Source organism: Lissotriton helveticus, chromosome 2_2 (assembly GCF_964261635.1).
Source record: "Lissotriton helveticus chromosome 2_2, aLisHel1.1, whole genome shotgun sequence".
In the NCBI taxonomy this organism is placed as follows: domain Eukaryota; kingdom Metazoa; phylum Chordata; class Amphibia; order Caudata; family Salamandridae; genus Lissotriton; species Lissotriton helveticus.
The window spans coordinates 478,113,065-478,185,153 of NC_136060.1; positions in this window are offsets into that span (position 1 = coordinate 478,113,065).

Genomic DNA, 72,089 nt, shown 5'->3' on the forward strand with positions numbered 1-72,089 from the left:
TAAGGGGTTAATCACAACCATTGTAATACTTCTAATTCTTGAAAATCCAGACTTCTGAATGAGAGTAATCTCAATGAGCAGCGGAAAAATTTCCTTCAACTGTTTTTTTAAAGAGTTTAATGTAGTTATTGTGTAAATAAAAATTAAACCCGAAATTTCTGCAGCATGTTTTGCCACTTCCTGTTTTACAAGAGGGTCCTCCACAAACCTGGATTGATTTAATGCTAAATGAGGGGTCCTTGTCATAGACATCCAACTGTAAATAATAAATGTAAAGGCTGATGCTTCAAAACTGGAAGAAACAAACTGTAAAATATATCAAAGTGTACCACAAACTGGCCTGTTCATCATTGTTACCTTTCATATAGTTAAGCTTCAGAAAGGGTTCCATGCATCCTCAGTTAACCTTTGCACAGCTGCTCACCAGGGTTCTCCTGTGATGCACATGCCATATTGCTGTCACCCTGGTTCTGGAAGTTCCCCCCTCTGAGCCCCATGAGCCACATGTTTTTCTGCCTACCCCCGTGCTCCATGTCATTTAGTTTGGTGGAATTTGCTTCACGTCGGTCCAACGCAGCTGAGCCAATCCCAATGCTGCCCTTTGAACTACAGAGTACTAGACTTGCATTAAAGTGGAAGGGCGAGATTTTGATCGATACCTTATATCTATTGATCTAAACCTCGATCTGGTCGACTGAACCTTTGTTGCCTGTCTTTGAGGAAGAAAGTACATCCATTTCCAAGTTAGTTCACCCAATAAAGGACTCTGCTCCCAAAGATCACAAACAACTTCTAGCTTTCAAAAGTTTATTGTAAGGATATGATAAGCTGCAAATACAGGCATCTCAGAATGAGATTCACGAGATACACAGGTCCAATTACATACATGTGCTCTCGGAAAGCCCTCAGACGAGCAACGGAAATCACTAACACAAGTTCTAAGAATAATAAAGCTATCAGCATTGACGCATATCTCTCCTTCATTTAAGTTGGAGGAAAACGCACAGGTTAGGCTGTCCCTACCCTGCTCTAGATGGTATCCCTACTTAACCAAGTCCCAACCTAACAAAGGTGTCAGCAGTGAATGACCCCCAAGGGAAGTCACTCACTCTAAGTCTCTTGGTGAAAACCTATAGTTCTCCAGTCATGACCCCTCTCTGCCTACCCATCCGCTCTCTAAAGGGTCCTCAGGTATCTGCTCTAACTCCACCCAGGGGTGCTGTCCCTAATACAAAACAGTCAACAACATTTGAGACGCCCCTTGCGAGACGCCCCTCACGTGGTGTAGCTTCTGGCTTTTTCCATGATGCTTTGTATTGGGCCTCATACGTTAGAGTTGACCTTGCTTCTCAGACTCTTCTCCGGCCCGCTGATACCCCTTAAACATTCCGGAACCCTCCTCCATGTCTGGGCCGTCTACTGAACAGACCTCTATTCATTCATTTATAATTGGATCCCCCCTTTCCTTGCAGACAGACATCTGCAGCCAAGAACCCAACTCTCATAGACCTCCAAAAAGGCTTGCAACATTTCTTGGCCCAGACATGTACGTGTAAATCAATGTTAAAACATTTCAGGCCTACAATATTTCTCATCATGATTATAGCATTCAACTTCTTCATTAATTAAAGCATGTTAATACTCTTATTCTATTATTCAATAAACATCTCTATAAATCATGGCCCATTAATGCAATGACCAAAACATTAATACAATCTATGTCGTGAAAAGAAACACCTTCCCTTTTAGCTCTGGCCCTGAGGCCTACCACATTCTGCGTTTAACCACATACCATCTTATTTTTTTTTAACAGCTACACGACATGGATTCAGAAATAATCACATCTACTAAAATCATATAGTGTCACACACTTCTGTATTAGTTCCACTTCTACTTAAATCTCTACATTAGCTATACATTCAGAATATAATTACAGATACTATTAGCACTCATGGCATTTCTCCTCATGATTTGTGCTTACTACAGGTAAGTGTGATGTACTCATACATTTAGGTCAGTTTGCGCTCTCTCAGTTCCCCCCTTTGATGACCTCTCGGGGTCATCACTAACATTTAAACTGCAGTTATTGGTAGCATAACTTGTCTCTGCGCTTCCAGAGCCCTCAGACTCCTGTACTGATTATCTTGTATGGCAGCCAATCTCTGCAGCTGCTCTCTTTGGGCCCTTTCTGACCTTCTTGCTCTGTACCATTTGAATACCCTCACCAATCCCCACAATATGATTCCACAGATCAATATTATGATGACAGGTTTTAGTATATACCACACAAAGCTTTTGCCTAAGGTGGAAATCCACCCTCCAACTGCACTCATTCCGTGGCCCACCTTTTCCCAGACATTTTCTCTACTCAAATCTTCGATCTCCTTGTGAATATCAGTTATGTTCCTAATAACCTTCTCAAGGGGTTTTGAATTGTCTGGAATGTAAGTGCAGCATTCCTGGACCTTCAAAGCCTTACAGACTCCGCCCTCTTTTGCTAGTAGGACATCTAACGCAAGACGGTTCTGAAGAACCATAGCCCTTATCGATTGCATCTCTCCTTCTACCAGCATTAAGGACTGAGCAGTGCTGGCAGACAACCTGTCGACGACTGTTGCCAGCCGTCTAATTTTAACATCATTAAGGATTAGACCCAAAAGAGGGAACATAGCTCCAAAGACATCTCCAACCATTTCTGCATCTCCTACATCTCTCCTTCCCCTCGAAGATGTCTTGCCCTCAATGATCACTAAGTCTTGTGCATGATATATTTTGGGGAAGACAATTGCTAGGTAACATGATCCATACCAGTTGTCAGGTAGTCTCACGTAGGCATTTCTTCCACATACAAAATACACATTTGGAATCACTTGCATTCCCTTCAGGAAATCTTTAGTATAGTACTCTATATTGAAAGCATGTTCACAGTCAACTTCTCCCACGTATACATTTTCATAATACGTTTTGGCTCGGTGAAGACATAGCTTTCCTCTCTGCGTCTTATCTAAAGCTATTGGACCACTACTACCCTTTCTCTTGTGTGCCTTCTCTTCCTCGGTCCAATCTGTTTTCCATTGTCCTGATTTTTTCAAAATCTTTTGTCTCCTGTAACGATCATCCACCTGCCCTATGAACTTCTTCTCGACTTCTGACACCTTGCATGTCAGGTTATTTCTACGGGCATGTGAAGTATCTAAGGTAATCCAAGGAATGAAGAACTTGGCCAATCTGTCTTCACTCTTCCAGTAATCCCATTTGTTCATCTGCTTATAATTTGGGACTTCTGGCAATACTGAATCATAATTGGAGAAATAGTATTCAAAACTATCTCTCTCATAAAATATACTAAGCAATAAGCTACATGTAATGCCATATGTCAGCGGGAGGTGATGATATCGAATGCCTTCATCTACAGACGCCGGCAACTGCATGCAGACGTAACAATCCTTAACCTCCATGGCATCCACGTATTCATATAAGAGTTTAGCATAAGCATTTGACCTAAAGTCTCCTTGGGACTCATCTACGTGTAACCTGCGGGCTTCTGCAGCTAATAACGCTTTCTCTTGAGTGTTTTCCCTTTTCTCACCAGCAACAGTAGGTGTAAGCGTTTCTACAGAATTCACATCAGTTACCTTTGCCTCTTCCTCATGTCCCTTTACATAAGAAATTGTTACCACTAAAGCTATTAATATTATCACTCCTACTATTAGTGTACCTATTATACATTTAGCTCTGCGGTTCTGGGTGCCGGCTTCCATTTCGTCAGACAATATGGCTCTCTCTTATCTTGGCAAAAAGTTCTTTTCTTCTCGTTCCTTTACAGTCTCTTTTTAATCCTTTTATCTTTAGAATCCACACAACTGGAAGCTGACAACCTTCTTCGCAAAAGTCCTTTAACAGTTCAATAAAGACAACCCTAGCCCTTCTCCATCAACTCAAGGGAAGTTCCCTGATATTCTCTGCTTCCTGGGCGCTAGGTAATCTTCTTTTTCTGCTTGCTTTATTTACAAAGTCCTTTAACAGTCTACTATCAGGTTTGTGCCTGTAGCTTCAATAGCATAGTTCAGTATTTCCAAACGAAGATTGTGCTCTTCATGTGCTGTTATCGTTGTACCAAAGTCGGGGAATTGCAATTCTGAGAGAAACATGTGTTTTAACTTGCTGAGGCGGGGAGGTCTGGGGAGCATGAATGTTAGTGACCCTTCTTGTTCGACTCCGGGTACCAACAGTCGTATTTCCACGGTGACAATGGGCTCAGAACTGGACACCACCACCGCTCGGATCCTCCCTGTCTCCGGTTTCACAGACATTTGTCGCCAGATATGTCCACTCAGGTGTGGAGTATCTTCTGTTAGGCACACGCACTCTTCTTGACCTTCTTCGGTCCGGTGCTTCAGCGCCCTGAGCACCTTCTTCCGGGTCTGAGTCTTCTGATATCGGAGGAAGGGTTACCTCTGGAGTTGACCTCAGGCTAGAGCTCCTTCTTTGTGGCCAATTAGCTTCTCCACGTGCCCTTCTACTCCTTCTCCTTCTTGTCTGTTCTCGCTCCCGGTCAGACCTATCAGTGTCTGACTCGTACTCCCAGCTACTTTCTCCTTCTGTAGCGTCTTCCGTTTCGCTGTTGAACTGACCGTCCTCAGCTTGGTCGGACTCGTTCCCTGCTTCCGCTGGCACCTCTACAGCTTGGCTAGCCCCCTCTATGGCTTCTCGGTCCTCTGCTGGACGTCTATCCGAGAGAGGAGCTGTTTCTTCCCGAGGTGCTGGAACCCTTCGCGTATGTGACGCGTGGATCCAATTGGGCAGGCCTCCCACCTTCACAGCTGTGTTCGTGATCAGGATGATCTGGAAGGGCCCACGCCAACGAATATCCAAGCAGCTTCTTCTCACATGTTTTTTCACCAGGACCCAGTCCCCAGGGTACAGGTCATGGCACGGGCCCTGGCACGATGGAACCTCGGCAGCCTGCACCTGAAGGGACACAGAACGAATGGCGTCAGACAGCCCCTTACAATAGTCCAGGATCATATCATCTGTGATATTTAACAGTGCAGTAGTTGGGACAGATGGCAGCCTCATTGCTCTCCCCATTAACACCTCATGTGGTGATAACCCCGTTCTTCTGTCTGGGGTACTACGAAGGCTCATGAGAACCAATGGCAGGGCGTCAGGCCAACTCAGGGTCGTTGAGGAACAAACTTTGGCTATTCTGGCCTTGATCGTGCCATTGATCTGCTCCACAATTCCTGAGGCTTCTGGTCGGTAACTGCAATGCAACTTCTGATCGATATTCAGAGCTGCACAAATCATTTTCACAAGCTCGCTGTTAAAATGTGTTCCCCTATCTGATTCCAAAAAGGCCGGCACCCCGAAGCGCGGAATGAGTTCCCTAAGCAGTAACTTGGCCACTGTGAGGGTGTCGCACCTACGTGTAGGGTATGCCTCAACCCATCTGGAGAACACACAAACAACCACCAGGACATAGCGGAGGCGGTTGCACCTTGGCATTTCAATGAAATCTATCTGCATTCTATTGAATGGACCTCCAGACCTTCCTATGTGGCTCAGTGCAACTGGTGTTCTTTTTCCTACGTTCAGCTGCTGACAGGTCACACAACGCTGGCACACTGCTTCTGCTGCTATTCTAAACTTAGGATTGTACCAAGTCTGTCTAAACACTCTCAGCATAGCATCTCTCCCTAAGTGTACGGGACCATGTATGAGTCTGGCCATTGGACTCACCATCTCATTGGGCAACACTGCTCTGCCGTCTGCTGAGACCCAAAAATGGGACTCACCCATTACACATCCTGCCTTTTCCCATGTTTCTTTTTCAATATCAGGAGCATTTTCTTGCATGTTTGACAGTTCATCCCAAGTATCAACAGTTTCCAGTATCATGGCTAATTCAGTCCTTACATTTATTCCACCCACTTCCACCTCTGTGAAAGAGTACCCTTGCTCCGCGCAATACCGCGCAACTTCATCAGCATATCTATTGCCTTTCGAAACGAAGTCCTCATTTCTGGTATGTGCGGTGCACTTTACAACTGCGATACCTGCTGGGCATTGCAACGCCTCTAACAACAGGCGCACAAACTCTCCATTGCGAATGGGAGAGCCTGAAGAGGTCATGAACCCTCTTTGAGACCATAACTGCCCGTAATCATGAACTACCCCATAACCATATTGGCTGTCGGTGTATATGGTGACTCGAATTTGATTGCTTGCCAAGCAAGCACGTGTCAGGGCAACAATCTCGGCTACCTGAGCGGAGTGTACTCCTTCCAGGCACCCAGCTTCCACAACTCCAGCAATTGTACAAACAGCATAAGCTGCTCTCAACTGCCCAACTTCGTCTCTTACACATGAGCCATCGACAAAGAAAATTTCGTCTGGGTCGGTCAGTGGCTCATCTACGATGTCGGGTCTGGGTTTGGTGCATAGTTCAGTCACATCAAGGCAGTCATGGTCTGTACATTCATCATCATCCTCGATATCATTTGGGAGTGGCATCAAGGTAGCAGGGTTCAAAACAGAGCATCTCTTGAGGGTCACATTCTCTGCAGCAAGAATAACTTGCTCATATCGCGTGAGCCTGCTGTTGGTCAGATGCTGTGTTTTGGTCCTGGTCATCAACAGTTCAACAGAATGGGGCACGCACACCTCTAACGGGTGCCCCATGACGATATTTTCACATCTCTCAATGCTGACACCCGTTGCAGCAACGGATTTGAGACATCCGGGCAACGCTGCGGCTACTGGGTCTAAAGTAGCCGAGAAATAAGCAACTGGTCTACGGGCATTCCCATGGATTTGGACTAACACAGACAACGCGCAACCTTCTCTCTCACAACAGTAAAGAAAAAATGGTTTATTGTAATCAGGCATTCCCAATGCCGGAGCACGACACAGGTCCTCTCGCAGCTGTAGGAATGCCATCAAACAGTCTTTGTCCCATGGTACCGGGTCGCTCACCTCCTTGTGCGTCAGTTTTTGCAAGGGCTTTGCTTTCAGTGAAAAGTTCACGATCCACTGTCGGCAATAACCCACCATCCCTAGGAACATCCTGACCTCTCTCTGTGTCTTAGGCGCATTCATTTTCATGATCGCCTCTATCCTGTCTGGTGACACCTTTCGTTTGCCTTTCTCTATTCTGTGTCCCAAGTACTGCACTTCTGTCAGGCAGTACTGCAATTTTCCCGGGGACACCTTGTGCCCATTGGCAGCTAGGTGATTTAACAAAGCAATGGAGTCCTCCCTGCAAGCTTCTTCTGTTTCTGACGCCACGAGGAGGTCGTCTATGTACTGGACCAGAACTGACTTCTGGGGCAGCACTAGACTTTCAAGATTTTTCTTCAAAAGCTGGTTAAAGATCGATGGGCTCTCTGTATACCCCTGAGGGATACGACACCATGTTAGGACGCGATTTTCCAGCTTAAATGCGAAAAGAAAATGGCTTTCTTCGTCCAGAGGGATCGAAAAGAAAGCCTGACAAAGATCGATCACAGTGAACCACTCAGCTTGGAATGGAATCTGAAACAGTATCACTGATGGATTCGGTACCACTGGACAACACGAAACGACTATGTTATTAATCTTTCGAAGGTCCTGTACTATCCGAAATTTCCCATTTGGTTTCTGCAGACCCATAATCGGGGAGTTGCATGGACTACCCACGATTTCTTTCAGTATTCCCTGTTTAATCATGGACTCGATCACGGGTTTTATGCCTGCAATCGTTTCTGGAGTCAATTTATATTGGGGTGTTCTTGGGAACTCAGCATGCGGTTTCACTACAATTTTCACTGGGTCCACCCCTTTGACCAATCCAATCTCTTCCCCAGTGAAATCCCATACTTCTGATGCCACTGTCTCTCTCAAGTCCCAGGGGAGCTCATCTACTGTCAAAGTAGGGTACAGCTCCACGCATATTCTTGAGTTTGCAACTTTGAAATCTGCGTCATCATCATTGGTCAATACCTCCACTCCCTGAGGTGTACAGTATATAGTACAATTCAATTTACACAACAGGTCTCTCCCTAGCAGACACACAGGACTTGAATCGCAAACCACAAACTGGTGCTCATCGCTGTACTTCCCTATTTTCACCTGTACCGGTTCTGTCAATTGGCTGGTTATTCTCCTGTTTGCGACCCCCACCACCTGTATGGTCTCTCCAGACATGGGCAGGTCTGGAACTGCAGCTGATCTGATCGTGGATCTAGTGGCTCCTGTGTCCACCAGAAATGTCGTAGGGCACCCTGCTACTTCTGCTTCCACATAGGGTCCCCTCTGGTCCACCTCCAAGGCTGCCCCGAGGGTGCAGTCTTCTCTTTCCACTCTCTGTCCGGTTAATGGGTCCACATAATAGCACTCTTCCCCTTCTACAAACAGGGGCATTTGTCTATAGGTCTTACCCATAGTCCCTACTCGAGGAGGTTGCGGGAACTGGGCTCGGGGAGGAGCCCCCCCCCCTTTGAGCACCTTTCCTTGGTATGGCGTCACCCCTCTTGTAGGCGCGCTCTGGACTTCTTCCTCCTCTACCTCTTGTTCTCCTATCTCTACATTGTAGGGACACTCGCGTTTCCAATGCCCCACCTCGTTACACTGGTGGCACCTAGTCGTTTTCTTCAAGGCAGCTATGTCTATTCTGGGTCTAAAGGTGGAACTCTCCTCATTGCCCTTGTTCTGACTGTACTGCTTCTTTCCTCCTGTACCTGTTCCTTGCTGCTGTTGCTGTTGTCCCCCTTCCCTGCTGCCTGCATCTGTACCACCATCAACTTTTCTTTTAGTTTCTTAGCCTTGGAGTCTATCTCATCACAGCAGTACCTGGCATATCTCAGTATTTCGTCTAGGGGTTTACTTTGCCAACAAATCGAGTGTTGCTGAATCATTAAACTAATATCCGGTCTCAGTCCCAGGACGAACTTGGACACAAATTGCCCTATGTCTTTTGGATCCATTACATCCAAGCCGCTATACTGTTTAAACGCCTTCAGCAATCTCTCGTAATATTCGTGGACTGTCTCTTTGGGTTCCTGTCTTGTTCGGTCTATTCTGACCCAATCTATGTCTTGCATTGGCACTTTCTCTTTCAGCCAAGTCATCACTCTCTCGAATTTTGCCATCACAATCTCGGACGGCCCATTAGTCTTAGCATCTCTCTCTGGCTCCGTTGTGGGCCACTCAGCGCTAACCTTGCATGCTGTCCACAGATCTCCTGGTACTACAATGTCAAACAGCGTGTTCAGATCTATCCATAGGACCTTTGAGATTTTTACAAATCTCTCCACTTGCTTGTACCACTCCACTGGGTTTTCCCGCAATTTGGGGAAGGAGGTGGTAAAAGCAGCTAAATCTCCCCTACTCCAAGGGACATGTACATAGTTCCCATTTGCGACTTCACGCAAAGGGTAAGCTTCTATTCCCTGCTGTCCTCCTGGTGTCATACCAAGCGTGCTTCTCCTGCCGGTCCCTTTCTTGGACCACCTCTCTTCCCACTTATCTAGTGCCCTCCATGTCCTTATTCCAGCGATCAGTTCCCTTATGTGCGTTTTCAGCCCAATCGTTCTCCTCTCATCTAGGTCTCGATCTGTATAATGTAGCCTGTGGTTACCCTGTAATGCTTTGGTTCTTGACAAGTCCACCATATATTTGCCTGCTAGTTCGACTAACTTCTCATGGACTGCTCTCGCTTTCCGAGTAATGTCCTTTGCCATATACAGTATTTCATCCTGTTCATACATTTCCATTCTTTCTAAAGGCAGGGTACCATCTACCATGTCATCCAGGTCTGACCTTAAACTGGCGACATCGAGTCTCTTGGCTTTTATCTCAGCTCGCAATATGTCTTTCGAAGGGGGCTCACTGGTCTCCCTACCATCCCAACTTCGAGCTCTACGTTTGGGCTCGGGAGAGTTAATGGGTGCCCTCCCTTGCTCCCATCTCTCCAGGTCCCATGCTCGGCCATCCGATCTTGGAAGGTGATGGAACACGGGCCTGTTACCCCTACTCTTGCTCTGCCCACTCTCTTCTTCTTCTCTCCTCTCACCGCACACCTCTCTGTTATCTTCCCTCTGGTCTCTACTCTCCCTTTGCCTAGTATCGCTCAGTATCTGATACGATCCTTCCTGGTTCCCCATATTCCCTGGGCTGCGCTCATTTCCGTCATCACAGGGACTATGGTGCGACCTCTCACAACTCCCATTCAGTTCTCTGGTGCCGGGCACACAGTGTGGACACTTAAAGCTGTTTCTGTACTCTTGCGCTCTCCTCTCCCCTTCACTGAGTATTGGGCGCGCCACCCCTCCACTCCCGGGGCCCCCGTTTTCCAGGTCTGTTCTATCTCCTCTCCGGGCCCAATGGGTGACTCCCCTACTATCTCTCTCTCTACAGTCCCACTCCGGGCTGCTCTCCCCAGCCCCGCAGTGAGTCCGAGCTCGGCTGTCCTGACTTTCCCTTTCAGCTTCCGCAGCTATGATGCTCTTGTGAGCCTCCACTGCCTCATCCCACTGCTTCATGTACTCATTTAGCTCTTGAAAGGATTTTCGTCCAGATCCCCTCAGATCCACTGGCCATCTAGGGCCCCCGGGATCCCCTCCTGGATCCCCTGCTGTGTGCATCGGGGTGCTCCACTCTCTTGGTATCGGCATCTGACTTGGGGAATTAATCGTATCGTTCCTCCTTGCCGTCCCTGCTCTTTCTCTGTCCTTCCGTACCCGTTCTTCCCCTCTTGCTCTCTCTTGGTCATATATCGATATTATAGGACCTATGGTAACAGGTACCTGTAGTGCATCTGGTAATGCGTAGGATGTGGCGCTTTCCGTTTCCGGCGCTCTTTGTACCACAAACCTCCCGACTACCTGTTGCACCTGACTAGGCTGGGACAGCTCTTTCTTTGCCTCAGGATCCCACTCTGAACTGGGAAGCGGTCCATGCTCTCCTGCATTGCCCCCCTTTTCTCTTTCACTATGCTCGACCTCTCCCCCTGCCCTATTATACGGGGGTGGCCTGTCTGTCAATAATCTGTTTATCAGGCTATCCTCTGTTTCGCTCTCATCATCTTCTTCTAGGGGGCTTTTATTTACGGGCACCTCTAACACTGGGTACAGTTTATTTACTTCCATGTTATGCACTCTCCATCTTTTAGCATCCGCATCCCACCTGGCATCCTGCACTGCCCTTACCGATCGTTTCACCCTTTCTTGTCGTCTGTTCATATTCTTTTCATGCGCTGCCCTAATCCATGCATCAAGAGCTTCAAACTGGGTCGGTCTAGGCAAGGGTCTCATTGAGGTCATGACTGATTTTAATCGATGTAACACCTCTAATCTGAACGTCCCGTACTTCGGGAACGTCAGTTCCTCATTTCCTTCCGTAATCTTACTCCACTCTGAAATCCAAAGGATCGTATGCAGCCCAACATTCACTGCCATATAACGAGCCGGCGTACCCTCCGGCGGGGCTTCTTCCCCTTCATACGATCCCCGCTTCTCTTTTTTAAACACCGCTCTCAGCCATTTAAAACACTTCATAATTATGCGCACAATATCCAGCCTCGCTACTCTGTTTACTTCCTGATGACAATCCACCAATCCTGTCGCGGCTTTGCTAACTTGGCCTATCGCAGCGCGGTCTTTCTCCGGTCGGCCAATCACGTCGCGACCCTGTCTGACGTCACTTTTCTCCGCTTCGCAGCAGCACCCCTCCTTTCTCAACTCGTCTCCCGGTTATGCATGCGTCCCATTCATACACCGAAAAATGACTACTTCCGACCAAGCGGTCACTTCTCTCGACTGTACGTCCACAGTCTATATGTAATTGTCAACACAACTGACGAAATGTCTATCGTCTCTCTGATAGGTTGCTTACACACACAGTAACTTCCGACCAGCGTCCGTTACTCACGCACTCACTCTTACGGTCCCCCTATCTCGGTCTTTCGGGTGATCAATGGTACCTCATGACCCCCTTCACACTAGTTGACAATTACTCTGGGTGTCCGATACACCCGAACCACTTAAGCTCTCCTTGAACTTAAGATTTCCACCGGTTGCGCGCGCTCACAACCTGTTCCACAGTCACTCTACAGACATTCAACTCCGCCAGACATTACAACATAGATACAATACAAAACACCGCAATCTAACACGCATAACCCTTTATACTCACTCTCGACCGATACTGCTGCTTTTTCTGTCTCACGTCATCCGGATCTTCTTCGGCGGGCTGTTCTTCCGATCATCGATTTCTAGGGGCCTTGGGGTAAGCTAACCTGGCCTAGGTCGCCGTCCTCAAGAAGGCAACCATCCTCTGCTACCAACTGGAAGGGCGAGATTTTGATCGATACCTTATATCTATTGATCTAAACCTCGATCTGGTCGACTGAACCTTTGTTGCCTGTCTTTGAGGAAGAAAGTACATCCATTTCCAAGTTAGTTCACCCAATAAAGGACTCTGCTCCCAAAGATCACAAACAACTTCTAGCTTTCAAAAGTTTATTGTAAGGATATGATAAGCTGCAAATACAGGCATCTCAGAATGAGATTCACGAGATACACAGGTCCAATTACATACATGTGCTCTCGGAAAGCCCTCAGACGAGCAACGGAAATCACTAACACAAGTTCTAAGAATAATAAAGCTATCAGCATTGACGCATATCTCTCCTTCATTTAAGTTGGAGGAAAACGCACAGGTTAGGCTGTCCCTACCCTGCTCTAGATGGTATCCCTACTTAACCAAGTCCCAACCTAACAAAGGTGTCAGCAGTGAATGACCCCCAAGGGAAGTCACTCACTCTAAGTCTCTTGGTGAAAACCTATAGTTCTCCAGTCATGACCCCTCTCTGCCTACCCATCCGCTCTCTAAAGGGTCCTCAGGTATCTGCTCTAACTCCACCCAGGGGTGCTGTCCCTAATACAAAACAGTCAACAACATTTGAGACGCCCCTTGCGAGACGCCCCTCACGTGGTGTAGCTTCTGGCTTTTTCCATGATGCTTTGTATTGGGCCTCATACGTTAGAGTTGACCTTGCTTCTCAGACTCTTCTCCGGCCCGCTGATACCCCTTAAACATTCCGGAACCCTCCTCCATGTCTGGGCCGTCTACTGAACAGACCTCTATTCATTCATTTATAATTGGATCCCCCCTTTCCTTGCAGACAGACATCTGCAGCCAAGAACCCAACTCTCATAGACCTCCAAAAAGGCTTGCAACATTTCTTGGCCCAGACATGTACGTGTAAATCAATGTTAAAACATTTCAGGCCTACAATATTTCTCATCATGATTATAGCATTCAACTTCTTCATTAATTAAAGCATGTTAATACTCTTATTCTATTATTCAATAAACATCTCTATAAATCATGGCCCATTAATGCAATGACCAAAACATTAATACAATCTATGTCGTGAAAAGAAACACCTTCCCTTTTAGCTCTGGCCCTGAGGCCTACCACATTCTGCGTTTAACCACATACCATCTTATTTTTTTTTAACAGCTACACGACATGGATTCAGAAATAATCACATCTACTAAAATCATATAGTGTCACACACTTCTGTATTAGTTCCACTTCTACTTAAATCTCTACATTAGCTATACATTCAGAATATAATTACAGATACTATTAGCACTCATGGCATTTCTCCTCATGATTTGTGCTTACTACAGGTAAGTGTGATGTACTCATACATTTAGGTCAGTTTGCGCTCTCTCAAAAGTGTATGAGAGGGGGGCGTGGGCAGCAGCCCAACATGGCAGAAGTGCAGCTCACGGGCTCCCTGACACAGGCCCTGTAATCTGCTGGGATTAATGGCCTAACAGTGGCATTGAGACCTGAAGGCATGTCGGAACCGATTATTACAGGTGTGTTGGTGTTATGGTGAACTTTGTGCCTTTGTGGTCAGCTGGAAGCGAGGAGCAGATGAGCACCGGACCACGTGGCCTGCAGGTAAGTGGCAGGAAAAAAAACCCGGGCATCGAACACACTGGTCGCTCTTCCTGGACAGTCGGTGTGCTGCAGGAACTGAGTGGAGGCAGATGCCCGACTGGCTTTTAACGGGAGAGCCTGTTGGCCCGATTGGTAGCACTAACTGTCCCAGCAAATATGGGCAAAACATGGTGGATAGAGTGGAGCCTAGGCCTGACTGTAGGATCATGTGCCCAGTTATAAAGTAAGGCCAGAGCCCCTGGAGAATACCGAGGGCTCTCCCCTATGCAATAATATACAGGCTGATGGTTGGGGATGAGCAGAGGATATATAGTTTCTGGACCTGATCGGACTGAAATACATCGCCGGAGGAGGTTCAGGCAGCAGCTCTTGGGCCAAATGAGATTACCCTAAGAGAAGTGGCATTGTGGCGGTGCTCTCTGCTGTGCCAAAGCGAGGCGTTGCCGAGTGTGGTGCCCACAGGTCGCGGTGCTAGCAGCGGCTCGGTGGTGGCGTCAACCGGCGTTGTCGGTGAGACCAAGGTCACAGTGCGGTGGTGCTCTCTGCGGTGCCAAAGCTTCGGCGTGAAGCAAGGTGGTGTGGAATGCGGTGCCCACAGGCCGCAGTGCGAGTGCTGGCGACGTCAACAGGCATCGTCGGTGAGACCAAGGTCGCAGTGCGGCAGTGCGATGGTTGCGATGGTGCTCTCTGCCGCGCCAAAGCTTCGGCGTGAAGTGGGGGTGTGCGGAGTGCGGTCCCCCCAGGTCGCGGTGCAAGCAGCGGCTTGGTGGCTGCATCAACAGGAGTCATCGGTGAGACCAGGGTTGCAGTGCGGCGTTACAGAAGTGCCCTCTGCGGTGCCTTTAGGACACAGAGTCGGCAGCGGCGGCGTAGACGACGTCGAGTTGCTTTTCCTCTGTGGCAGCACAAAACACACAGTCCCCAGTGCAGCAGGCAGAGGAGCTTGAAGTCTTTGTTGTTCCTGAGACTTCGTGAACAGGGGGCAAGCTCTACCTCAAGCCCTTGGAGAGACTCACACATTGGATTGCAGAAAGTCCAGTCCAAGCCTTTCACTGCCCAAGACAGAAGCAGCAACTTCAGGTCAACCCCAAAGCACCCAGCAAAGCAGTCGTTCCTTTTCACAGCTTCTCCCTCTTGGCAGTATTCCTGTTCCAGATGAGTTCTGAAGTTCAGGGGCCTGGGACCCAGTATTTATGTCCAACAATCCTTTGATCTTTCAGGCAGAGGGTGTCTGTACCCGGCCAAACCAGTTGGGCCTTCTCTGGTGTGAATTCCTGGCAGGAGGTGGAGACGGCATTTGTCAGAGGCAGACTAGGCACTTTCAGGTGCAAGGAAATCTCCTCCTTCTTCCCCCATCGTAGCCCAGGTCTATTCAGCCCTTTCCTCACCTACCTAGTCCATCTGCAGCCCCTCTGGCCCCCCATCCTTCTGTCATCCAAAACCCAGACAGGCAATGCACATTCCAGCAGAGGCACACGGGATGAGCAAGAAAATACCCACTTTCTAAAAGCAGTATTTTCAAAGGCAGAATGTAAAAACCATCTTCACTAAAAGATGCATCTTCAGCGTCTGAGTTCAGGCATACTAAATGTTATTTTCTTACCGAATTCCTAGGGCCAGTTATGTTTATAAGATGTTATAAACAAACCTCCCATTCTATCCTATGGGAAACTGGTAGCATTGCAATATTGAAAAACGAAATTGACTGTAATTCACTATTAGGACATGCCACACACACCAGGGCATGTCCTACCTTTCACATACATTGCACCCTGCCCACAGGGGTACCTTGGGCCTACATGAGCGATGTCCGACATGTAAGAAAAGGGAAGGTTAGGGACCAGCCATTGTGTGCAGTGGCCTAGTCGCCATGGCAGTTACAAACTGCGCCCAGACTCTACAATGGCGGGTCTGAGTTACCGTTTTCAGGGCTACTCACGGGGGTGGCACAACCAGTGCTGCAGGCCCCCGGGTAGCATTTGATTCACCGGCCCTGGCACACGCAGTGCACTTGAACAGCGGTTAACAGGTAAATCAAGTATCCAATCATGGAAACACCAATCCATAACACAATTTACACAGAGTATATGCACAGTGGTAAAGTGCCCAGAGTCCTAAAACCAACACACACAAGTAAGGGAAAAATAGGAGGAAAAAGCAAAAAGTTTGGGCATAACTCTGCAAAAAGGGCCATTTCCAACAGTGATTTATACCAGGAAGGTGTACTGCTCCAGTTTGGAGAATTTGCAGAAGTGTATAGAGCTCCTGGTGGTCAATTCTTGTTGCATAGGGCAGCAATCGCTAGGATTAGGAGTCATTGGTGAAATGATGGGCCTGTACAAGTTACTCATCTTGTATGCCAGCTGCTCTGCACTGTGACGGGCCGTATAAAAGCAGCTCCCTGTCTATATCATGCAATACGCTCTAGTATTCTAACTCCCCTTGCTGAGTTGAAACCAAAATTGGAAGCGGACCTTGAGCTCCAGATTGCGGATATGAATTGGGAGCAGACTTTAGTGCATATACCCTCTGTCTCCTGAAAAGCAAAGTTCAAATTCATCATTGTTTTTTATTCTTCATAGAGTGTATTCAATGCCTGGCATGATGGGGAGAGCAGTTGGCCTAACGGCTAGGACGGTTGATCTCGAATCTGGGGAACCGGGTTCGAGTCTCTGCAATCACGCTGAACATCCTGTGATTCTGGGCAAATCACTTACTCTCCCCGTGCTGAACAAAAATTAACTCAACTGGTGCTATGTAAAGCGCTCCAATACCGAGTCAAGTTTGCGCTATATAAAACTCCGTAAAAAAAAATAAAAAAATTATCAATAGCTTCTATTAAACTGCTGCTGCAAAATGTCCGAGATGTGGGGAGTTTGGGGCTGATTTACACCCCATGCTATGGCCCTGCCTTCCCTTAGCAGGGTTCTGGGAGGCAGTAATGTTAGCGGGTATTTATTAAGAGCACGGCTACTCCAAGGAGTGTCCCGGGGCTAGAGCAAACAAGACCCGCATATACCATGAGACCCAGCGCGCTCAGTTTAAGGCTGTTGTTGGAATAGCCAGGGTGGTAATGAACTGTGTAAAAGAAATTACTTTAGTGGCGATCCCTTGTATGCCCCTAGTTTGCCTACTTTGAGGGTATCCTCACCTAAAAAAGTAAAATCACAACGAGATTTACAGACTTAGCGTTGATTCTGGCTAAGCATGAAGTTGCAATGCACTGGAAGTCAGTGCATGGCCCGCGGTGGGCTAGATGGAGAAATGAACTAGTTAAGTGGGCTTTGCTGGAGAGTCCTGTGTTATTTCAAGAATTGATAAGGGGGCGGGGAAAGATCAGGGGTATGAGCATGGAAACACCATTTGGACTACTTAGTGACCCTGGACAGAAACTCAGACACATGTCAAATGGTTCTCGGGGGTCTCTGCAGGACTTAAGGGAGGGAACTAGGGGCCAGATGTAGGTAATTCTATTTTACCGACTCATAAATACCGAATTTTACCAATTCGGTATTTATGAATCGGTAAAATAGAAGTACCGAGATGTAGGTAAATCCAGATGTGGATTTACCGAATCTTTAAAAGTCGGTATTTACCGATTCGGTAAATACCGACCGGTAATGCTCCATTCATTCCTATGGGCTTTGAAGCCCACAGGAATGAATGGGGCATTACCGGTCGGTATTTACCGAATCGGTAAATACCGATTTTGACAAGGGTGCAGGGGGTGTCACTTTGACACCCTCTAGCACCCCCAAAAAAGGTACGAGGGCCATGTGGCAGGCATACCTGCCCAAAGGGCAGGTCTGCCTGTCATATGCACAGGTGTGCATGCACACATGTGCATGCACACCTCAATCGGTATTTCACCATCAAATTGAATTTGATGGTAAAATACCGATTTCGTAGGCCTTGTGGGACTCATAAGAGTCCTACCTACATATCAATTTTACCGATTCTGTACAAATACCGGTCGGTAATTTTACCGACCAGTATATTTACAGAATCGGTAAAATTACCGATTTGCCCCGTTTCTGTCCTCCTACATCTCGGTAGCCAAATACCGGTCGGTAACGGCCGAATTCGGCCGTCACCGACCGGTATTTGGCTACCTACATCTGGCCCTAGGTGAATTAGTTTAGATTAGTTGGGAGGGGATATGGAGCTGCTGTGGTAGCCATATGGTGTCTTTTATTCAGCAGCATGAATAGGGGCGACAATAGGGCAGGTTGTGTTTATTGTCTGGCACCTGTAAGGATATGATGGTTAATGTCATATGTTTGGAACCCAAATTATTTGTTTTGTTTGCATTTATATGCAAAATCTACCTATCCGAAAGATGTATTTTCTGCTTGATTCTTTTTTCCTATTTACTACATCTTTTTGCAAGCTACGTATATTTGTTATAGGATGTATTTGTTTGCTTACATCTTTTATGAGTTTGAGCTGTCACTCTTATGAAATGTATCACATGCTGGTCCTTTTTATTAAATCTAGTTACTGCATTATATAGCTATTATTGGATGTATTTGCTTATGTGACAATGTTATTCGATTTATCGCACTTTATAGCTATTCATAAGATGTATTTATTATTCATTATTCATTGCATCTTATCTGTGTTTAAAACCTTATCAATAAAACAGTTGTTTTTTACTATGAAAATAATAAAATATATTTGAAATAAGGTTTGTGTTTGATGCCTTCTTTCTTTATCATCAAGGTTCATCTCAACATTGACCCACACTAGGCTTTAGATGAGCCATGAGTATTTGAGGGGGACCTGTGAACTGCCTCTGTATTTGAACTACTGAGAAGGTTTGGGAGCTTGGCAAATGGCTTCAAACACCCATCCATACTGTACGCCTTCTCCCTTTACTGGGCTGTAAATTGTCTCTAATCAGTCAGTCCACAATGTAGCCTGTGACTCGCGCCACACTCAGTCCAACACTGATTGCAGCAGTCATAGCAATAATCAGCTACCTGAGTGGTCATTTACCCTAGAAACAGGATCAAATTCATCTCTCAGTAGCATCTCTCAGTAGCATACTCCCGTCTATTTATTTTCCTTATGAGTAGGCTTCACCCTCCCCTCCTCTTTCCTGCCTTCATTACCTGTCTACTTCCCCAGCTCCTTCCCCCATCCCCTGAATATTTCCCCTTGCCTGCTTTTCCCCTTACGTATTTGTGCTTATTGTTTATCTCGACCTTACATGTAACTATGTTGCTATGCTCTAATAACTGTGTAACCTTTGTAACGATGTAACCTGTAACTATGATCTGATGCTCATGTAAAGCGCTCTGATACCTCCGGGTCTAGCCAGCGCTATATAAAACCTTTTTAAATAAAATTAATAAATAAATAAAAAATCTCCGAGCTAGCCCAAACCATTTCTCTTTACCCCTTCAAACAAACTTGCTTCTCCAAGCCAATTTCCACTTCTCGATCACACAAACCCTTACAATTATTCTACATTTGGGGGCTCTGACAAGTTTTAATTCGTACACTCAAACACTCTCTCCCTTTACCTGAGTCACTGCATCTCTCTGACCTTCTTCAAGGCAGCTTGCAAGACAAGCATCCTGCATTTAAGATTCATTAACCTACTTGGCCAACCACTCTCATCAGCATCAACATGGCGGCACCTGTACGAATGTCAACAACTTATTATGCCTCTCCTTATTCCCCGCGTCCGCGGCACCCTTGGTTTGTTATCACGCACTATTAGGTTCCCATGTACCAATATTCATGATTCATATGTAAATAATGATTCATATGTAAATATTTTCAGGTTAACATTGTCCAAAAAGTACACATTTTTATTTATGTATTTATTCGCAGAGTTTTATAAAGCGCGAACATGACCCGTCTAGGTATCAGAGCGCTGTACATATACCAATCGAGTCATACATCACAAGAAAAGAGAAAAACAAATGACAATGAGAGAAGGAATCATCATGAAATTACATATATATACAATAAATCATTGTGGATAACATATCCAAGATCCACCGGAGACCACCAATGCTAGCTAAGCAAAAAAAAGAACCAGGGCTCCTAGAAAAAGACTCTGTGCATCAACAGCTTTTTTGCTTCTTTTTTGAAGAAAGTAGTTGAAGGTTTTGTCCTGATTTACGGTGGCAGTGGATTTCCCAAATTCTTGTGGCACTACCTGAGAAGGAGCGGTTGTAGTTTTTCTTTTTTTTTATTTCTGGGGTTTCAACAGCAGGAAGTCAGTGCTTCTTAACCCGTTGGTTGCTGCCGTCGGCCAGCGGTCATCGCGAGTACTACCTTGGTAGTGCTGCGCACGTCCGTTTGCCGGCGGGCCCCACCCGTTTCATCGAACGTTCAGTTTTATTGCAGAACGTTTAAGGAGTGACTGTCCCTGGATAGCTCGAGTTTTTTGCCAAATAGACAGGTCCCATGTGTGTCATTCTTGCAATAATCAATTGGATTCTAGCCTGATACCGGAGCCATTTTAGAAGTTCTATCTCTGGAGCGATGTGGTCGGTTCTCTTGGAACTTGTTATGTGTCTGTCAGCTAAGTTCAGTGCGACCATTAATAGTGCCAACTTTACTTTGGGTAGGCCCGCAAGAGTGGCACTTCCGTTTTTGAGCAATCAGGTACAAATCCGCCTAAAAAGAAGTTCAATTTAGTCCCTGGGTTGGTGGACAATACTTTGCTTTAAAAAGGCAATGTTTTTTTCTTTCTATCCTGTAGTATTTAAAAATGTGTGTTTGGCCTATGAATTCAGGTTACAGCTAAAAGTACCAATAACATATCTGAAGTGCATTCAAAAGAATTTCTCTACATGTTATAAGTCCTACTTGTAGGAAGCTCTCTTGTAGATGGTTATTTAATTTTTTTAAAATAATTTTTATTTTAAGAATATAGCTGACTTATTTAGATAGCATCAGGTTTTTTTCTTCTTTTTTTTTTGTCATATGCTTGAGATAATAAAATCAAATGTAACCATCACAGCAGCTAGCTCAACCCAGACCATTTTGCTTTACCAATGCTTGTTTTTAAACATGATTCTAGCATTACACAGTTTCATACTGATTAATTTAGTATTCCTTTAGTGCATTTTTCAAAGTTTTTGCAAATTTCCATGAAGTTGTACTTCATGGTAATTTGCGTGCCCTATTAGCGAATTCGCTATTTTTTAAACTTTAATACATTGCATTTAAGGAATCTCAATTTGAGATTCCTTAAATGCAAATAATCGCAATTTAGCGAATTCTCAATTTGCGATTTTTGCATTTGGGATGATGCATCCCAAATGCAAAAATACCGGTCGCAAAGGGGCAGATTCTGAGAATCTGCCCCTTTGCGAGCGGATTTTTGCTTGATGAATCTATGCCAAAGTTTTCTATAATTATCTAAGGAGTGCAAAAAAGAACTATCAGCCTGATTCATCAAGGGGCCGTTTTGCGAGCCCCTAATAGCGAATCATAGCGATTTGCTATTGAGGACTCGCAAAACGGTATTCATGTAGGAATTGCTAAATAAATAGCGATTCCTACACATTCCTTATTTGCGAGTAGCAAATTGCTACTCGCAAATAAGGAATAACTCCCCATTCATTCCTATGGGCCAAAAGGCCCATAGGAATGAATGGGGAGTATCCCTTATTTGCGAGTAGCAATTTGCTACTCGCAAATAAGATAGCGATTTTAAGGGTGCCAGGGGTGTCCAAAGGACACCCTGTAGCACCCCTTAAATGCACATTTGAACAGGTGTTGCGCACACACATGTCCAAAGGACATGTGTGTGTGTAACATGCAAAAGAAAAAAATGCACTAAAGTGCTTTTTACACTATTTTCGCAATTTACCACCAAGTCAGACTTTAGGGTAAATTGAGACCAAATATTGCGATTTCGCTATTTCTAATTGGTTGATGAATTGCATTTAAGGAATCTCTATTAGAGATTCCTTAAATCCAATTCCTCGCAAATATGCGAATTCTTAAATAGCGATTTTTGCATTTGGGATGATGAATCCCAAATGCAAAAATTGCACTCGCAAAAGGCAAGATTCTGAGAATCTTGCCCTTTGCTAGTGCAATTTAGCTTGATGAATCAGGCTGTATGTACTTTGTGCTAGTCACTGTGAGCTAGAAAAATAGAGCACAAGAAAAAAAAGCAACCATTTTTGTTGCAAACAGCAGCTCTGTGATTTGGCCTGCCTTTCACCTTGGCTGCTGGCTCTGGCAGCAGGCATTTTGAAGTCAGAACTGGGATGTAATAACGTATAATAATCACTTCTGACGACTATGTGGGTCTCAAGTCGCTGAATATAAAGAAATTAAAGCCAGACAGACATTTATGCAGGGATTGCAGAATCCCATTAATTATACCCTACTCCACACAGACTACCATGTGTTAATACCTAATCAATTGCATCAACTTTTTTTTTCAAATTTCATAATGAAATCCAAAGAAATGTTTAGCAAGCAATACATTGAAAGATTCGTGAAAAGAAAGGCTGCAAGCAGTATAGTGCACTTAACTCAGATATGGCGGTATGTCACGCACAGAAGAAAAAGGTAATTACATGTCAACCTGCAGGGGAGCAGTGAACCCTCCGCCCGCTTCTAAGTGTGTTATTGAAAGTCAGGGGAGTGACTTTCACACTAACGGAGTCGGGAGGGTAAAAATCACTGTATGTATTTGTCCACCCCTACTCGTAATGACAGCTTGAGAGTAATAGCGGAAACTCGCTGTACTGAATATGGGTTAAAAAAAAAAAAACGATATAGAAGGATATGATATTATGAGATATACAGCCAGATTCATCAAACAAAAATCCGCTCTCAAAGGGGCAGATTCTGAGAATCTGCCCCTTTGCGCAGCGGTATTTTTGCATTTGGGATGCATCATCCCAAATGCAAAAATCGCTAATTAAGAATTCGCTAAATTGCGATTCTTTGCATTTAAGGAATCTCAAATTGAGATTCCTTAAATGCAATGCATGAAAGTGAAAAAAATAGCGAATTCGCTATTAGGGCACGCAAATTACCATGAAGTACAACTTCATGGTAATTTGCAAAAACTTTGAAAAATGCACTAAAGTGGATTTTTCAAAGTTTCATGTTGCGCACACACATGCCCTAAGGGCATGTGTGTGCGCAACATATGTGCACATATCATTTCAGGGGTGCAACAGGGTGTCCTTTGGACACCCCTGCACCCTTGAAATCGCAATCTCAATTTGCGAATCGCTAATTGCGATTAGCAAATTGAGATTGTCTTCCCATTCATTCCTATGGGCCTCTAGGCCCATAGGAATGAATGGAGAGATATTCCTTAATTGCGACTCGCAATTTGCGAGTCGCAATTAAGGAATTATTAGAAACCGCTAATATTTTAGTGATTTCTTGATGCATAGCATTTTGCTATTCCTTAATAGCTATTCGGTATTTTTCGCTTTTAAGGATTAACAAAATGTGTTCTTGATGAATCTGGGGGATAATCTATAAAAAATAATCAGTTATAGCACTGTAATGTGTACTATGAAAAAGAAACAGGGGGAAACAATAAATCCTTTTTTCTATGTTGGGAGATTTTGTGACATGGAGGGAACATTTCAGTTGCCCGAAATCAAGTGTTTTTGTATAGATAAGATGACAATATTGTATTTAAATTTGGAGATTTCTCAGAAATACTGAACTAGTTTGAATATATTTTAAATTCAATGTTTACCGTTTTATGTTTGTGCCCAATTACCTAAAAGGTCTAAATAATTTTTGTTAAGTTATGTTTTTAAAATGGGGAGCGGAAGTGTCCTATTTGGAATAATATAAACTGAAAACTGAAACATAAAAGCACTAAACATTAAGTGGTAGATGTAAATGTTTAAAAATTAAAACTGTGTAACACAGGGCATATTATCAAGACATGCGGTACAATTATCGCCGCTTTAGCGGCAGATAACAGCCGGTAAAACGGCGATAATGGGCTTGATAATATGCTCTATGGAATTCCCATTGAAGCCTTGTTAGATGTGAAGGACTGCCGCTAAAGCTGCGATAATTGTATCGCCTATCTTGATAATATGCCCCACAGTATTTTACATTTCCTCTATAGACCTCATCAAGATACATAGAATTGATTTTGGTGAATTTTCAACAACCAAATTTGCCAGTTTTTTGCTTAAAAACCGCTGCAATTCAGCCAGACGCATTTTCCCAAGTCTAAACAATTGTTCCCATTGCCAGGCGAATGACGTGACCATTCCAAGATGGCGTCGTAAGTGCCTGCCATTGTCCAGGACAGAAGCAGTGGGATATTAAGTACAGTCATTTATACTGGGGTCAACTTCCAAGGGGGGCAGGTAAACGCTCTGCCCTCGTCGAAGATGAAATTGCCCATTTGTGTTGCCTTTGCCCGTGTGTATAGTACCTGCACTACTGAAAATACAACGCCCCCGGGCTCCTGACGCACATTGGCTCCATTCATCAGAGGATGAGTTAAAATCCATAATATTGAATAGTGGTGGAATTTAAACATCACCACCACTTTAGAGAGCGCCTCTTCCATCAGGACCGTGAAGGTACAGTGGGGGAGAATCGTTTTCAAATAATCTCCATTATTGAATTGTCTTTTTACTTGTGAAAAAGGGCATCATTGAAAGAGTGTTTTCCGCAGGTAAGTCAAACATGTGTGTGCAAAAAGTGGGATCCGCACTTGCACATAACTGATCTTTAAGCACCAACTGAGAATTTGCAGATTTATTTGAGCTCAGGCTGCCGGTTTATATTGAGGCGCTCATTCTGTGGGTTCAGGAGGGACAAATGTAGACGTGTGGACACAGGTATCCATGCTGCGTGGGGTTATATATGCCCCATTCCTGACACTTCTCTGAGGGTTATCTAAGTCCTCTGGCACGTTTTTTCGGAAAATACAGATCTTCTATCTTATATGGTCGAAACCTACACTCAGTCTGGGGATATCAGGTTGCCCTATAAGCTGTTGCCTGTGCCGCCGCTGCCCGCAGCTGTGATCCTGTAACACCGCTGCTGCTGCTCTTGCCCCGCCTGCGCCGCGTTTGTATTTGCGATTCCGATAGTTTTTTCCCCCGGTGTGTTCTCTGCTCCTTGCTTACTTTCTGTTCCCCATGCTGTTTAATCTTGTACCTCTGTGATTCCGATTGTTTTTTCCCCCGGTGTGTTCTCTGCTCCTTGTTTATTTTCCTGCTCCCCGTGTTGTTTAAATTTTGTACCCCTGTGATTTTGTCCCCCTCTTGTTGCCCCCGGCCCCTGCCGTGCTTCCCGCCACCTCCCTGCTCCCCGCCGCTGCCCCCTGCGGCCCCGCCCCTCCCTCTGCAGCCCTTCCCATTCGCCGCCCCGCTCCCACCTCCCAGCTGCTCCTCCCACCCACTGGGCCATATATGACAAAGTGGGCACTGTGGTGAGCAGTGACCTCTGTCCCTCTGGGCCGGTCACCCCCACGCACCGCGCACACTCCTCGTGAGTGAGCCCAGGCTGCCCCTCGTTCCCGCCAAGTGCCGCCGCTGCCCGCAGCTGTAATCCTGTAACACCGCTGCTGCTGCTCTTGCCCCGCCTGCGCCGCGTTTGTATTTGCGATTCCGATAGTTTTTTCCCCCGGTGTGTTCTCTGCTCCTTGCTTACTTTCTGTTCCCCGTGCTGTTTAATCTTGTACCTCTGTGATTCCGATTGTTTTTTCCCCCGGTGTGTTCTCTGCTCCTTGTTTATTTTCCTGCTCCCCGTGTTGTTTAAATTTTGTACCCCTTTGATTTTGTCCCCCTCTTGTCGCCCCCGGCCCCTGACGCGCTTCCCGCCACCTACCCGCTCCCCGCCGCTGCACCCTGCGGCCCCGCCCCTCCCTCTGCAGCCCTTCCCATTTGCCGCCCCGCTCCCGCCTCCCAGCTGCTCCTCCCTCGCTCCGCCCCCCCACTTTCCACTTATGGTAGAGTGGCATACGCGCAGCGTGCCCGCGCAGCGGGCACGCCGATTGTGCGCCGAAGGCACGCCAAAGGTAAGCCCGTCTACGCCCGTCCGCACCTGGACCGCGCCCAGTGCCAGGACGCCTGGCTCCCGCCGACACCAGCCCACCCGCCGGACCTACGACGCCACCGAACTCTACGCACTCAACGCCGGTCGAATCCCGGGCTGCTATCAAGCCACCCCGAGACACACCCACGGACCCTTCTGCTGCCACTCCTGCAAGCTCGCCTGCATCCGGACCTGCACTACACCAGCACCGACCATGCCGAACACCAGCAGCAACCACCTCAAGTGCATCCTGCTCAACACCCGCTCCATCCACAGACACGCCGTTGAGCTCTGGAACCTGGTCGACACCACAACCCCAGACGTCGCCTTCCTCACGGAAACCTGGATGAATGCCTCCTCATTGCCCGACATCGCCATCGCCATCCCGGACGGCTACAAGATCATCCGGAGGGACCGCGTCAACCAGACAGGAGGAGGCATCGCCATCATCAACAGGAACACCATCCGCATCACGACCAACACCGACGACACCCTCGCACCCGCCGAACACCTGCACTTCCAGATCCACGTCAAGCCCAAGACCACCCTCAGAGGCACACTCATCTACAGACCCCCGGGACCACGCACACAATTCAGCGAAGACATCGCCGACTTCATCAGCCCGCACGCCCTCCTCTCCGCTGACTACATCCTCCTCGGGGACCTCAACTTCCACCTGGAGAACAACAACGACCGCAACACCACCACCCTGCTGGACAACCTCGCCAACCTCGGTCTCAAGCAGCTGGTGACCACACCCACCCACCTCGCTGGACACACACTCGACCCCGTGTTCTCATCCAGCAAGGACATCACCTTCTGCCACACCACCGTACTCCACTGGACGGACCACAGCTGCGTCCACTTCAGCTTCAGAAGGACCACGACCCACCACCACCAGCAACAGGTTGCACGCAGAAACTGGAACAAGATTACAGCCGACCAGCTCGCGACTTCCCTGAGCATGAACCCTCCCACCAGCGCAACGAACCCAAGCAAGGTGGCCACCAACCTCGCAAAGTGGATCAGCAATTGCGCAGACGACCTCGCCCCTCTGAAGTCTCCGCCTAGCAGACCCACCAGCAAGAAAGCCCCATGGTTCACCGACGAACTCAAGAGCTCCAAAAAGAACTGCCGAGCACTCGAGAAAGCCTGGCGCAGAGACCCAACACCAAACAACATGACTGCCCTCAAGCTCGCCACCCGAAAACACCACCAACTGATCCACGCCACCAAGAAAACTGCATTCAAGGAACGACTGGACAACAACGCACACAACAGCAAGGAACTTTTCAACATCGTCAAAGAGCTCTCCAACCCAAACGCCGGAAACAACGACATAACCCCTTCGCAAGACCTCTGCAACTCCCTCGCCTCCTACTTCCACAACAAGATCGCGGACATACACAACAGCTTCAGCACTCAACCGACGCACGCCACGACTGAACCACGCCCCCCACCACCACCCTCCGCACCTGGACCCCGACCAGCACCGAAGACACCATCCGCACAATGAATTCCATCCACTCCGGATCTCCGACCGACCCCTGCCCTCACCACGTCTTCTTTTTTCTTCAACATGGCCGACGCTGTCCCACCTACGGCACATCATCAACACCTCCTTCGACACGGCTACCTTCTCGGAGAGCTGGAAGCACGCCGAACTCAGCGCTCTACTTAAGAAGCCATCAGCCGACCCCACCTACCTCAAGAACTACTGCCCCATCTCGTTGCTCTCGTTCCCTGCAAAAGTCATCGAGAAGACCGTCAACAAGCAGCTGGCCGCCTTCGAAACCAACGGATCCCTCGACCTCTCGCAGTCTGGCTTCCGGGCCAACCACAGCACCGAGACCGCCCTGATCGCAGCCACCGACGACATCCGAGCCCTGCTCGACAACGGAGAAACAGCGGCCCTCATCCTCCTAGACCTCTCCGCGGCCTTCGACACTGTCTGCCACCGTACCCTAGTGCAGCGCCTCAGCAACATCGGAATCCTAGAGAAGGCACTGGAATGGATCATCACCTTCCTCGCCGGAAGAACATAGAGAGTCCGCCTCCCCCCGTTCAGATCAGAAGCCACCGAAGTCATCTGCGGCGTTCCTCAAGGCTCGTCGCTCAGCCCAACCCTCTTCAACGTCTACATGAGCCCCCTCGCAGCCATCGCACGGCAACACAACCTCAACATCATCTCCTACGCCGACGACACCCAGCTGATCCTCTCCCTCACCAACGACCCCGCCACCGCCAGAGCCAACCTACACGAAGGGATGACAGACGTAGCCAAGTGGATGATGAACAGCTGCCTGAAACTGAACTCGGACAAGATGGAAGTCCTCATCCTGGGATCCTCACCCTCCGCCTGGGACAACTCCTGGTGGCCCCCCGCCCTGGGCAGCGCACCCATACCAACAGACCACGCACGCAACCTGGGCTTCATCCTGGACTCCTCCCTCTCCATGACCAGACAAGTCAACGCCTTCTCTTCGTCATGCTTCAACATCCTGCGCATGCTACTTAAGATCTTCTGGTGGATCCCCACCGAGACCAGGAAGACGGTCACCCAGGCCATCGTCACCAGCCGACTGGACTACGGCAACTTGCTCTACGCCGGAACCACCGCCAAACTCCAGAAGAGACTCCAGCGGATTCAGAACGCCTCAGCACGACTCATCCTGGACATCCCCCGTCGCAGCCACATCTCCGGACACCTGAGAGATCTGCACTGGCTCCCGGTCAACAAGAGAATCACCTTCCGTCTCCTCACCCACGCACACAAAGCCCTACACAACCAAGGCCCAGGATACCTCAACAGCCGCCTCAACTTCTACGCTCCCACATGCCAGCTTCGATCGACCGGCCACGCCCTCGCCGCCGTCCCCCGCATCCGAAGAGCCACCACAGGAGGAAGGTCCTTCTCCTACCTGGCCGCCAAGACTTGGAACTCCCTCCCGACTCACCTCCGCCTGACCCAGGACCACCTTGCCTTCAGGAAGCAGCTCAAGACCTGGCTGTTCGAGCAGTAGCGGACCCCTCCTCCCCTAGCGCCTTGAGACCCCCCCGGGTGAGTAGTGCGCTTTATAAATGCTTTGATTGATTGATTGATCTTGCAATACTTATGACCTAGGAACGCGATCTTGACATACAGTGGACACTCTCCATATCGGTCAAGTGACTGCCGTATGAGTTTGATAAAGAGATTTCTAAGCCTTGATGAAGTTCCGAGAGGAATGAAACGCATTGGCTGAGGCCTTTTAAAGCTTGAATTAATAAAGGATTGATTTGTTACAATATCACAAAGCTTTGGACTTTTACCTTTGGTGCACCATACTTGTTTTCAGGTGTTGCACTAACACCGTCATTCCAAGTTCCTCAGACACCCTGATTCAATGGTAACAGGAGATACCAGTGAGATTCCAAGCTGTAGGATAGTCTTGTAATTGGTATTACTGCATTCTTGTGACTCTCTGAAGATAGTTTTATCTGGTGGAATATGTCCCTGGAATGTGTAAATGACATGCAGACACTGGTGCAGAAACAAGAGGAAGAGTGTGTAATACCACACAAGGAAATTACCAAACACAGTGGTATTGCAACACTGAAATTCTTTCCACACTTCAAATGAGTAACTAATTATAAGAAACCAGCCCTGAACAACCCTGTTTTTGCAAGGAGAGTGGTGGGAAGTGCATCTTCACTTGGAACATTTTTTTTCTACAATAAGATAGCGAGACATAATTGATGTGAATTACTTCCATCCCACACCTGCTTTGAGCACAATAAGCATGCACATGGTTGGGGTGACCGGTGTAAGCCAGGGATAGTACCAAAGTAGCTCTCTTGAGAGATTTGTGAACTCCAATATATGCCCTTTGTGGGTCTACGTCTAGGCTTTGATGGAATAGGAATCTCATTTAATTTGTAGGGGTGCATCATAATCACGTGCAGAACACATCTGCGTATAATCTTCGAACTGTGTAAACGTGGAATGTTAGAATTGTGAAATGTATTAACATAAATAGGTGATGTATTTTAGGTTATTGGCCAGTAAAACGGAAAATGAACGTAGGAAATGGATGTACCTAGCAGAAAACATTAACATGAAGAGCTTATGTTGTGAAAACTGACACTACTCATGTACTAAAAGTGTTTATGAGTGGTGGCATTTCATATGTAGGTAAATGCATTAGTTGAAAATGTATTAATGAGTGTGAACTCGTAAAGTTTACATGATGCATTCTTATGTTAGCTGAAATTGTAGGCAGGGCCGGACTTGGAAACACAACCAGCCCTGGCAAAGTGCTCGGCCGGCCCCCCTCCCCACTCGGGGGTGGATTGGAGGTGCCGCCGAGCTCTTTACCGGGGCCGGTTTTCGTCCGATTTTGGTACAGGGCCGATTTTGCAGCTATGCCAAAAACGGCCCCCAAGGGCCAAAAACTGGCCCCCACCCATGCGGCGCACCGGGGGATTGCCCGCTGCCAGCTATGGCCAGTCTGGCCCTGATTGTATGCCTAAAATGCAAGTGCCTGAAAAGTCTTGTTTTAGAATTAATTTCTTGTGTACTGGAGAAGCTGTTCTTTCTCACGTTTTGCATTGCAGGTGCAGAAGCATTCTTTTTAGACAGAATAATGTCTTTGTTTCAGCAGCTAGGCAAGGAGAAAAGAGGTTACAATCGTCTGACTTGGGTTGATAAAGAAGATGCATTTGGATTCACACAGGAGAATGCCTGGGAGACAAGGACGAATTGTTGCATAGGTTGTCCGTGGATAACATTGTGGAAAAGTACATTCAGGACTGTATCCAGAGTGGATGGCGTGTGTGAGGTGCACTATGGGAATCCTACCTGTGGATAATTGTTTGTTGAAACTAGAGAAAGAGTCCCACTTATTTCTTGCCTTCAGAGTGAGAACATCTTAGAACAAGCTCTTTCCCTGCGATAGTGGCTTTACGCTACTTGACCCATTGATGGTGGAGAGACTTCTTAGGAAGACTCCATGTACTGACACCTTTCTCCTTTCTATTGAAAATGCTTAAGGAAGGATGTCATCTTAGCCCTAGAGTAGGGATAGATTTGGCTTGATGCTAATTACTTTGTATTTCTTTACCCTCTTGTTGAGGTGTCTATGTCCAGTTATTTTTGGTGTTGCAATAAACAAACTAATCTTATTTTTATTTAATTATTTATTTTTTAAACTTATATGGCGCAAACAGCTACCCAAAAAGGGTTTCCCGGCGCCTAAGAACACAGCACAAATGATGGAATATACAGCAGAGGTCGTTGAAAAATACTGGTCGAACAACCAGGTCTTTATCTCTTTTCGGAACCTGGTAAGACTTTGCTCCTTTCGTATATGGATTGGGAGTGTGTTCCAGATGGAGGGGCCCTGATGGGCAAAAGATCTTCCTCCCATCCTGGCTAGCTTGAATCTAGGTACACAAAATGTTTCCGCTAATTTAGATCGTAAATTTCTTTTTGGAATGTAGGGAAGGGCTAATGCCTGAAGGTATTTGGGCGCGATACCTGCTTTAATTTTAAACATATAGTTTAAGGCCTTCAACCTGATACGATTTTCCACCCTCAACCAGTGCAACTCACGCAGGTAGGGGGACACGCTGTTGTTCTTAGGTATAAAACAAAGGAGTCGGGCAGCCGCATTCTGTACAAGCTGCAGTCTCTTTGTAACTGCCTTATTTGCACCCAAATACAGGATGTTCCCGTAGTCGAGCCGAGATGTAATTAAGGCGTTGACCAACGTTTTCTGCATGGGGACAGGCAGCATCCAAAGGATCTTCCTGAGCCACTTCATGATCGTGAAGCAGAGGCCCACTACTTTGTTAACCTGTTGCTTCATGGACAACGAATTGTCCAGTATTACTCCCAAATTCCTTGCATGAGGCACTGGTATAGGAAGATTGCCCATCTGGGCAGGCCAGTGTGATGTACTCCACAGCTCTGGCTGCTTGCCCAGAAGGAGAATCTCCGTCTTGTCTCCATTTAATTTCAACTGGTTAGTTGTCATCCAGTTGAAGATGTTCAAAAGGCCCTCTTTAAGGAGAGACGAAGATGATATCTGGGGGTCAGACAATGAAAAGACAATTTGAGAGTCGTCTGCATACGTCATGAAGGTAAGTCCCGCTTTTTCCACAAGGTCTGCTAAGGGTCTGAGATAGAGATTAAAAAAAAGCGGGCTAAGGATGGAACCTTGTGGTACTCCATGGGGGGAATTGAAATGTCCAGAGCATGCAGCAGTCAAAGCTATATGATATGTCCGTTGGCTCAGAAAGGATCTAATCCATTGCAGAGCAGTTCCACCGATTCCATTTTTTTCCAGCAAGGTGAGTAACTTTTTGTGCGACACAGTGTCAAAGGCTGCGCTTAAGTCAAGTAAAATAGCGCAACCGTCTGACCATCGTCGAGAAGTTTCCTAATAGTTTCAGAGATACCCAATAAGGCAGTTTCCGTAGAGAAACCCGCTCGAAAACCTGACTGGGTAGGGTGAAGAAGGGCATTCTCTTCTGAAAAAAGAGTTAAGGCTGAATGCACATGTCTTTCCAGACATTTGGAAAAAGCTGGGAGGAGTGAAATAGGCCTATAATTGGCCAATTTGTCTGGATCTGCTGTAGGTTTTTTCAGCAGTGGAGTCACTATGGCATGTTTCCATATGGTGGGTACTGTGGAAAGCTCTAGAGATGAGTTTAAAGTGTCTGCAATAATTTCAAGGGCGGGTGCGTCCAGTAATTTAATTATGTTAATGGGAATGGGATCCTGTGGAGAACCAGATTTAATCGTTTTCATAATGGAAATAAGGGTATCAGTTGTAATAGGTGGCCATTTTTGGAGGGTCTGGTTTACGGTCGGCGTATACTCCCACTCTTCCTTGGAGGCAGTGTCAGGAGTGTTCCCATCTATCTCAGTGATTAGTTTGTCAATTTTATCAGAGAAAAATTGGGCTAAGTCCTGACATTGCTTCTCGTTCAGAGGACGCGATGGGGCAGTAGTTTGTGCTCCAGCAAGATCTTTAACTGTATTAAACAATATTTTGGCTTTATTTGCAGCTCTCGTAATGGTATTAGCTACATATGTGGCACGTGCTTTTTTGCATGCAGTGTGGTAGAGATTTCTAGCAGTATGATATCTGTTTTTGTTATCAGGATCAAAATCTTTACGCCACCCTCTTTCAAGCGCCTTGCATTTTGTTTTTTCCTCCTTAAGTGAGTCATTAAACCATGGGGCCGGGGGACGATGTATATCTTATGCAGTTGTCATAATGTTATTAAGTATCAAAGAGAATTATTGGCTAATTGACTGTTGATTAACGACTTTTCTCCCCTTTTTGCTTTTATGCTGCGAAAAAGAACCATCTCTAAAAAAAAAAGGTCTAAAACCAATGGGCCCGGTTCTTCGGGCTTTCTCCTCATCTTTTTGACTATCATCAGAACAAGAAGAGGATTGTTCATCATTATGCAAATGATTAAGATGACCAAGGTCAGTACTGTCAGTTGAACTCTAGCAAGATAGCTCAGCGGACTAGTCTGCATTAGATGCATCTGTGTTTAGACTGACAGTTAAAGGGTTGAAGACAGGCTGCATTAAGGCTTTTGTATTCGTGAGATCTGTGCTGCGGCAGAGACGTTTTAAGCAATGGGCAAACTGGGCTGTGGCCCAGAGACTTATCCTTTCAGGAGGCCCCCTGATAGAGCCTGCTTTGTTCTGCAGAGTGCCTTGCCCTGATGACCTTAAGTCATTCTTAAACAGATTTTTAGATCAATTTTCCTTTAATTTATGTTTAATGTGGGTGATCTGTGAGAATCTATTACAAATATTTTACAGAAAAATGTGTTTATGATTCATACAATATCAATAAAAAAATGTAAGATCAAAACAGGACCTCACATATGAGAAATGGTTGGATGTCACTGAGATTATTTGCAGTAATATTAGTGAGCTGCTGCTGTGTTAAAATATTGGAAACACACGTCACTATCCCTGAATTTTAGATGTAAACACACTAAGAATTTGTATTAAGGGGAGCTGGCATTGATCGGAGTTAAATCAGAGTCTGAAGCGCAAACAAGATCTAAATCTAAATCTAAACCTCTTTTTTGTTTATCTGTATGGCGATGGATTGGATTTCTCCTGATCCTCCATTATTTACCTCTTGGAGGGCTAGGCTGCTGGCGATGTATAATCTCGAATCTGCAATTTATAAGACCAAGAGGAACAGGAAGAGAGTAAGGGGGCGAAAATCTGGGCTCCAGGGCGGAATGGATTTAAGAGATTGTGAATTAGGGTATATTTTGGATGTAGCCTTTGGTTGATTGTTCTACATTTGTATGTTTCGTCTCATCTCTCTCCTTGCTAGTGCTCGCTTTGCCATTTTGTTGTTTTTTCCTTAATGCACTTTCTTGATTTGATTTGTATGTATTTGTGGCCTCATGTTTCAAACCTTGACTTTAATAGTGTCTTGATTGGGTTTCCACTTACCCACTGCTGTATATGTCTGAAGTATGATTATTCCTTACATAAAAGTTTAAAATAAAATAAAAAAATTAAAAAAAAGAGAACATTTGTATGGGTGTACCTGTGCACTGTCAGTGACCTGGTCACAGAGGGCAGAAAGAGCTGAAACTAGATCATGAATTCAAAGCTGTTCCGAATGGAGAACCCCCAAAATACGTTTGGCCCAGGGCCCCCCTGATCCTCACGGTGTCCCTCTGGGGTGCTAATTGTAAGACTTTGCTTTAGAGAAAAACATTTAGAAAAGTACAAAAGTTACTGGCAAATTAGCAGTGTCGACATTGTAATGAATTGCAAGTTACAATGGAAAGGAACTTTAAAGAGGCAATTCCTTCTGACTCACTATGGGTCCGAACTACTGTGCTGTAAGGCAGTGAAAGTAGCCATTTGTTTTGTGGAAACTGCATTTGTGGGGCAAAGTCCACAGTGTGAGTGGCAGTGTGAGCATTGGAGGGAGTAGACAGCTGAAGCATGGACTGCTACGTGCCCCCCTGATGTCCCTTTGACCTTGTGTGACACAGCACAAACAACTGGCCAAGTTGAATTAGATACAAAAGGGGATGATGGACGGAGCGTTTGAACAAATCAAACACTCACCCCCAGTCAACTGATCTAGGTTTAATCCATCACCATTCTTTAGTTCACTCAGCCACCCCAGTTCAGACATGGCTATATGCAAATCTGTCTGACCCTGTGCCTCGTGGGAACAGTCCAGCCCGAACTGCCAAGCCATGTCTTCCCTGGACCGGAAACAAGCTTCCTGGGACTGGTTTCGGATTCATAATCCTCATCAGCCAGGCTATCTTGAATCCAGTGGCCAAGTGAACAAGGGACTCACGTCTGAGCATACCCTGCCACACTTAGGGCGAACAAAGCGATACAAAAGGGGATGATGGACGGAGAGTTTGAACAAATCAAACACTCACCCCCAGTCAACTGATCTGGGTTTAATCCATCACCATTCTTTAGTTCACTCAGCCACCCCAGTTCAGACATGGCTATATGCAAATCTGTCTGACCCTGTGCCTCGTGGGAACAGTCCAGCCCGAACTGCCAAGCCATGTCTTCCCTGGACCGGAAACAAGCTTCCTGGGACCGGTTTCGGATTCATAATCCTCATCAGCCAGGCTATCTTGAATCCAGTGGCCAAGTGAACAAGGGACTCACGTCTGAGCATACCCTGCCACACTTAGGGCGAACAAAGCGATACCAAAGGGGATGATGGACGGAGCGTTTGAACAAATCAAACACTCACCCCCAGTCAACTGATCTGGGTTTAATCCATCACCATTCTTTAGTTCACTCAGCCACCCCAGTTCAGACATGGCTATATGCAAATCAGTCTGACCCTGTGCCTCATGGGAACAGTCCAGCCCGAACTGCCAAGCCATGTCTTCCCTGAACCGGAAACAAGCTTCCTGGGACCGGTTTCGGATTCATAATCCTCATCAGCCAGGCTATCTTGAATCCAGTGGCCAAGTGAACAAGGGACTCACGTCTGAGCATAGCAAAGCGATACAAAAAGGGATGATGGACGGAGCATTGGAACAAATCAAACACTCACCCCCAGTCAACTGATCTGGGTTTAATCCATCATGCCATGCAATATTTTTAGTGCTGTGCCATACCTTGCAAATATGGGAGCATAAAAAAGCAATCGATGTTGCTGCGGAATGCCCACTGCAACACCCATTGCATGCCCCTTTCACACTAAGTGCTGCGTGATTAAGGGTCCTATTTACAAGGTGACGTTAACCAACGTTAAGTGGCTTAAAGCTGCCTTGTAATAAGGCAAAGGACTTACCACCATAATGTCAGAAAAAGATTTCAGCTTTAAAGTAAAATTTAATCTCATCAATTCTTTCTATCAATATTTCTGACCAATTTTAGCATACTTCATAACAAAAAGTGCATATAATATTGTGAATTCTTTGTATGACAATACCCACTTTAATACAGATGAATGAAGACCGTCAAGATGTATAGCCCTTCAAATCTGTAGGCACATTTTTACATTTAGGTGGAATTATGATCTCAATCTGATTTCTCCTAACTTTGGGTGACCTCATCACAGACAGGGGTGGTGATCACCATTGATGCAGAGCTGCAACCATGTTGATGTTTTGTTTCTTTGGTTCTTCAGGGGGTTTCTGCTGGTTTACCTGGCGGAACGTCCTCAATGTCGTTTCCCAGTGGGAAATTCAGGGCATGTACACCAATGTGGGGAGGACAAATCCTTTAGCATATTTTGATTTCACTGGTCCTCAATTCTAAAATCCACTAAAAACCTAGAGGCGGATTTACTAACAAGTCACGGAGCGCAACACAGCAAGACAACTTGCTGTGCTGCATTGCTTGACAAGGAGAGCACGGGAATACACCATTTCCACTAAAGTATGATGCATTCCTGCTATTTCCCTGCATAGGCACACTCAGTCTAGTGCAAATGCAGGTACCCTTGTGTTACAGTCAGGATTGTTTATATGCAAATAAGGAGAACTTTCTGTCTTTCACGTGTAGTTTAAAAGTATGGCTCCCCACCGACCAACAAAGTGCCTTTATTGTGAAGGTTCTCTCAGATCCAAGGACCAAGCACTGCCCTCACAGACCGAATCAGAACTGCCGCTGTGCAAAGCTTCACCAACGCAGGGCCTCCCATCGCAAAATCTCTCATCGATGGCAACCTCGACAATTACGTAGGTTTTGGCATCACAGCCTAGCAGGTCTTCGGAAATGTTGCATCGCCTCCACTGCGTGGCACATCCTCAGTGCCAGACTTCGCATTGAATTACTTCATCAATGTGACCCTTGATGACACCGCAGGACCTCGCATCACAGTTGTGCGACTCCTCGGAACAAAGACATCAGCGCGGTTACTTGACGTAACTCTGTGCGGAACTATGCAAAGCTCTGGAAACAGGATTTAACGTAGTCTTGTTCAGCGGACTAACTAGGTCCTTGTAGCCGGCCCATGCTCCATCGCAGTTAGCCTTAACTTGTGACTTTGTTCTGGTCTTGTACAGCCAGATATCCAGGGTTGGCACTTGGTACTTTTTGGTGTTATATTTACTGAAATCTTTAGACCTTTATATCTCTGGTTCTAACACTTGGATTTTTGTCATTGTGGTTTTGATTTATTTATTAAAATGTTTTCTATTTTTCTAACTTGGTATGAGATTTTTCTTGTGTTGTGTTTTCACTTTATTACTATTTGAAGTACAAATACTTTTTACAGTGCCTGTAAGTTAAACCTGAGTGCTCTGTGCCAAGCTACCAGAGATTGATTTGGGGTTTGTTTATGCCTCTCCCTGACAAGGATTGTGGGTGCTGCTTAAGTAGGGTTTCACCATCCTCAACCAGTAATTCAATTGCTCACACTACTATTATACCTCACACCAGGATCCCTTAGGTATTTTTTAGGGGACTCTCACCCACTAGTATTCACTTGTATCATGCTTCATCATCACGTCCACTCTCAGATCACCTGGGGCCGTATTATACTAGGGCGTTTGCACTTGCTTTGCTTGCCCCCGGGTCACTTTGGTATTACAGAAGGGCCCACAGACGCTAGTGCATCCCCTTCCGTAAAACTAAAAGCAGCACTTTCCTCAAGAGGGCGTTCCCTCATTTACATGGAGGCATGGTCCCATGCAAATGAAGAAATCCCGTTTCCTCTGGCCCGCTCCATATTACAGACGCGGGCGCAAAGGCAAAGAATCTCTCAGGAGACACACTGTCAGTGGGCCCCCTTGATTGAAGCCCTCCTTTTAGGCGGGTGCAGTCACTCACTGCACCTGCCTGCGAGGGGATCTATAATGTAAGCAGGTAGCCGCCTGCACTGTGAATACACGGAGTGGCTTCAAGGCAGTTGCTCCGTTTTTCACCTGAATGCGCTTCCCCCAGGGCAGCATGTGTTTGTAGCTTGGTCCAGGGTCAGCCGTAGGTGAGTGGGGAGGGAGTTCCATGTCTTGGGCGCCAGGTAGGAGAAGGATCTTCCTCCAACGGTGGATTTCCGAAATCGTGGGACGGAGGCGAGTGCGTGGCTGGCGGATCGGAGCTGGCGGGTGGGTGTGTAGAATGTGACACGGCTGTTGAGGTACTTCGGGCCCATGTCGTGGAGAGCCTTGTGTGCGTGGGTGAGGAGTCTGAACGTGATCCTCTTGTTGACGGGGAGCCAGTGAAGGTCTTTCAGGTGGGCAGAGATGTGGCTGCGGCGGGGGATGTCCAGGATGAGTCGTGCTGAGGCGTTCTGAATGCGCTGGAGTCTTTTCTGGAGTTTGGCTGTGGTTCCAGCGTAGAGGGTGTTCCCGTAGTCCAGACGGCTGGTGACGAGGGCCTAGGTGACCGTCTTCCTGGTTTCGGTGGGGATCCATCGGAAGATCTTTCGGAGCATGCGCAGGGTGTTGAAGCAGGATGATGAGACAGTGTTCACTTGCTTGGTCATCGTGAGGGAGGAGTCCAGGATGAAGCCCAGGTTGCGTGCGTGGTTCGCTGGTTTGGGTGTGCTGCCCAGGGCAGGGGGCCACCAGGAATAGTCCCAGGCGGAGGGAGATGGTCCCAGGATGAGGACTTCCATCTTGTCTGAGTTCAGTTTCAGACGGCTGATCTTCATCCATTCTGCGACGTCTCTCATTCCTTCCTGGAGGTTGGCCTTGGCGGTGGGGGGTCGTTGGTGAGGGAGAGGATCAGCTGAGTGTCATCGGTGTAGGAGATGATGTTGAGGTTGTGTTGATGGGCGATGGCTGCGAGAGGGCTCATGTAGACGTTGAAGAGGGTGGGGCTGAGTGAGGATCCTTGCGGGACGCCGCAGATGACTTCGGTGGCCGCGGATCAGAACGGGGGGAGGCGGACTCTCTGGGTTCTTCCGGCGAGGAACGAGATGATCCATTCCAGTGCCGCTCCTTGGATTCCGTTGTCGCTGAGGCGTTGTATCAGGGTGCGGTGACATACGGTGTCGAAGGCTGCTGAGAGGCCCAGGAGGATGAGGGTAGCCGTTTCCCCGTTGTCGAGCAGGGACCTGATGTCGTCGGTGGCTGCGATGAGGGCGGTCTCATTGATGTGGTTTGCTCGGAAGCCGGACTGTGAGGGGTCGAGGGATCCGTTGGTCTCGAGGAAGGTGGAGAGTTGTCTGTTGACGGTCTTCTCGATCACTTTGGCTGGAAAGGGGAAGAGCGAGATGGGGCGGAAGTTCTTCAGGTCCGTGGGGTCCGCGGTGGGTTCTTCAGGAGGGCGCTCAGTTCGGCATGTTTCCAGCTCTCCGGGAAGGTGGTGGATGCGAAGGAGCTGTTGATGATGTTCCGGAGATGGGGTGTGATGATGGAGTCGGCTTTGTTGAAGATGTGGTGTGGGCAGTGGTCGGTAGGGGAGCCGGAGTGGATGGTGTTCATCATGCGGGTGGTGTCTTCGGTGCTGACAGGGGTTCAGGTGCAGAGGGTGGTGGTGGGGGGCGCTGGTTCGGTGGTTGGGTGTGTGGTTTGTGCGCCGAAGCTGTTGTGTATGTCGGCGATCTTGCGGTGGAAGAACGAGGGGAGAGAGTCGCAGAGATCTTGCGAGGGAGTGATGTCGGTGTTGCAGGCGCTGGGGTTGGAGAGTTCTTTAACGATGCTGAAGAGCTCCTTGCTGTTGTGGGTGTTGTTGTCCAGTCGTTCTTTGAATGCTGTCTTCTTGGTGGTGCGGATCAGCTGGTGGTGTTTGCGGGTGGCGTTCTTGAGGGCGGTCATGTGTTCTGCTGTCTGGTGGTGGCGCCAGGCTTTCTCGAGGGTGCGGCTGGTTTTCTTGGAGTTTTTGAGGTTGTAGGTAAACCACGAGGCTTTCCTGCTGCCGGGTCTGCTGGGAGGATTCTTCAGTGGTGCGAGTTCGTCGGCGCAGTTGGTGAGCCACTGTGTGAGGTTGCGGACTGCTTCGTCGGGGTCCGTCGTGTTGGTGGGCGGGTTCTGGCTGAGGGTGGTGGCGAGCTGGTCAGCGGTGATCTTGCTCCAGCTTCTGCGGGGAACCTGTTGCGGGTGGTGGTGGGTCGTGGTTCTCCTGAAGTTGAAGTGGACGCAGCTGTGGTCTGTCCAGTGTAGTCCGGTGGAGTGGCTGAAGGAGATGTGCTTGCTGGAGGAGAAGATGGGGTCAAGCGTGTGGCCGGCATAGTGGGTGGGGGTGTTCACCAGTTGCTTGAGTCCGAGGTTGGCGAGGTTGTCCAGGAGGGCGGCGGTGTTGCAGTCCTTGTTGTTCTCCAGGTGAAAGTTGAGGTCCCCTAGGAGGATGTAGTCTGAGGAGGTTAGGGCATGTGGGCTGACGAAGTCTGCGATGGCTACGCTGAATTGTGTGCGCGGTCCGGGGGTCTGTAGATGAGGGTGACTCTGAGGGTGGTCTTGGGGTCTGTGTGGATGTGGAAGTGAAGGTGTTCGGCGGCGGTGAGGGTGTCGTCGGAGTTGGTCATGATGCGGATGGTGTTTCTGTGGACGATGGCGATGCCTCCTCCGGTTTGGTTGACGCGGTCCCTCCGGGTGATCTTGTAGCCATCTGGGATGGCTATGGCGATGTCGGGGGCTGAGGAGGCATTCATCCAGGTTTCCGTGAGGAAGGCGACATCTGGTGATGATGTGTCGAGGAGGTTCCAGAGTTCCACGGCGTGCCTGTGGATGTAGCAGGTGTTGAGCAGGATGCACTTGAGGTGGTTGTTGCTGGTGCTCGACTTGGCGGGTGTGGTGCAGGTCCGGAGGCAGGTGAATTGGCAGGCTTGGCAGGTGAAGGGTCCGTGTGTGCGCCTCGGGGTGGCTTGGTAGCAGGCGGTGTTTCGGCCGGCGTTGAGTGCGTGGAGGGTGGCGGTGGCGTAAGTTCGTTGGGTGCATTGGCATCGTTGAGGACCAGGGGTCCTGGCGCTGGGCGCGGTCCAGGCGTGGACGGGCGTAGACGGGCTTGCCTTTGGCGTGCCCGCTGCGCATGGCCGCTGCACGTACGCGCGGGCTCCATTTGAGGCCAAGTGGGAGGGAGGAGCATCTGGGAGGCGGGAGTGGGGCGGCCAATGGGGTCACAGAAAGCAAAGGGGGGGCCACGAGGGAGCAGCGGCGGGAAGCGGGGAGCGGATCCCTATTCACTTATGCGTTTAGGATAGTGTCCTATGTTCAATGCATCAGTAGTCATAAGTTGTGATACGTCATTATAAGTATGAGTGTGTGGAAGTGTATTCGTTCATTCATACTCCATGGTTGCATTGACCCAGTACCTGTAAGGATGAACTGAAGCACATTAAACAAAACAGTGAAGTAACGCATTGATCATGGTCTCAGTAACCCAAACGTCCTCTCATCCATAGTGAGCACTATTAATCGTTGTCATAAATCAATCAATCAATACATTTGTAGAGCGGGCTACTCACCCGTAGGGGTCTCAAGGCGCTGGGGGTGGGGGGGAGTGGCGCTACTGCTCGAAGAGCCGGGTCTTGAGGTGTTTCCCGAACGTGAGGTGGTCCTGGGTCAGTCGTAGGTGGGCGGGGAGGGAGTTCCATGTCTTTGCCACCAGGTAGGAGAATGATCTTCCTCCGGCGGTGGTTCTACGGATACGTGGGCCGGTGGCGAGGGTGAGGCTGGCGGAGCGGAGTTTGCGTGTTGGAGTGTAGAACGTGAGGCGTGGAGCGCTTTGTGTGTGTGGGTGAGGAGCCTGAACGTGATCCTTTTGTTGACGGGGAGCGAGTGCAGGTCTCTCAGGTGGGCTGATATGTGGCTGTGGCGGGGGATGTCAAGGATGAGTCGTGCAGATGCGTTCTGTATGCGTTGGAGTCTTTTCTGAAGTTTGACTGTGGTTCCTGCGTATAGGGAGTTTCCGTAGTCTAGTCAGCTGGTGACGAGGGCCTGGGTGACCATCTTTCTAGTTCCAGTAGGGATCCACCGGAACATCTTGCGAAGCATGCGCAGGGTGTTGAAGCATGAGGATGAGATGGCGTTGACTTGCTTGGTCATCGTGAGAGAGGAGTCCAGGATGAATCCCAGGTTGAGTGCGTGGTCAGTGGGTGTGGGTGCCGTGCCCAGTGCTGTGGGCCACCAGGAGTCGTCCCAAGCTGATGGGGATGGTCCGAGGATGAGGACCTCCGTCTTGTCTGAGTTCAGTTTCAGACGGCTGAGTTTCATCCATTCAGCGACGTTTTTCATTCCTTCCTGGAGGTTGAGTTTGGCGGTGGCTGGGTCTTTGGTGAGGGAGAGTATCAGCTGGGTGTCGTCGGCGTATGAGATGATGTTGAGGTTGTGTTTGCGTGCGATGGTGGCGACGGGGCTCATGTAGATATTGAAGAGGGTTGGGCCGAGCGATGAGCCTTGGGGTACGCCGCAGATGATCTCGGTGGCCGTGGAGTGGAAGGGAGGGAGGCGGACTCTCTGGGTTCTGTCGGAGAGGAACGAGGTGATCCAGTCCAGGGCTTTACCTTGGATCCGGACGTTGTGGAGGCGGGATATTAGGGTACGGTGGCATACTGTATCAAAGGCGGCTGAGAGGTCTAGGAGGATGAGGGCGGTTGTATCCCCATTGTCAAGTAGGGTCCTGATGTCGTCGGTGGCTGAAATGAGGGTGGTCTCGGTGCTGTGGTTGGCTCAAAATCCGGACTCGGATGGGTTGAGGGATCCATTGGCCTCGAGGAATGCGGTCAGCTGTTTATTGACGATCTTCTCAATAACTTTTGCAGGGAAGGGAAGAAGAGAGATGGGGTGGAAGTTTTTGAGGTCTTTCGGGTCCGCTGTGGGTTTCTTCAGTAGGGCGTTGATCTCTGCGTGCTTCCTTGTGTGGTGGAATTGCAACCTTCTTAGAAAACTACAGTCATATATCAAGATGTTTCTTTTGACTGAGCCCTCAAGGGCTATGCTATATGGTGCTTTTGTGGATTCAATCGCTGTGATTTCCACATTCATGCAAGGTAAATTAGCAGTCATTCTAGTGACACACTTGCTGATAAGTGAGAATACCTCAACAAGCATTTGCAGTGCAATTGGTCTTGCCTTTTGTACCATATAAGTATTTAGCCTTTGAGCACAGGCCATCAGAGCTGTGGAAGAGTCAGTTACATGCTTAGCTTAGGTATGAAAGGCTGACTGAGCTGGGGAAAGTGTCAGTCACTATTAGGCCACACACTGACACTGTATAGTAGTAGTAATAGTAAGTTTAAGAATTTAAAGTTAACCCACATCAGATAGGATGACAGCAGCCATGTTGAGAGTGCAGGCTGTTACCCGCCTGGGCCATGGTGTCCGTCTTCTGTGTTGATGCCTGGGGTGGAGCATTGCAATACCTTAATAGCTTTCACAGTTATTATTCACCCGATCTGTGCCACATGGGCTCCTAGTCTTATTGATACCTGGGGTTATTAGAAAAGTATCACTCGGTTGAATGGTACTCCCTTTGTGAGATGAACACTTAGTCAGCTCTGTCGGAAGTTGATCGTGTGATCTGAAGATTAAACAGAGATCTCTGCAGGAGGTGCACTAACCCACCAAGCTTAGTGGGCTTGGACTCTGCTGGATTCCACTCTGTACCAAGCACACGTATTTCGCTAGTCACGGTCTCATACCCAAGAACTGTGGGATGTTTTAACCCATGTCCCACATTTTACATACAACTACATGCAGCCGAGAATCCACAAGCCTACTTCATTCTTAAGAAATGTTTGGGACTCATCCGATGCGGGTACCGAGGAGGAAATGCCCCCGATAGCACCCGCTGGATTGCTCCAACAATAAAGCTGAGGTGGGACCGGTATCTTACCAAGCTCATGCTTGGTCCTATGGCTCCAAGAGGTGCCTGTTAACCAAGGGCACTGGCTGCAAACAGCGCAAGAAGGCAGTGCGCTGCAATGCACGCCACTGGGCACCCTGCGGACAGCAGAGGTCAATCTTTTTTAAAACATACTTTGTTGGTCATTTCAATTAAGCCATTACAGGAGTTATCATTTGCATTTGTGCATATGAGATCAAGCAGTGCAAAACTATTGGGAGCTGGATTCCTGATACAATCTGCTGCATACACTTCGTAGGGTTGTCTCCTCACAGAAGTTAGTCATAGCGCCTGCTTCCAGTATATCGCATGGCTAGATAATAATGACTATGATAGAGCAGAAACAAGTCAACAGAAGAAAACAAATATAAACTGAATATCCCCCCTCTCCCACAGCTGACAGATACCTCTTAGTGCCTCAGTGTTATTGGACCAACTTGGCTCAAGTGACCATTGTGGAGAAGGCCAGCATACATGCAACCAGAACTTAGGGGGCTGGGGACATATGTGTTCAGGTTGACTGATTAGGACCCTTGGACAAACTGTGTATGGTCTGATCTATAGAAATAATACAATAGATTTAGATAGATAGGGTTGCATAATCTGTGTGAACCCATAGCCTAACTGCAGGTGCATCAGGGTTATCTATTGTCCTTTCAGTGGAGAATTTAGGAAACTAGAGAAGAATTGGCACAGTGAACAAACTCTGGACAGCCAGGCAGCACACAAGGACGTCGTCCGCAACCACCACCACCTCATCAGGGCTGCCAAGAAGTCCTCCTTCAAAGACCGCCTCGACAACAACGCACACGACAGCAAGGAGCTCTTCAACATCGTGAAGGAACTCTCTAACCCTAGCTCCAACACCAACGACATCCCACCGTCGCAAGCCCTGTGTGACTCCCTCGCCACCTTCTTCCACCGCAAGATAGCAGACATCCACGACAGCTTCAACACCCAGACAGCCCAAACAGACAGCAACACAACAGACCTTTCGCACACCATCGACCACGTCCCCTTACTAGCCTGGACCAGCTTGAGCTTTGATGACACCATCAAGACCATGAGCACAATCCACTCCGGCTCTCCGTCAGACCCATTCCCGCACCACATCTTCAACAAAGCAAGCAGCTCCATCGCACCCCACCTATGCAACGTCATCAATTTCTCCCTTGAGACCGCAACCTTCCCAGAGAGCTGGAAACACGCCAAGATCAACGCCCTACTCAAAAAACCCAAGGCAGACCCAAGAGACCTCAAGAACTTCCGACCCATCTCTCTGCTCCCCTTCCCGGCAAAGGTCATCGAGAAAATCATTAACAGACAGCTAACCCGATACCTCGAAAAGAACAGAATTCTGGACCCTTCCCAGTCAGGGTTCCGCAGCAACCACTGCACCGAGACAGCCCTCATCGCCGCCACTGATGACATCAGGACCCTGCTAGACAACAGGGAGGCTGCCGAACTCATCCTCCTAGACCTCTCCGCCACCTTTGACACCATCTGCCACAGCACACTACGCGCCCGCCTCCACGCCACAGGGATACGAGACAAGGCTCTGGAATGGACCACCTCCTTCCTCTCCGGCAGAACCTAGAGCGTCCGCCTCCCCCGTTCCGTTCCGAAGCCTCCGAGATCATCTGCGGCGTACCCCAAGGATCCTCCCTCAGCCCAACACTGTTCAACATTTACATGGCCCTGCTTGGACACGTCACCCTACAGCACGACCTCAACATAATCTCCTACGCCGACGACACTCAACTGATCCTCTCCCTCACCAAGGACCCTATCACCGCCAAAGCCAACCTCCACGAAGGAATGAAGGCCGTCGCCGACTGGATGAAGATCTGCCATCTGGAGCTGAACTCGGACAAGACGGAGGTCCTCATCCTCGGCTTCAGCCTGGGACGACTCCTGCTGGCCAACAGCACTAGGGGCAGCCCCGACCCCCACCGACCACACATGCAACCTGCGAATTACCCTTGACTCAACACTCTCAATGACCAAGCAAGTCAACGCCTTCTCCTCCTCCTGCTTCAACACCCTCCGCATGCTCCCCAAGATCTACAGATGGATCCCGACAGATACAAGAAAGACAGACACCCAGGCCCTCGTCAGCAGCAGACTCGACTACGAAACGCCCTCTACGCGTGAGCCCCGACCAAGCTCATCAATCGACCACAACGGCATGACTGATCCTCGATGTGCCACAACACAGCCACATCACCCCCCACCTGAGAAACCTGCACTGGCTCCCCGTCAACAAGAGGATATCCTTCAAGCTCCTCATCCACGCACACAAGGCACTCCACAAGACCGGCCCAGCCTACCTTAACAGACGGCTCTCCTTCTACACCCCTAACCGCCAGCTACGCTCCGCCGACCTCTCACTCACCACAGTCCTGCGCATCCGAAGAACAACCACTGGTGGGAGATTCTTCTCCCACCTCGCCGCCAAGACATGGATCACCCTCCCACTGAGCCTATGACAGACCCAAGACCTGCTGACCTTCAGGAGGACACTAAAGACCTGGCTGTTCAATTAGTAGCGCCCCCACCCCCCCAGTGCCTTGACCCCCTCGTGGGTATGTAGTGCGCTTAACAAATGACTGATTGATTGATTAGTCCGATGTTTTAAAGGATTCTAATAATAGGTCCTATCGCATCGCTATGGATCTCTTCCGGAGTTCCCTGTTTTCCTCCCTACGGATAGCTCCACTTTCTGCCATCCCCCATAGTTCGACCTCTTCTTTCCATGTTTGAATCTTGGGGGGAGTTTTCATTTTCATCTTCTAGTAATACATCTCTTCACTAAAAGTGCTAAGTCTGTGATTTGGAATGTTCCTCTCTCCTCTTCCACTGTGTATATAGGCCTAGAATTCATTTTTCGCTAGGTGCCATCCCATGTCGCCTACTTTTTCCTTCAGTGCTGCTGAGATTGTCCCCAATAATTGTGTAAGCCGTTACAAGACCTGATCATGTGTATTAAATTTGCATCTTGCTTTGTGCACCTAGGGCTTGGGGCCGCAATGGTGGGAGAGATTAAGTACAGTTTGTGTGGCGTCAAATAGGTATATTGTGTTACTATCTATTGTAAAAACATAAAACGTGTGTTGCAGGACACTTGTTTAGGATATTTTAGTATTTTCTTCCATTCCTTATCTGTGAGTTGTGTCTTTATATCCTCTTCCCACTAATGGTGTACTACAACGAAGCGGGACAGTCGGTCCTCCCAGATCCCTTGTTAAAGCCATCTAACCAAATGTTTTCCTGTTCCCATAAGGTGTAGTAGACGTATAAAATTTTTGTGACCGGTTCCACCCCCCTGGGGTGCCCAGTGTTGTTTAATATAATAGAACCGGTTGGCATGCACCAAAAAGTGTCCCTGTGATGCCCTTCTCATTTACAAAATCTGCATGTGGGAATAGCATCCCGTCTCTAAACGACGCAACAAATTATGTAGTATGCCCTGTCAAGCATGGGATTTGTGACCACTATTTTGTGCAAGTTTCGGCCCGCTAACCAGTAGGAAAGCCACTGCAACTGCCCTGCTAGGCAGTAGGCATATATGTCAGGTGCCCACATTCCAACAGCATCTGATGGGAGCTGTAGCTTTGCTAGACAAATTCGTCAGCGACCAAAGCCACATATTAAGTCAGTTAATAGTGAGATTTATGTCTTAAAAACAGATCTGGGGATTTATACGGGAAGACTAGTAAAAAAGTAAAGGAGCCGTGGTAGCATCACCATTTTAGCAATTGCCAGTCGGCCAGTGACCGAAAGGGGCAGGAACATCCAAAAGGTGATCTGGGCATGCAGGGAGTTTATTGCCTTGTGTATATTACCTTCACTTATTTCCTGGGTGTTCCTATAAACTTGAATCCCTAAGTAACAGAAAGAGGTCGGAACCACCGTTATGTCTTGATCTCCAAAGGGGATAATTTTCCCAGGTGAATCAGTCCAAAATGGGAATGCATATGATTTTTTGCTATTGATGGCAAGTCCCGCAATGGATTCAAACTGAGTAAAAATTTCTGCTAACATGTATTTATGTATCTATTTTATTTTTATCTTTAGGTTTTTCTATAGCGCAAACATGACCCAATCCTGGGTGTCAGAGCGCTTTACAACTCAGCAGGAATCAGTTTCGTTCACAGTTTACAAATGTACAACAAAAAACATATTAAGTCTTACTAGGCAACGTGCGGCCGCGTCTTGCTGCGCCCGATCCTCGTTGCACGCGCCTTCCATTTCCCTAAGGCCATAGCGGGGACAGGGCACGCGGTGAGCTAGGGAAGCGCCCATTCGGACGCGAGTGGGCACAGAAAGTGGGGGAGGGGTGAGTTGGTGTCGGCCGCCATGCAACGCAGCCAGCCGCCCGGTCACGTGGTTCGTTCTCTTTTCTACCCAGCCATCGGCAGGACGGTGAGCCTCCGGACCACCTCCTGGCTCCCAAAGTCTTGGATGGGCCAAGCTCTCCTGTGCCATTATATGCCCCTAAAAAGCGAAGGCCCATACTCCATCCTGCCTCTGGATTCTGGCCTTCAACATCTACGCCATGCCCGCCTTCTGCAGCTGACCTCCTTCCTGTCTGCTTTTTTAGTGGCGTGGAGGCCTGGCTCCGGGACACTGCCATCCACAGGGGCCAAGGGCCCACACATTGGCCTGGTGGGTGGCGGGGGCCAAAGCCCCGGGCCCTATTGGCAGTTAGCTCTCCTCAGTCCTGAGGCAGGGACGAAGCGGCCTGGGGGGAGTACTGTGACTTACCTGCTACGCCGCTCCGGACACTTGATCTTTCATTGTCTATTGCTTGATGCCCACAACAAGTCAATCTTTGCTTCTTGGGGCCAGCCACAGATCACGCCACTTGCACCCAGAACCCCTGCATTATGCCCCACACCACAGGATAGTTACATTAGATTGATCCGACAATCCCATAGTCCTTGGCCATGCTTTACTTCTCCTCGGCTGCACTGAGGCAGCAGCTCCACGGCATGGGCCGAAAGACTCCAAACAGAAGACCCAACCCTTTGAAAAGCTCACTCACAGGGCTTCTTGGGAAAGCTCCAACATGGCAGAGAGCACACAGGGTGCGGACCATGCGAATGACCTCCCCGCTCTGTCCGTGTCAATGCTGCAGGAGATCAGGGCTGGCTTTAAATTCCTAACGGGCGGATTGACATGCTGGAGAAGAGTTCGGCAGATCTGGGAGCTAAACGACAAGTTCATGACAGACGCCTGGATGTGGCTGAGATGGTACTGCTCAGTCCCTGAAATGTTAGAGCGCGTTGAGCGCATCCTCAAGGAGGTGGCGATCAAGAATGAAGACCTTGAAGCGCGCAGCAGGTGCAATAACATTTGCATCTTGGGGGTTCCAGAAACCACCTCCACTGTCCGCATGGACCTATTTGTTGAGACTCTGTTGTCTGACCTGTTTGGGAGAGAGGCTTTCACCCCCGGGTTTATGATAGAGCAAACTCACTGATCCCTAGGGCCGTGGCCTAATCCAGCTGCCAGGACCATTAATGCACTTATTATGAACTTGTGGGACCGTGACACTGCGTTGCGCCTTGCAAGAGAGCACAGGGACACCACTTGGTAGGACTCTAAACTCTCCCTTTACGCGGACTTCACTGTAATGGTGCAGGATGCACGCCTTAAATATAATGGGGTCAAGGCCACACTCAGAAACCTAGGTTTAAAATATGGCATGTTGTACCCCGCCAGGCTGAGGGTCAATGTTGGGGGCCAGACTCACATTATTGAAACCCCTACTGAGGTGCAAGAGTGTTGCCAAGCGTACAAATAAAATAACAACTGGACGGGGGCAGGAGGAGGGGAGCCCTCCCCCCCACACAGTGGATTGGACGCAAGTGTTGAACTCTTTTCTGGTTCCGGCATTGGCTGACTCTGCTGCATTGGCTCTTCTTCATTATTGTATAATAACACAGGGAAAATGTTCTTCATACTTCTGCAATGTTACACATAGCTGGTCGACTGACGTGGCGTTGCCACACCGCACGGTGTATGCCTTTGGATTTGTTCTTGCTCTTACGAATGTACCGTTCTAGGGAGTTCTCACTTCAGTGTAAAGTCACTTGGTGCTTCGACTCTATTTTTTGTTAGGGTTCTGCCTCGCTTTGGTAGTAATGAGGTTGGGGGGTGGGGGAGGAGTGTTACTTTTCATTGCTTCAGCATCTCTGTTTGTATGTAGAAAAGGTCACTGTCACAGTTTTTCTTTATTTGTGGTTGCTTGAATATGATATGCTCGACATGTTCATCTGATGGCTTGATTGGGTAACGTTGATGGTCCCTCTGGCATGTCCTTGATGTCCTGGAATGTCAGGGGACTTAATGATTATCGCAAGAGAAGGTGGGTTGTTCATTATTTACTCAGACACAACGTAGACATTGCTTATTTACAGGAAACTCATCTACCCAAATCAGACTCGGCCCTCTTTGCGACCAGCTGGGGAGCACACAGGTATTTTGCCAATTACAGTAGTTAGGCCAGGGGCACAGCGATCCTTATCCATAAAAGGATTCCTTTCAGCCTCAGCTCTGTGGTGGGGGACAGTGAGGGCAGATACATAATTGTCACTGGATCGCCCATGGGACACAACACGGCACTGGTGTATGTATATGACCCAAATACTGATTCCCCTGACTTTTTCCATTCATTACATGCCCAGTTAGCGTGGTTTGAGCCTTGCTTCCTCTTGGTAGGGGGAGATTTCAATGTATTCCTTAAACCCAGCTAAGACAGCACCTCCGCATCACCAGACACTAAACCTCAAGCTCGCCGCGCTCTGTTAGATCTCTGTGAACAGCTATCGCTATCGCTGCTAGATCTTTGGTGCCTGCGCAATCCCGCTCTCACGAGTTATACACATTAATGCAGCCAACACAACACTTGGACTAGAGTAGACTTCTGGCTCGTTTCCCCTGGCATTGCCAGTTGATTCCAGTCTCTTGTGACACTACCGAGGACGTACTCTGACCACTCTCCGGTACAGCTTCACCTGAGGGTCCCCCGTCCAGAGGGATTTGAGCAGCAATGGCGGTACCCGAGCCCAGCCCTCCATGGCGATCTTTTTAATGTAGAGGTGCTCTTATGAGTCACGAGATTATCAGCGGTAACCTTGAGTTCATTCTCCATGGAGCTAGCTTTGGTAGCAAAAAATGCTGAAAAGTCTTCTCAGCTCAGAGCCGATTGAGCTGTTAGTTGAGAGGATTTGGCCAATTTTTTTGACTGATCCTTTAGTAGATCTAAGAGTTTTCTCAGCCTGTTCTTAGAATTATCAAGTTCATTTCTAAAAAAAAGTATTTTTTGACTGAAGTACGCTTTTATTGTAGGCTCTCCTGATCTTTCTTAGCTGATTTAGATGAGGGATGATTGGAGCTGTCTCCATTTCCTTTCTGTGATTCTGAGTATCCGGCTTTCTTCATTTAGAGAACCATTGAACCATGGGTTTTTATCTTTGACTTGAATTCTTTTGAGTTTTAAAGGGGCTATGTTATTGATTATTTTAGACATCGTACTGTTGCAATGATCAGTAAGTTCGCTGACGTCCACCACTCCAGGAGGAGGTTGAAGTTTGTTCTCACAACTTGCTGTTAGCAACTCCATGTTCAGGCCTTTAGTATCTCTGACTCATTGCTTAGGCTTGACTGCTTGTGTGGCTCTTTTCTTCTTTGAGGATGTAATTTGGAGGGTGATGATGTGGTCATCGACCTGTCGCAGGGTACAATAACGATTAAATCTACCTCATTTTCTTTGGAGATGAACCAGTCTAATGTAGCGCCTTTAAAGTGAGTTGGAAGACCACATGCCTACACTAGAGAATGGTCTGCTAGGAAGTTTTGGGAAATATTGACCTGATTATCTATGAGGTCTAGAAAGATATTGTTGGAGCGTGGAACAGAATTTGCTGTAATAATTTCCATTAGTTGGCCTATGAACATTGTGTTTTTACCTGGGGGGTGGTAGAAAGTGTGTAGTTTAAAGTGTTGGTTATCTGAGAGACGTAGAGAGAGCCCCAGGATTCACAGGACTCAAGAGGGTCAGAGTGGGCTTTAGAGATGGAGATGTTTGATCTGTGGATACAGTACACTCCTCCACCTGATTTGTTTAGTCTGTCTAGACTCACAATATTGTCGTTTGGTGGAATCAATAGGCCTAGGCATGGGGACTGTTAGACCCAGAATACTTGGTTGGCTAAGGTAGTTACCTTAGGCCAAGTAGGGACCAGCGTTCCAACGTCAGGGAAAGGAAGGTCACTGTCCCAGATAGCCCCGCTCACCCCCTCGGTAGCTTGGCACAAGCAGCCAGGCTTATCTTCATGGCAAATGTGTAAAGTATTTGCAACCACCCTCACATTAATCTAATGATGACACCACAAATAGACGCCACATGAGTTTTATAAAACGAGTATAAACTTTATGTAAAAAGATATACGATAATATCACACGATATAAAACTAACATATGAGGTTGTGTAATATTACTTCTGGCTGGTTGTTAGGCCAGTCAGCCCTTGAAAGTTCTGGCAATGTCAATGAGCACTTCTAAACATTCTCCTGTACTCCTAGTATCATGTCATACAGTTCGTAATGCCAGAATCAGGCACTTTTGCGATGTAAAAGTACTAAAATGCGTAACGCAGCAATCAGACACTCTGCAATGAAAAGAATGCAATGCGTAATGCAACAATTAGGCACTTTGAAAGATAAAATATTGCAATGCGTAATACAACCACCAGATATGTTGTTATACAAAAATAAGGCAATGCGTATACACTAATCAGGTAATTCGTTATGCAGGAATAATGCAATGTGCAATATGCTAATCAGGTAGTTTGTTATGCAGAAACAAGGCAATGCGACATACGACAATCAGGTAGTTCTTTATGCAGATAAAATGCCATGCGTCATACACTAATCAGGTAGTTCGTTATTCAGGTATAATGCAATGCGTAATACTCTAATCAGTTACTCTGTTATGCAGAAATGATGCAATGTGTTATACGACAGTCAGGTACTCAGTTCTGCAGAAATGGAATAATGCGTAATACAGTCAGGCCCCGATCACCGGGCCTTAGACGGTCTCTCCGCCTCTCCGTCTGACCTGCAGTCAGCCTCTCACAGTTGCCCCCAACACAGTACGATGTAATCCCAAAGTGCAACTTCGCACTCCGGCCCCTGTACCACTACTCCCTTGGCAATACATGCTGTGATACTAGCCGAAGCAGAGGCTCGCGCTGCCAACACGAAAGAGAAGCCAAGAGCATCTTCCCCCCGAGCAGGCGCCCCACCCTAGGAGTCAACACATGTTACCTGAGGGACGCAAACTCACTCTCCTCTCTTTGTCCAGCGGCTAGGCCTCCAATGCAGCTTTGTGAAATGGCAACGGCAGCTCAGGCCGGCAACTCAGCTTCTCAGGGACTGCTAGTCTGGGCCGCTTCAATTACAAAGATTTCAGGCTGCCACAAAGCACACGCACACAGCGTCACTGAGTTTTCCTTCACTCCGGGTGCACGATCACTGGGCACTCCACACACAAGTCTCAGGCTGCACGAAGATCATGCATGCAGCATCGATGAGACTCACTTTAATCCAGTGCACACAATAACAAGGCAAATCCTCACGAAGGTCTACCGCTGCAAAACACACCCACACACAGTAGCGATGAGACTCACTTGGATTCCGGTGCACACGATAACAAGGCAATTCCTCACAAAGGTCTTACAGTGCACAACTCACATACACACAGTGGCGATGAGACTCACTTGGATTACGGTGCGCACGATAACAAGGCAAATCCTCACAAAGGTCTTACAGTGCACAACACACATGCACACAGCGTCGGTGAGACTCACTTGGATTCCGGTGCACACAATCACTGGACAATCCACACAAAGGGGTTCAGGCTGCACAAAGCACCCGCACACCTCGTTGCTGATCCTTGCTTGGACTCCAGGTGCCCCCGATCACAGGCCGATCCTCCTGAAGGTGTCAGGCTGCACAAAGCACACTCACACAGCGTCACTGAGACTCACTTGGACGCCAGGCGCCTACGATCACAGGGCAGTTCTTACAAGGGTCTCAGGCTGCAACAAGCACGCACACACAGTGTCGCTGAGACTCTCCTGGAAACGTTTGTGTTCCTGTGTTTTCGAACAGGGAGCCAGCTCACCTCAAACCCTTGGGGATAAGTTACTTCAGTACACAGCACACAGCAAAGTCCTTCAAGCAGGGAGACACAGCACACAGCAAAGTCCCTTTAGCGTTTCCTTGCTTGAAACAGCAAACTGCAGGCCAGTGTCAGATCACACAGCAAAGGTTAGTCCTATCCATCAGTCTCTTCAGTTGTTTCTTCCTTGGCAAAGGTCCTCTTGACCACGAAGTAGCTCCAGTCTTGTTCACACTTGATCAACCCATTCTCCAAAGTTCAGGGTATTCAGCTCCCATAGTTATACCCCTCCGTGGCTTTGAAGTCTTTGTGCTTCAGGGGGCACTGACCCCTGTTCAAACCAGTTCTGGGTGCCTCCCTGCCAGTGACACCTTTCTTCCTTTGATTAGTGATAGCTAAATTTGTGCGTTATTATGTTTGATAGGTGCTTTTTCTCTTGCCACTTGTAGAATTAGATCCCGGTCTCTATAGTTGAGTATTCGAGTGACTATTGGGCGAGGAGGCTCTCCGGCTCTCTTCTCCTGGTAGGGATTCTATGACCTGTTCCACACCAAAAATTTCAGATAACTCACCTGGCGCCGCTATTTTGCGCGACCAAGACTCTATGTATGAAGATGCATTCTGGCCTTCACTATGTTCCAGTAGACCTATTATGCGGATAATATTTTGGTGCGAGTGCCCTTCTGCATCTTCCATCCTTTCCTGAAGTATCATTACTTGATGCTGAAGTTGTTACAGTCTCAGTTTGTTCTCTTCACCAGGGGGTCAAGTCTTGTAGCGTTGTCGTGTTGACAGTTGCTTTTTCTGCAAGCTTCTTATGGTCAGCTCTAATAAGGGTGATTTCCATAGTTAGCAAACCAAGCTGCTGTTCCATTGCTCCACAGGAATCTCTTATTTCATGCAATATAAGATCCAATTTGTCTGCCTGTGGACTGTTAGCGGACGGAGGTATCTCTTCAGTATGGGAGTTGGGCAAGAGAGCGCTCGAGCCCGGTTTTGCTGGCCCTTCGGTATCTAGCTGCTTTCCCATGGTCCGCTCCATAATTCCACAGTCTCCTCTGTTGTGGTAAGGTTGAATTTGTGGGATATGCATCTTCAGGTATTGTCAGCCTACTTGGGGGGGGGCGCACCTATGGATGATGTGTCTCTTTAATGAAGGTGGGGCCGAGCTGCTCTACAGACATGCTGCTGTCGTCTGCAGTTTTGGGGCACTGATGGTGCGATCTGGTCGATATCCCCAGGAGACAGCAACTCGGTTTGCAGTCAGGTGAGTGAGGCCCATGTCCTAGAGGAGGTGAAATTTATATTGCAAATGATGGGAGGTAGGGTAAACGGAACAGAGCCTGCACCTCGGGCTATGTGATATATTTCTCCCCTCTTGGTAGTCCGGTATGGGTTATGACCCGGCTCCCCACGCTCTAACAAGGGACCGTGTTACACCAATGGCGCCACCGGCGCCGAGTCGCTTGTCCTCAGTCAACATTTCCCTCAAGGAGTGTTTTTAGCTTTTAATCTTGCAATGTGTTGGTCACAGTTTTCAGATACCTTCAGGAACACAGGTAATGTCACTTGCCGCACCGGGACCAGCCTCCTTGTTCATTGAGCATGCTGGTTTGAGTATTTTCGGAGAGCCGGAATAGGCCCTCTGATAATACCACCTTTTGCAGAGTCCTGGTCTCAGAGATGACAGGGTACAGCAGCGGCCCTTCCTCCTCTCACAGCTCAGGCATGCCGTTGCAGCCTATTGCTGGAGGCACCACAATCCGGTCAGGACCCCTCCGCCCCAGCCCGACTGCAACTCCCCGATAGGGCTCTTGAGGATAGGCCACTCACCGGAGTAGTCCAGTGCGTGTGCCCAGCTGACGCAGGCTGCCCCGCCAGAGCATGCAGTTCGCCGTCACCCAGGCTCCCAGCAAGGCACCTCGCTGAAGGCCTGATGATGGAGTCCAAAGCAAACACAAGGAGATAATGGGCAGAGCGCTGAAACTTTTCAGACACTCACCCCCAGTCACAGATCTGGGTTTAATCCAGGATTGTTCTTTAGCTCACTTTGCCACCACAGTTCAGACCCATCCATGTGCAAATCAGTCTTGACCCTGTTCCTCATGGAAACAGTCCAGCTGATGGTGAATTCCAGTTGTGAATGCCCTCGAGAAGGTGGGCCCGCATATTCACAGGTGAGTCTCTCTGTGGCAACACACTCCACTGTTGTGTGCCGTGGAGCCGCCCTCCCTTCCTGGGATTCCGGCCCCGGCTGCTCCAACTGTGTCTTTGCTCTGTCTTGTGGCGCAGCTTCAGTCACCTATAGAATCTATGGTATGCAACAGCTCCGGGCAATGTGTGCTTGGGGCAAAAACTAGTAGGCGCTGTCCCGACGCTCCATAGTTTCTCGATGTGCTGGGGCCGCCATTTTACTCAGAGTTATTGGAACGCACTCTGCTGCTGTGGCCTTGAATAGAGTATCTATGGCATATGACAGCTGATGTTGGGATCAGGACTAGCATGCGTTATTCCGCTGCTCAGTGTATTTATGTTGCCCAGGGGTCTGCCCGTATGCTCAGGCAGTGCCTCAGCCATTTATGTTGCTCATCACCTATTGGTTATGCATTATGGGCACCACTGGTTCGTGTCACCTTACTGTTCAAGGGGTTTGAGCAGATGACTAAGTTATTGGGCCGATACGCAGGAGTCACGAGGCCCCAGGACAGGAACTACTCGCCTATGGGACCGCCATCTTCGGTGGTTAGCAGAGGTCACATGAAGTGGTGATGGGAAAAGAGCAGGAGGAGTTGATGTGAGAGAACTGAACCTGGGAGTGCTGAGAGAATGACATTGCACAGTGGGTTGAGTGTCTGCTGCAAAAGTCCAGTGGTGAGGAGCAGGGAAGCATGCCGTAATCCATCTTTTACCCTCAGTAGATTAAAACCTAGACAATGTAGCCTTTAGTGCTTGCTGTCCACCTCGCCACTTACCATTAATGAGGACTGAGTCAACCTATGGAGGCGTTAGCACAAGACATGCACTGTGTGCACAATGATCGGTCGCTTCACCCATACAGAGAAACATAATGCACGTGAGAGAGGGGTGTCATTTTAGCACAGTGTGTCTCCCTATTTTAAGTGTCCAGTTCAAACATTAAAATATAAAATGTAAAAAGTACTTTCGGAGGTGTGATGGAGGTTCGAATACGAAAAGGTCAATAAATATTTGTTCTTTCACATGTTCAAATATGACAAACTTCACTTTTTCGCTGCTGCAAAGTATAAACATTATGCGTGTTGGCTGTAGCTCCGATAAAAGGTGCAAGGTGGCCGTAGTGCTGATAAAAGGCGTGCAGCCACACAAGAAAATGAAAAAAGACTTCGGAAAATAAACCTAATTTAAAACAATTACGCTGTACACATTCAAAAGCCTTCCCAAAATAATATAGCAAAAAGAAAAAAAGACAATGCGCACTAATCCCATTGACAGAGAGCCAGCTCTTACCCCAGAGCACCACTGTCGCAGCAGCTCTGATCGGAGCCCAACAGCTAGATTTTTCCGGCTTGAGAGCAGATTGTACTCTCCCCTGAGCGCCGCTGTTCGTTCCTGTGCCAATACTCTTTGGGAGTTAACTTGTGAGAAAGGTTGGTACATGCACCAACCATTAGCCATTTGCAGACTTGATTTTTGAATGACACAGACAAAAGCCAATACAAAGCAGTGGGAGGAGTTAGACCCCACCAAGTACATACAACAGATCACCTGACAGCGGAAGCGCTGTCCAGGCTCGACCTAAAAACATAACTGTTAAAGCCACATAGGGCAAAGTAGAAAAAAGGTTGTCAAAGTGGGTCAACCCATCATTCCTGTAGCTGGAACATGTTAACGCTAACTTGCCCGCTAATGTCTGCAACATTGACATCAACCCACTCAGAAAACTTGAAATTGGAAACAGAGTCCTGCAAGTTAGACACGAAACTGCACATTAACCCCAGTATATCTTTCTGAAATTTGGGCCCGCAACCTACAGATTATACTAAAACATCTGCAGTGGTCTCTTAACGCTGGGAAGCTGGGATTCAAACTCAATTCTGAGCGGTGGGTTAAACACAGTTTGCTGCTGTGGGGGTTCAACCAACTGAGCTGGTTTACAGAGGTCTAAATTCTGATCATCAGGTGGATGCTTTCTTGAGGGCAGCACATTATTACCTGTGGCATGACTTCCTGCAGGTCCAGCGGAAATCTGCTTCAGGAAGATTATCCAACTGTTCTTGTGAAAAGAAACAGATAGTCATCCCTCCACTCTTTTGTCCTAAATTTCAACCAATGGCTCACCCACCTTCACTGTCCACCTCCTTCCACCGCTGACAAAATTCCACACTACCTCACACAAACTCTCACAATCTCCCCCAAATGCACACACACTGGTTCACCCTTGCAGACAGACACAAACAACATAACCATGCTCCCACTCATACACATGAGGTGGAAACATTCTGGGGGTACTCGATACACACTTTGCTCTGCACATCACATGAGTATCTAGAATTGAAGAATATTTGTGGTCATGCAGAAGTGATAATTAAAAGACAACACCACATCTGTGGTCCACTGATTCTCTTAAGGGGCATAATCCATCTAAAACCAATGTTCTTCAGCGTTGGGGTCCAGTGGATTCAATGAGACGTGTCATTGCAATGATTCTATCATGGAGACAAAAGATCTGTAAACATGGCCTCCAATCTTAGGCCATATATATCAAGCATTGTTTCCCACACTTGTGTTGCCAGCTGGGGATCACAAGGATATATATGGACCCCCAGATTGCACTTCCATAATTACCCACCCAGGAGGGCATATAGATCTCACTTGCTGAATTCTACAATCAATAGCCACATGTAAGGAATATCTGACCCCTGTCCGGATCACCTGTTCACTTCCAGTCAGGAAGCAGTGAATCTATTCCTGAAGAAGGGCCAGTCATCCCAGTAATTCCCTGAAGATGTGCCACCAGCAAGATGGAATGGTCAACTATATTATGTGCAGTTATGCAGCACACAATCACCCATGAGAACATCCGGGCGCTGAACAGGTGGGTGTGCCTATCCCTGCCTATAATGAGTTGGTTGATTTAAAAGCCAGGTTTTCAGCTTCATGCAGAGTTCCAGCAAAGAAGAGGAGGCTCTGGTGTGGAGTGGGAGGTCGTTCCATGCTTTAGGAACAATGTAAAATAATGCGCATCCTCCTCATCTGATTTGTAGGAAGGAGTAGGAAGGTGAGAGTAGTCCTCACCGCACTTATCAGCTGCTCGTAGCTTAAGGGAATTGCCTGACGCTCCTTTTATTTTCGAGATTGACACTGTTTTTAGCATTCAGCTTGTTCTTGATTCTGCTTTTAAAATTGTCTTTCCTGTATTTTAACCAGTGCATTTCTCACCTCGTTTTTGTATTCTGTGTGCGAGTTTCTGTTCATGCACATTTGCACTGCCATTCTGCCTGTCTCCACTTTCCCGGTCCAACTCCGGCCTCCTACCGGTTTGATTGGAGGGAAGTGGACACACCTCCCACTGGGCCTGACTCAATTGGAGCCTAGGTAACTTCCGGTAAGGAGACCGGAACTTGGGACCCTCCGGCACCCGGCCAGCTACTAAGTTCCATGCTGGGCCGGACGCGCAGCGGGCGCGCCGGTGGCGCGCCAAAGGCAAGCCTGTCTGCGCCCGTCCGCACCAAGGAAGCGACAGGGGCAGGGAATGCTGTCCGTACCCAACCAGAGTTGGTATATAGTGCTGAGGCCTTGAAATCACTGAATCCCAAGGGACATTGTGAACACCAAGTTGCACCTGAAAGAATATGGGGCATTTGCTCCTTCTGGAAATGCAGGTCGATTTTTTCCTCATGCCTTTCCACCATAATTGATAGGACAACTCCACCCACCATAACACATACATTCGAGATTAAAGGAGGCTTAATTAATGCAAGATCACTTAGTAAACACTGCCAGGATGTTAGGGATCTAATCCTTGATCAGCAACTGGATTTTGTGTCTATTACTGAATCTTGTCTGAAGGATTGGTGCAACCCAGATGTAGCAATAGCATAGATCAGATGGCAGAGGTGGTGGGTTGGCCATCATATTACGCGATGTATTTCACTGCTCTAGCTTTGATCTTGAGGCGATCAAGGGGGCGGAAAGCCTAGGCTTCTGTATCTCCATAAATGCTGCCATGTCCTTTTCAGGCACACTTATTTATCGGCCTCCAGGGTACAGCTCTACATTCACAGATTCACTTGGAGAGTCCCTAAGTCAGCTACTCCTTAAATATGTTAACTTTACGCTGTTGGGGGACTTTAATCTCCATCTGGAATCGAGACATGCTCCAGGTGTGGATAATTTTTTCCTCCAAAGTTTAGAGCTCCTAACACTAAATCAATTAGTGGAGCACCCTACCCATCAAGCTGGGCATATTCTTGATGGGGTCGGTTCCAATTTCACAGCCCTATCAGTAGACACTCCCACTCCGTTGATCTGGTCGGACCATTTTTTAATACCACTGACAATTGTGATGCCACAGAAATGGGGCTCTGATTTACCATCCTTTGACCCCCAACCTCGACGTAAATGGGCTCAATTAGCAGATAATCCGAAGCTGGTTACACATGCACAGGCACTTATACCCCCGATGACTGGTAATCCAGGGGAAGATACCTGTCGCTTCCACTCCTGGATCACAACTGTCTGTGATGAGCTATTGCCATTGGAGAAACATGATAGGATTAAGAAATTAAAAACTCAAAAGGCCGTCTGGTTCACCCCTGATTTAGCCTTAAATCATTCCAATCGTAAGCAACAGGAACATAAATGGAGAAGATCGTATAATGGCACAGACCGAATAGCTTACAAAAGGAGTAGGAAACTCTATCATCATCATATTAAAAAAGCTAAAAAAGAGTACTATTCTAAGAAAATAGCAGAGGCCAATTTAGATCAAAAGGCGATCTTCTATATTGTCAAATCTTTTACTCATCCTAAGGGGCTGCAGAAAGATTTGCCTCCTTCACAAACATTGTGTAAGAGATTGCAACTTACTTTGAAGAAAAGATCCTTATTATTCAAAAGAAATTTCCTATTAGCCCCAGCAAATATAGGGTTGACCCCATTGAACCTGCTTCTAGTCTTAGTGCTCCTTGCATTAATTCCATTAAATTGGTAGCAGCAGAATTGACCCTTGAGGCCATTAGGGCCAGCAAATCAGGTTCTCCCCTAGATGCATGTCCTCCCATGATCCTCCATGAAATTATTGACATAATCATTCCTGTTGTAAACTCAATAGTTAATTCCTCACTAAGAACGGGCATTGTTCCAGATGAGTGGAAATTAGCGTTGGTAAAACCTCTCAAAAAGAAACAGAATATTGACCCCTTGGTGCTTTCTAATCTTCGGCCCATCTCACTGCTCCCAGTGTTGGGTAAAATAACTGAGAAATTTGTTCATAAGGAACTTACGAGATTTATTGAAGTAGCCAATATTCTCCATCCTCAACAGTCGGCTTTCGTCCCAAACATTCAACGAGATCAGCCCTCCTAGAGGTTACTGAGGTGTTAAAAACTTAGTAAACAAGGGTAAGAAAATGGTTTTGAGCCTACTCCATTTGTCAGCTGCGTTCGATACTGTCTCGCATGACATCCTTTTAATGAGACTCGAGCGCAGCGGTATCTCAGGTACGGTGCTAAAATGGATCAAATCATTCCTGTCTAATCGGAGACAAGCTGTGACCTTAGGCACCTTTCTCTCAACAGAGAAAACCTTAACAACAGGAGTTCCGCAAGGCTCTTCTTTGAGCCCGTTGTTGTTTAATATTTATATGGCCCCGCTCATATCTCTCATAAGCTCCTTTGGAATTGAAGTAACGTCGTATGCAGGCGATACTCAATTGATTGTATCCCTTGATAACAACAATACAGATGCTGAGGTGAACTTTAAATGCTGTCTTTCACAAATCATACAGTGGATGAGGGATAATCATCTTAAATGTAATACTGACAAAAAAGAAATTCTGCCCATTGGGAGAGATGTAACCTTCGCTCCAGAGGTGTGGTGGCCAGAGGGAACTACGCCCCCACCAGACACAGTCAAAGTAGCAAAAAACCTAGGGGAACAATTTGATGCCACTTTGTCTTTTTTGCCATATGCATTAGCTACAGCAGGGACCTGTTTCAGCTTAATAAGATCACTAAAGAAATGTTTTGAACTGATTCCGCTTCCTGCAAGGAAATCAATAGCAGTGGCCCAAATCCTTTCGCGTCTGGACTACTACAATAGCCTCCTTGCTGGAGCAAATAAAGCAACGATCAAAAAACGACAAGTGGTCCAGAATGCTGCAGAACGTCTTGTTCTGAGACTTCCACGCAGAGCATCTGCATCAGCAGCACTTGAAGTTTTGCATTGGCTGCCTGTTCATAAAAAAATTCTCTTTAAAATTCTTCTAATTACTTATAGAGCCATGCATAAACACGGCCCTAAATACCCTTCAGCAAGGTTTTCACCATATTTCACTACTAGTAATCTCAGGTCATCCACAGCCAATCTTCTGAATCCTCCCCCCTTCAGATTGATTACTAAAGGAGGGAAAACAGTTGCTGTCCTGGGGTCCAAAGCATGAAATGCCCTTCCAATCAATTTAAGACTGCAGGAAACCGAATCTCAATTCAGGAAGGCATTGAAAACATGGATATACAACATTTCTGATGTCCGCTGTCTTGCATTAATCTAGTAGTAACATAAGCTGGTGTGCTATAGGACCCACGCTCATTGTTCTCTCCCTAGCGCCAGGATACTCCTTGCGGAGTGACAGTCTGCGCTTAAGAAATACTACTTTACATTACATTACATTTGTAGGGTGTATGCAAGTAGGACTCCTGCGGAGCAGAGGTGTCTGTGTGGTTGGTGGTAGGACAATTTTGTGCAAAAAGTTGAACCTTTTCATGGCCAATACATTTAACAATGCAATTACTGCAGACTTCTTCTCATCCCAGACTGACAATCCAGAAAGTGACTTGACTACTTCAGAATAAGATATTTAAAAAATAATCACTCCTGTTTATGCACATGTATGTTGATTAGTGGATGTATTTATGTTACACTATGTAGAGATGTACTGCAGATACTTTATTACTGGGTGCAGATAGAGATGGATTCTGGTGTTATTCCAATGCTGTTGCAAAGCAACATGACATTGAGTGGTTTGTCCACTGCATTAATTAGCAACAGTTGCAGAACATTTAGTTCCAATCCAATGTTATGTACAAATGTTTAAACAAAAAATACAAAATATAAACAACATTTGCAATTCCAGTACATTCAACTTGATTCACAATGCCTTTAAATGTGCTCTGAGGTGGTCTTTGTACTGTAATAAAGGGGCTGCGGGTAATATGTTAATTACAGTTCAAACCAGGTTCACTGTCATAAGCAGAAAAAAATATGCATTCAGGAAGAGAAAAAGAAAATCATAAAAATTAACACCATCAATGCAATAATTGGGCTGTAAAAATAATAATGACTCCAGCGAAGTAAACAATTCAAATGTTTCAGCCACATAATGAGCCGCCAGCTTTGACACGGCCAAAAATGAATACTGCCTAAGCATATGTTTTAGAAGCAAACAAACTAACAAAAAGCAGTATAATAACAATTAATAACGCATGCATCTAATTAGCTGCCAGTGTGGGTTTCAGATGCTACTAAAGACCATTCTGCAAAGAAGGAGTCAGCTGGCATTGTATAGTCATTAAGTGAACACTTCACGTGAAGCCTCTAAAAAAGAATTCTGTGGGAGGAATATGATCTCAGATTCTTCTCTTTCAAATATGGAAATCTAGAGAACACCAGATCCTTGTTTATCTCGAGAGCTTGAGATGTGAGTGGAAATCCATATTCAGGGCCCGATTCACAGAACTAGCTTAAGACAAAATCCTAAACTTACTACTATTTTGGTATTCACAGAAGGCCCTCATTTCGGTATTCACAGAAGCTAGGAGTCATAACTTTAGGACTCCTAAATGCCTTCTGTGACTACCGAAAGTCTTAAAATTAGGATTTTTCTCAGTTTAAGAGTAGTAAAGTTAGGACTCCTAACTTTAGGACCCCCAAATGCCTTCTGTGAATACCGAAAGTCTTAAAATCAGGATTTTTCTCAGTTTAGGATTAGTAAAGTTAGGAGTCCTAACTTTACTACTCCTAAACTGAGAAAAATCCTAACTTTACGACTTTAGATATTCACAGAAGGCATTTAGGGGTCCTAAAGATAGGACTCCTAACTTCTGTGAATACCAAAATGAGTAAGTGCCTTCTGTGAATACCAAAATAGTAGTAAGTTTAGGATTTTGTCTTAAATTAGTTTTATGAATCGGGCCCGTGGTCTTTAGATACGAGGGACTGATGCTAACTGGAGCTGAACACCAGCATGTTTGCTATCTTCGTGGAACAAGGCAGTGGCTTCTTTTTCACAGGAATGCTCATCCTGTGAATGACTTTCCATAACTCAAGAAAACTACACAACTCCCATGACTTACTAACTTGAAGTAATGCAAAGCTTAGAAACTTCACTCCTGAAAGTGACTTCCTTCCCCTAATTCAATAAGTTTTGGACCCTAATCCTGAGATAGATAGAAACGGAAATTTGACTGATTTGTGAGGGGTGTGAGCTGGGATGTAAATACAGAAGAGGACACGCCAGATCAATTTCCACAAGTGTCCTTTCTTCTCAAAGTATGGCATCCCTTTCATAAAATCCCTGCAAAATGTGTTAGCGATCTCAGAAGGGTATGTGATGTGATATGTGATGTCTGCCGTAACAAAATTACTAGGGGTGGGCGGAATTTGCGTAATCGCGTTACGCAAATCTCTGCGAAACGGTAAAAGATCTACGCGAACATGCAGAAATTCTACGAACACGCGGAATTGCTTGTTCGCGATGCGTTTTTACTGTTCGTGATCGCTGTTTGCGTGCTCAGGGGGAAATATCTCATGAACACGCATTTTGAGAACGCGAACAAGCAAAATATTTCGCAAAGTCGCGTAATGCAGCATTTTGGGCAATCTCTTGTTCTCCGCGGAACGCGAAATTCTGCAAATTCCGCGAGCGGAACGGAATTTTATGCCCAGGCCTAAAAATTACAAAGCAATTTGTGATGTTATACGTGGTATCGTAGGTAAGATCATTCAATAATTCTGGTTGTGTAGCTAAGTATATCTGATCAATGTTAAAGGCTTTTTGAATTTTGATTGTACCTGTAATATCCTTCTAATTTACTGTTTAAGTGAAATTTGGACAATATTTTGTAATAAGAGTATTGAATGGAGGCACCTCTTCACACAAGTGAGTTTACACTTCTTTAACTGAAGTCCACGCAAGTAGGTGGAAACACGACCGACCAGGCAGAGAAACGGCTATAGCTGCTGTTACAATTCTGAATAATAACATTCCAAACATCAATGGATTCTCAACCCAGAATCCAGTCCAACACATTTTCCCCTTTATACTGATTACACAAATTAAAACATATGAAATATAAAAGAAACCTACCAAATAAAAAACACACATGAAGAAACACCCCTCATTCATTATGTAACAGCAGATTGTAAACCTACAGGAATTCCTGGAAAACATATCATAACAGATTGCTCATTCCAGAAAAGGACACATGTTAACAAACTATTCATAATCCCTAAACCGTATGGGACGTCTCCTAATGCAGGATACCCTTAACACATGTTCTCCCGACATATACCACATCCCCATCACCACTCATGATAACATCCCCACTCCACTGAGGACATAACCTCTCCTTGTTCCACCACTTGTTATCTTCCAGCATAATCTCACGATCTTGGGTCTGAGGACTCTGTTGGGTTGGGAAAACGTGGAACCCCCTTTCGCCCCTGTGAGAAGCTGGCATAGTATATGGTGCACACTAATGTAAGTGGCCACCCTGCACTAATGCAGACAACGCTTATGGTGATTTTAGTGATCTTAGACAATCTTAGAAAGCTCCATAAGTGGTAGCTGTGGAGAGCAGGCTTCAGACTTAGTCCAGAAGAAGTGTAAAGTTGCTTGTTTTACCAAAGCATCATCTTATAGGTTAAGATTAAGTGAAAAAGAGCCACACAGTGTATTTATAAAAATATGTATTTATTATAAGACACTCACAAACACACACAGATACCTCCTAGCCAGAGATATAAGCAATGTACACAATACTTTTCAATGGAAACAGGTAAGTAGCACGAATACGCAGTGGCCACCAAGGGCAGACCAAACCATATACTAAAATAATGATATGCGAACCACGACTCGAGTCAAGATTACACCCAGAAGACATTGAAGTGCCGGGGACCCAAGGAACCACCCAAGGTAAGTGACCAGGAACCCACACGGAGGCCGTGTGCAGAGTGGGAACACGTCTGCAGGCTCAGTTCAAGCCAATGGGTAAGTCGCGTTTTCAATTTTAAAGAAGAAGGACCCTTCGCAGTGGACCCTGAAGAAACCCTGTGGAGGACAGAAGGTTGGAGAGCCACCCCACCCGTGCATACCCTTGGAACCAGGATACCCACACCAGGGAAGCCGGGTGCATACGTGTAACTTGGCGTCGGTAACCGCAGTTGAACCCAATGAAGGACTCCTGGAAGATGCCGCTGCTGGAAAAAAGGTGAAAGTGTCCAGTGGAACCCAAAGGTGGATTCATGATGAGAAGTACCTGCAAGCAAAGGGGACAGAGTCTATGCCACTCAGGAGTGACCAGGAGGCACGGAAGACAAATAGCCTCTAATGTCGAGTGTTGCTGGAGAGCTGACAGGAGGCACGGAAGACAAATAGCCTCCAATGTTGAGTGTTGCTGGAGAGCTGATGGTGACCTTGGAACTGCAGTTGTGCGGACCAGGTGATGCTGTCGAAGATCACTAGACATGCACGAGCCGTCCCACATTGGATGTTGAGAGTCAATGAGTCGGTGCCTGTGTGGAGAGCCAACTAACCTTTGCAACTGCAACCAATGTGGAAACTGAAGAAGGTACAGTGTCCGGACCAGAAAGGTCCAGGTGACTCACCACAAGCAGGGGAGTCAGGGCAGGCCCGATCAATCAGGGGAACCCACTGGATTAAAAGATGACCTTCAAGAGGACCCACAGGCTAGAGGCAATGGAGAAGCAAGAGGACCTCGAGCAGCTCACCAAAGATGCAAGCTCACTGCTTTTTTGAAGTCCACCAAGTAGGTAGTAAAACGTCCGATCAAGCAGGGAAGTCTCTATAGCTGCTGTTACAATTCTAAATTGTAACATTCCAAACATCACTGAATTCTCAACCCAGATTCCAGTTTCAACAAGCAGTTTTACTGTTACAGAGTTTTTAGGATGTTTTATCAATTAATTTGGTTCCTAACCAAAGTATTTACTTTTATTTATTTTATTCATTCATATGTTTGAAAACCTGCTCATTCCCAATGATGTATCCGGGGACGCCTAAAAAGGTCTTCATGAAGTAGTGTCATAAATGAAGGAAATAATATGATTGGTGCTCAATTATGAAACATCCATGTTTATAGCATGTGTCTGAATTTGCCTAAATCAGGTGTCATTTGTCATGTCATGCTGCAAGCTAGGAGAAAGGTCTAGCCCCAAGGTAAAGAAACTAAGAGCTCTGGAAGTCTGTCTTGTAAAATGTTGTCCCGGCAGCACTCAGATACTGAGGTCCTTTACAATGGAGTGTCCTATGAACATGGGACGGCAACTGAAAATAATGCGTTTTCGTATTGGAAACCAGTTAAGGGTTTTTAACATCGGATTGAAAGAAGATTGGGGGAATCAACACAACAGTCTAGCAGCAGTGTTTTGAATTGTTTGCAGACACGTTAATAGGTAATCATCCATACCCACACACAAGGTATTTCAATAGTCAAAGTGACTCATTATCGAGGCCTGGGTGACCATTTTTCTGTAATGCTAAGGCATCCAGTTAAAGACCTTGCAAAGCATGTGCAAGATACCTGTTCCTTCATGCTGAGCGCGTTGCCAGTTAGCATACCAAGGTTTCTTCTCACTTTATTTTGCAATTTAGGGCAGGTCCCAAATCACTAGGCCGCCATTTTTATGAAGGGATTTTATCGGTCTTCTGAAAATAATAATCTCAGTTTTTTCTCCATTCAAATTCTGGTAGTTCTGATTCATCCACTGGGCCACGGACTTTAGGCATTCGGAAAATGTCAATTTTGTGTCCTCATAATTGACAGAGGTACATATTACTAGCTGCGTGTCAGCTGAATAGGATATAGTTTTGAATCCACAAGTTATCACTATGCCAGCTGGTGGGGACCATATAAATATTAAAAAGTGTGGGACGAAGAGACGATCCCTGTGGCACCCACTAGGGATACATATAGGTGATAATTTAAAAAGTGTCAGGTGGGCAGATTGTGCTCAGTCTGATAAAAGTTACTGGAACTAGGCCAGCGCTTTTGAGTGCATGCCATTCCCATGAAGTCTTTTGATTATTATTAAATGCGATAACTTACCAAATGCTGCAGACAGATCGAGTAAGATAAGCACCACAAGCCTCCAAATATCCAAACTCAGCTTGATCTCATCTGCGACCATGAGCATGGCAGTCTTGGTACCATGTTCAACACTTTTTTTTGTTTAATAAAATTTATTGAGTTTTAAAGAAAGAAAAACATGATCAATCATAGGAATACATTACACATATTATATAACAACCAATATAGAGGAATAGTACATGGTCAAGTAATTAGGGAGAGGGAAAAAGAAAAAGACAACAAGAGAGATACAAAAGAGGTCAATAAATAATTATATATAATGTGTTGTAAGATTATGAAAGATAAGAGAAAGAAAGGGCGAGGAGAGAAGAAAGAAAGGAAAAGTATATAGAGTGAAATTGATATATAAAGGGGAAAAATAAAGAGTAAGATAATGGTTAAGATGCAGGTGTATGTGTAGAGAGATTTTAAGTCAAAGGTAACCACAATAGATCAGATTTAATTTTTTGAGATAGTGAGAGAGAAGAAACATTAGCAAATCTGCGTTCATCACAAATATAATTCCACCATATTAATGTTGATAATTTAGAATTGTCTTTCCAACAGGACAAGATCAATTTACATGCAATAGTAATAAAAGGATCAAATAAAAAAGATTTAGGAGAGAGATCATTAAAAGCAGGCGAGGCAGTGCAAAGAAAAACATTTTGCATTAATAATGGAATGTTACATTGAAATATTTCCAGACATTTTGCCCAAGTAGATTCCCAAAACCTCAACACATTAGAACATTCATATAATTGGTGAATTAAAGTCCCAGTAAAGACAGAACAAGACCAACACAGGGGGAAGGAGGTAGGAGAGAACTTGGATATACATTTAGGAGTAATAAGAGCTCTGTTATAAATGAAATATAAGGATTGAGTGATACGAACTGCTCTAGAAGTTTTGAATAACTTAAGCCAAAATTTATCTCATTAAGGAATATGAAGTGATATAGATTAATCCGTGTCCCAGAGTAATTTGTTTGGGGTTTTAGATCGTTCAGTAACAGGTGACTACAACATCTTATAAATAGAAGCAGCCTTGAGTCTAAGGTCATGTGGAATGTTGTATATTGGTGTGGCAGGGATAAGTGAGGGAGAAGCTGAAGGGAAAATATTTAACTATTGTTAAATAGGACTGTAAAGCTGACAATATTAAAAGGTACTCATGAAGAAACGAATTAGGCAAGTTATACTGTGACTGAAAATGAGAGAAGGGAATGACAGAGTTATGCTGGACAAGCTGGTAAATAAACATAATGCCCTACTCCTTCCAGTGTTTGTAAGTAAAACGATTTAAGCTTAAATGTAATACATTTATTATACCAAATAGTAGAGGACAAAAAACATTGGTGGGGTCAAGACTTATTGACAAAATATTATATAACAATTGTTGGGAGTATTTCAGTATAGGGTTATTTGATATAAAAGTGCAATTAGACATATATTATATTTTTAAAGGAAAAATCCTTCAACAAGGAGAATTCAAATGTATTCCAATGTGACATGGAATTACGATCAAATTCATAAGTTAAGGCAAAAAAAAAAATCCTAATTAAAAATGCAGAATGATATGGTTTAAAATCAGGAAAACGAACACCACCCTCATTTAAGTTTTGCAAGGGCAATACAGGGATATTTATTATTCCATAACAAATTAGTGCAGATAGAATTAATTTGAGAAACGGGAATCATAAAAGATAACATGGATAATGTATACAGGACATGGGGAACGATCATCATTTTAATATTATCTAGTGCACCCCGCCATGACAAGTGGAGATGCAACCAAGAGAGAAGTAATCTTTGGATTGCGATTATTAATGAATTAAACAAGCAACTAACAGTGGAAGAGAACCAAATCCAAGATATTTTATTTTTGTAGGGTACCAAGTGAAGTTGGTGTTAGTGAACATATATTGGTTGCATAAGGAGTTTAAAGGTAATACCTCTGTTTTGGAGAAATTCAATTTATATCCAGAGATGCTAGAATATAACTGAATTTCATGTAAAAAGGGAGGCAGGGAGGAGAGGGGGTTAGAAATATAAAACAAAATATCATCAACATAAGCTGACAATTTAGTTTCATTGGAGTTATGTACAAACCCTGAGATAAGTGAATTAACACAAATCCATTCAAGGAAATGTTCTAAACACAAAACAAATAACGGGTGAACGAGGACATCCTTGTGGGGTGCCTCTGTACAGGTGAAAATATTAAGAAAAATGGTTATTGACAAAAATACTGGCACGTGGGGCAGAGTATACCAATTTAACAAAAGAGATAAAGTTTGGTCAAAACCATACCATTGAAGAGTAGTAAACATAAATTGCCAATTAATACGATCAAAAGCCTTCTCGACATAGAAAGACAATGCAGCAAGAGGAGACTGGTATTTTCTTCCCAAGGTGATGACATTAGAAAACATTTTAGCATTATCAGCAGCCAGTCTACCCATAAAAACAGATTGATCGGTATTCACCAGCAATGGAACAATAGTCTCAAGTCGAGAGGCAAGGATTTTAGCAAATATCTTTCAATCATAATTAATTAATGAGATAGGACGATAGTTTTTACAAAGGGAGTGATCTTTATGGTGCTTGGGAATAAGGACAATCAGGGCTTCAATAAAGGAACCAGGTGCCTTAGAGTCTTTGAGGAAGGAATTAAAAAGCTCAAGAAGTTTAGGGGCAAAAATAGAGGAAAAAGTGGCAAAAAATCAGCTGAGAGGCCATCAGGACCAGGTGCTTTAGATTTTTTAAAAGATCTAATGGCATCTGTTATCTCAGCTTCCAATAAACCAGATTTGCCAGATAAGGATAGGGAGTTAGGTAACCCATTTAAAAAGGTGTGCATATTCTGATTAGAGGGGTTTGTGTCATCAGGCTACAGTGACTCATAATATTCCTAAAAAGTGATAGAAATATCTGCATCAGAGGATGCCAATTTCTTTGTAAGCTCGTTTAGGATGGGACCAATATCTTTTTGTCCAGATTTGATTTTTTAAAAATTGGCCAGCGTTTTGCCTGCTTTATTTTGGCCTCTGTGATATTTAGATTGAATTTTAATAAGGACATTGCAAGCATCAA